Source organism: Phyllobates terribilis, unplaced genomic scaffold (genome assembly GCF_046119375.1).
Source record: "Phyllobates terribilis strain yellow unplaced genomic scaffold, ASM4611937v1 Scaffold_19__1_contigs__length_20705806, whole genome shotgun sequence".
NCBI classification, from domain to species: Eukaryota; Metazoa; Chordata; class Amphibia; order Anura; family Dendrobatidae; genus Phyllobates; species Phyllobates terribilis.
Genome location: NW_027362779.1, coordinates 4,150,205 through 4,222,293, shown reverse-complemented (window position 1 = coordinate 4,222,293; position 72,089 = coordinate 4,150,205).

Here is a 72,089-nt window from a genome sequence, read left to right as displayed (position 1 = left end):
TTCCAGTAAACTATGGTACGACGCCATGGTATTAGCACTGCCCCAGTACCAGTAGCGAAGCCTTCCCCAATTTCCTTCTCAGGAATTTTATTTGGTAGACTGAGTGGCTGCCCAAATACATTTTCTCACAAAGGAGCTGAAGATAGCGTGGCAGTAGGTGCAAGTTTCTCCAGCCTGTTAGATATTAGAGGGTGAATGGCAGCATTGGATCAGTGGTTAGCACTGAAGACTTGTAGCGCTGGGATCCTGGGTTCAAATCCCAGCAAAGTCAACATCTGCAAGGACTTTGTATGTTCTCCCCGTGTTTGCGTGTGTTTCCTCCTCAGTAAAAAAGCAGCCATAGAGTGTCCGGGAACCTTCCCATACACTTTTCTTAGGACTGCTTTTCGGCAGGGTTGGACGGTCCCAGCAGAGAATCCTCTGGTGTGCCTTGGCTTCTACCTCAGGAGAGTTCATGATAGCGCTAACTTTGCAGCTGCTATGGGGCTCTTGAGCAGGTGAGAAAGGTCAGAATCAAATCCTCTGGTGGGCGCAATGTTTTTCAATCTGAAACAGCTTATCAGTGGGAGTTGTATTTCACCACAGCCATATTCTTTAGCTCGGTGAAAGGACTGGCATAGAGGGAAACCGTATCTACCCCGGCTGTCAGTTCTCCGTCACCAGATTCCACCCATTGTCACACACGACCATGCCTGGCTGTATGTTCAGCGGTGAGAGCCACAGATCAGGCTGCTGTGTTACAGCTTTCAACAACTCTGCAGAGCTGGGCGGTTTGTCACCTAAGCATTAAGCATGTTATCTTCAGCACAGCCTGTTGCCGTTTGGCCAAGGCAGTGCTGCAGTGCTGTCAGCTTGTGACTGATGTGGTCATTTCGGAGATGGAGGAGGAGGTGCAGGAGCTGAACAATGTGATTACATTGAGGTTAAATTGGTGACGCTGCTTTTTATACTAAAGAAATATCCTATTGTTTTGTTTACGTTATTTTTTAAGACAAATGCATTCACTGGGAAATGTCATTTTAACATTTTACAACCTTATCTGGCAATGTGGTGTGTGACACATCATCAGACACATCCTGTTTTATTTATGATGGAGGGACTCTGAAAGTCATAAAGCCTATTTTTATAGGGACATCAGATGGCCCTCACTATTCTTAAAAGGTCAGCAGTCTGCCCTAGCTATTGTTAGACAGCCATCAGCCGGTTATGCTTTGTTGTTCCCATTATTAACAAGTGGGTCTCCTATACTGTTATTGCGTATCCAGTGACTGCAAGGGCTGCCAAAAATTTGGACACAACCCAATACCCCTTTCAAGAGACATAGAGGAGGGTCTCAGTAAAAGAAATGTTCCCATTATAAAGGTGCAGGTCTCCTATAGTGGTAATGCCCATGCTGTGACTGCAAGGGCTGACCAATTTTAGGAAAAAGCCCACTAAGAATTTAAAGACACACAGAGCAGGGCCACAGTAACAAGGTACGACATGTTCCCATTAGAAAGGAGAGGGTCTGCTATACAGTTATAGGGTATGCAGTGAGTCCAACGGCTGAAAAATTTTAAGAAATACCCCACAAAGAATTTAAAGACACACAGAGCAGGGCCACAGTAACAAGGTACGAAATGTTCCCATTAGAAAGGAGAGGGTCTGCTATAAAGTTGTAGGGTATGCAGTGAGTCCAACGGCTGACCAATTTTAGGAAAAACCCCACTAAGAATTTAAAGACACACAGAGCAGGGCCACAGTAACAAGGTACGACATGATCCCATTAGAAAGGAGAGGGTTTGCTATACAGTTATAGGGTATGCAGTGAGTCCAACGGCTGACCAGTTTTAGGAAAAACCCCACTAAAAATTTAAAGACACACGGAGCAGGGCCACAGTAACAAGGTACGACATGTTCCCATTAGAAAGGAGAGGGTCTGCTATACAGTTATAAGGTATGCAGTGAGTCCAACGGCTGACCAATTTTAGGAAAAACCCCACTAAGAATTTAAAGACACACAGAGCAGGGCCACAATAATGACAATTTCCCATTAGAAAGGAGAGAGTCTCCCATAGTGTTGGCCTACGCAGTGAATGCAAGAGCTGCCAAAAATTTGGAGGCACTTCAATGCCCCTTGGAAGAGACGTGGAGGAGGGCCACATAAAAAATGTTCCCATTAGAAAGCAGCGGGCCTCCTATACTTGTAATGCCCATGCACTAAGTGTATGGGCTGACAAACATTTACCCCTGGGGGGTATACATGAACATACTGTATAAAAAAAATTTTTTACGGGCATCATAAACACCCTTTAAAAAAATTATGTATGTGTTGCATCACGGACCACGGTCACCCTGGTGATATGGTGGTGGAGGATGAAGAGAAGGAGGAGGACAAGAGCAAATAGCCAAAATCAGTAAGTGTATACCCATGTGTGGGTGTAAAAAGGTGCATGGGAATACATCTCCCAAGAAAAGACACTGGATTGGAGTTTATGTTACGCTGCTATCATTTGGTGGTGATGAGAAGTCTGGCCCAATCCACCCCTTGTTCATTTTTATAAGAGTCAGCCTGTCAGCATTTTCAGTTGACAGGCAGATACGCTTATCAGTTATAATTCCACCAGCGGCACTAAAAACCCGCTCTGATAAAATGCTGGCGACAGGGCAGGCCAGGCCAGGACCTCCAAGTCATAGAGAGCCAGTTCATTCCACGTATCCAGCTTGGATGCCCAATAATTATAAGGCACAGAGGAATCACGGAGGACGTTGGTACGGTCGGCAAGGTACTCCCTCAGCATCTTCCCAAACTTTGCACTCCTTGTGATAGTACCCCGCGCTTCAGGGCCTGTGCGATGGGAGGGTCTGAGAAAACTCTCCCAGAACTTTGACAGTGTTCCGCTGTCTCTGCTGGATTGAAGTTGTGTCTCTCTCACCTGTACTCCTTGGTTGTCCAACAAAGTGTGCCCTCTGCCCCCAGCGTTTTCAGATGGGAATTTTCTTAATAGTTCCGCAACAAGGGCCTTCTGGTACTGCCCCATTTTTGTACACCTGTCTGCCTCAGGAATAACAGATATAAAGTTCTCCTTGTAGCGTGGGTCTAGAAGTGTCACCAACCAGTAATGACTGTCACCCAAAATTTTGAGAACGCGAGGGTCATGGGAAAGGCAGCGTAACATAAACTCAGCCATGCGTGCCAGACTACTAACAGGCAAGACTTCAGTGTCCTCACCAAGAGGATGACTGACCATGCTCTCCTCCTCCTCCTCTCTGTCCTCTGGCCATCCACGCTGAACAGACGGTATGACAGCTGTGCAGGTAGTACCATCTATAGTGCATGAAACTAGCTCCTGTCCTTCCTACTCCTCTTCCTCATTGTCACCCAATCTACGTTGGGATGAGATGAGGCTGGGCTGTGTGTAATCACCCTGTATGGTTCCTTGCTCCATCTCATCATGCTCTGCCTGCAATGCATCCTCTTTGATTGTGAGCAGAGAGCGTTTCAGAAGACAGAGAAGTGGGATGGTGACGCTAATTGTGATGTCATCGTCGCTCACCATCTTGGTGGAGTCCTCAAAGTTTTGGAGGATGGTACATATGTCTGACATCCATGTCCACTCCTGAGGTCTTATGTGTGGAGTCTGAACTGAATACCGACGGCCTTGTTGATGCTGGTAGTCAACAACTGCCCTCTTCTGCTCACAATTCCTTCCCAACATCTGCAGTGTAGAGTTCCAACGCGTGGGGACATCACACAGCAGTCTGTGAGCCGGTAGCTGCAAACGTTGCTGAAGCACTGCAAGGGCGGCGGAAGCTGTAGCTGACTTTCTAAAATGGGCACACTGGTGGCGTACTTTAACAAGCAGATCTGGCAGCTCCGGGTAGGATTTGAGAAACCGCTGAACCACGAGGTTAAGCACATGGGCCAGGCATGGTACGTGTGTGAGCTCGCCTCGCCTCAGAGCCGCCACCAGGTTCCGGCCATTGTCACACATGACCATGCCTGGCTGAAGATTCAGCGGTGTGAGCCACAGATCTGCCTGCTCTTTCAGAGCTGTCCACAACTCTTCAGCATTGTGGGTCTTTTCACCCAAGCATATTAGCTTCAGCACAGCCTGTTGCAGCTTGGCCGAGGCAGTGCTGCAGTGCTTCCAGCTTGTGACTGATGTGGTCATTTCGGAGATGGAGGCTGAAGAGGAGGAGGAGGCTAAGGAGGATGAGGTGCAGAAGCTGTAGACCGTGGGGGCAACGCTGATTGACCTAGGGCCCGCAATCCTTGGCGTCGGTAGGACGTGTTCCGTCCCAAGGTCCGACTGGGTCCTGGCTTCCACTATGTTAACCCAGTGTGCCACCAGCGAGATGTACCGTCCCTGCCCACAAGCACTTGTGGATGATATGCATCTCCTGCTTTAACAGACACAAGAGAGGACAAATCTTGCCAAGTAGCTGAGTATGTCTTCTGAATAGCCAAAACTGCACGGTAGAAAGGCATGGGTTGTTTCTCTGGGTCTGGCAATTGGTTGCAGAGTGTCATGGCTTGAGTCGGTGTGAATTTTACATACATGATAGGTTCTGGTTTGCCAAGAGCAGGTGGTGGTATGATAGGCTTAAGGGTTAAATTAGATGGTGGTCTAGGTAGGCTTGGCAGCAACTTTTCTTCATCCACATCATTTTTAATTGGTACTGGTGTGATGGGAGTCACATGTGTTTGACAAGCATCTTTCATTGCCCTTGCAGTGTCAGTCTGTTTACTGACTAGACATATCTCGGTTAGATGGCAAGAAGGCTTAGAGGCCTCTTCTATCACTGTCTGTACTAGCTCCCTTGCACATGCTCTGACTGGGTATCCAAAGATACCGGAGCTAATTAAAGGAAGTGCTATAGTCTTAATGCCAGCAGTCTTGTTTGCAATGTCTAATGCTGCGTGTACAGTCTGGCACAAGAGCCGTGCACTATTATCTGGATAGGAAGGGTCATAGATGGGCCCCACTGCATGAATAATAGTGTTACAGGGTAAATCGCCTGATTCGGTAACTGTGACCATTGCTGGCTGGAAAGGACCATGTCGTCATACAATATTATCACTTTCCCTTTGAATACTGTCTCCCCCTGCCATGACAATATCTCTAGCCAGGCCACCCCTGTGCTGCAGGTGGCTATTGGTAGCATTCACTATAGCATCCACCCGCTGAGTGACCATGTTCCCTACACCCACAGAGATTAGTACCCCAGCCCCTGTCTGACACTGGGCAATCATTTTCTCAAAAATAGGATCCCAGTCCTCTGGGGGGCCCGACACAAAGCTGCCATTATCCACATGTTGATATGATGGGGCAACAGATGGAGCCCCTTCACCTGAATGAGGGACAGGTGATGTAAGAGCTGGGAACATTGGTGTCGGAGGTGGGGAAGATGCTGAGGTAGATTGCTGAGGTGGGGTGTAATATTGTCCTTGCATAGTCACAACCGGATATATAGAAACTGGTGGAGAAACTAATTGGGCATTAGGCTTTGGAATATCTGTCGTCTCATTGTTATCAGGCCTTCCGGGTGGAGTAAGATGGCCGCCACAGAAAGTACCTGTGGGTGGGACTTCCTTTGAGTCATGCATTCCAAAGGTGGGAGGGCACCTGGGTGGTGTGTCTGTCCAAGAGCAGTCAAGAGAAGGCGCTGTGGCTACAAAGTCAGTGGGGAGGGGGGATGGTCTATGAACTCCACAATGTAAACCATTGTCCCCAGAGTCTAAAGTTTGCACATCACTCCTAGAACATGTCCACCCCCTGAGGCCATTATAAGGTGGTGGCTCAACAGTTTTCAAAGCAACATTAAAAACATGGTTCTTAACATACATGTAATATACATCATCATTATCATCTGTTCTCTCTTCCTCTTCCCATCCCTCTTTTGCTATGTCATTTGCCATAGCCACAGATAATAAACCTGTTTCCTCTAGTTTACCCTTTTTTTTTTTTTTTTTTTTTTTAAAGCTATTTTCCACAGCCCCCGCTGAAGTCTTCCCCTCCTATTCATTCCTACAATGTCCATTAACTGTTTAACCCTAGCAACATACTTATCCCCTTCCCTGTCAGCTACCAGTGTTTGAGCCGTATAGCTGTTATTCGACACCAACTTTCTTTGTGAACAGTCTCAAGAATTTATGCATGGCTGAGGAACGTTGACACAATACAAACAGAAAGACGGACCAGACAAAGTGAATTCTTGTGTCAGTATGACTCAATGAAACAGAATAATCTCCTTATTAATAACCGCAGATACTAGCTGGCCAGCCTAGCTTCTGTTTCCTACCCTCGTGCGTTCTATCTTCCAAGAACAGGATGTTTTTTTAGGGAGCGATACAGAACTGCAAAACTTTCTGTTTTTTTTTTAAACCTTCCTCACATCATCCCCCCTACGTTCTCTCAAGAACAGGAGGTATATGGAAATGCAATGTGGGATTCCATCCAGGAGAATACTCCGTTCACAAGTCACACACGACAGCTCATCCACTAAGTCAGTCTCAAACACAAACAAATTAGAATAAGCAAAGGTTACAGTGGATTGGAATGTGAGTGGGTTTCGATAACACCAGCAGGGTCACCCCTATCCCCACTTAAGGATTACCACAACAGACCGACTCGTGCCCTCTGCTAATCTATGAACGACTGGAAACACAAGCAAGTCTGTAATTACAGTGTAATTAACTAGAGTTACCGTGTAAGGGGGGTGATCAGGCCCATCCAGTCATCCACGATCCACAGCTGGACACCTTCATTCGGTCTGCCCTGGTGTGGTGCCCGTGTGGTGCCCCAGTTGGGCGCCAATTGTGGAAGTGAGGTTCAAAGGACCCCAACCCTTTGCTTATCCCTTGCCAAATTAAATTATTCAAGTGTATACGTGAAGCTTTGATATCGGACAGACAGAGTCAGATACTGAACTTCTCTTGAAGAGAAATGGCGCAGGAAAGATGTGTTTATTATTCCAGCATAACATATATATGTTCAGTATGGAGGAAACTCCCAATAGGGTGTTGCCCTGAGGCAATTGAGCAATCACAGTGGTCTCTGGCCCATGGTATAGATAAGTCTCATTATCTTGTCCTATGGGGTTAAATGTTTCCTCCCCAGATATTCTCCTCATTCCTCAGGATATTCTCTTGGGAGGTGTCATGTTGAATCCTTTGTCTCGTCTCCTTCTTGTAAACAATTTGAAAGTCCACCTCTATAACCAGCTCCAACTAATCCTTTCAGGATATTTATATAGTGACACACGAGTACAGATATCTGATATATATATATATCAAGGTTTTCATAATATATATTAAAGTGAGGGTATATATGACTAAATGATATCCAATATAACAGATATATGCAAAACAAGATTCATAACATATAACAGAATATAAGTATAGATATTTAGTATACATCAGAGTTTCATATAATGTTTTTTAGTAGATTTTAGAATCTTATCTTTAACACACTTATCCACGTCTCCATGGTTAGGTGGACTTTACCGGTAACTGCATTGTTGAGAGCACGGCTAATGTTTTGGGACACGTGCTTGTGTAATGCGGGGACGGCACACCGGGAGAAATAGTGGTGGCTGGGGACCGAGTACCGAGGGTCGGCCGCCGCCATCAGGATGCGGAATGCTTCCGCCTCCACGAGCCTAAAAGGCAACATTTCGAGCACAAGCAGTCGTGAAATGTGAGAATTTAGCAGTGTGGCCTGTGGGGCGTTGGCTGCATTTTCGCGCTTGCATTCCAAGGACTGGGGTATGGACAACTGAACGCTGCGCTGGGACAAGGACATGGACTTGCTTCCTGATGCTGCTACTTGAGAGTGTGCAACGACAGGTGCAGGGCAGGAGGCATCTTCACATGCACTATGGACAGGGGATTGGCTTGCATGCACAACAGCGGAAGAAGCAATGGTGCCACCCGCAGACACTGTTCCTGGACCCTGGGGTTCGGCCCACAAAGTCGGGTGCTTTGCTGCCATGTGCCTGATCATGCTGGTGGCGCTCAGGCTGGTCGTTTTGCCACAACTGCTGATGCTGGCCTGGCAGGTGGTGCAAATGGCCTTTTTGGGGTTATCGGCAGAGTCTTTAAAAAACAACCAGACTCGGGAAGACCTAACAGTTGTACTGGCAACTTCCTTCGTGTTGGTGTTACGGGGAACGGTAGCCTGCCTTCTGTCTGCGGCCACCACACTGCTTCTTCCTGCCTGTTGGGGTGCTCTGCTTCCCTCCCCCTGTGTGCTGCTGTGCTCTCTCTGAATGTCCTCCTGCCAGGTTGGGTCAGTTACTATATCATCCACCACCTCGTCTTCCACTTCCGCACCCTGGTCCTCCTCCTGACTTTCTGGCAATTGTGTCTCATCATCGTCCATCTCTTGTGACACTTTCCCACCGTCGCCTTGGTGTGACCGTGGCTGCTCAAATACTGTATTTGGGCATCGCTACACGCGATCTCCTCTTGCCCCGCTTCAAATGGACAGGGCGAGAGGCCCGAATCTATAAATGGAAAAGTGAACAGCTCTTCAGAGTGTCCAAGTGTGGGATCAGTTGTCTCTGGGTACTCAGCATGGTGGGAGGAAGGAGGATCAGGGTGAGGAATATGCTGTCCAGACTCACGGCTACTGAGACTTGACCGTGTGGAAGACAGGGTGGTGGTGGTGGTGGCTAAGTGACTGGAAGCATTATCCGCTATCCAACCAACAACCTTTTGACACTGCTCTGGGTTCAATAGTGGTGTGCTGCGGTCCCCTAGTAATTGGGACAGGAAGGTCAGGCGAGAAGATGTGGGTGTTTGTTGTGGCACAATTTTGGCTTGCCCACGGCCTTGTCCTCGGCCTCTGCATGCACCATTACCATCACGTCCAGTTCCCCGTCCCTTGCCACGTGCCTTGCCCATTTTAAATGGAGGACAGTATCTTCCATGCTCACTACAAATGACTGAGTTTGGACTGAACTTATATGTGATCCGTGTGATGGAGAAAACAAAGTTTTAAATACCTGGCCTGTAGGTAAGTAGTTTGAACAGCAAACTGCTGTGAATTGCTTCACTGACACACTAAAGGAAATTTTTAATGGAGGCCAGAAATGGCAGTATTTTCTGACAACGTATATGTGATCCGTTTGACGGAGAAAACACAGTTTTTAATAGCCGAATTTCTAGAGCTCTAATATGGAAAGGACCTGGCTGTATTCTGCCGTGCCAACAAGCAAAAAAAAACCCGTGTTCTCTGGATTGCTTTTTAAGCAAATAATGAGGATTAAGATCCAAAGAAAAGTATTCCTGGCCCCTGAGACCTGGGCCTTTGTATATAAATATCTAACAGCATCAGAAGGCAGAAATGGAATGGAGACTCTTGTGCTATATGTACTGCAGTCTGCTATATACACCGTCTGCCTATACACCCTGCCTGCCTGATATCTCTGCAGATGAATTAGTCCTCAGAAGGACTGTTTGTTAAGACGGATATGTGTAATGTACGGTTTTTCTCCCTACACTACCTAATACACAATCAAATCTCTCCCTATCGCAGCAGCAGCTCTCCCTACACTGCCTGATTCCGAAGGGACTGTGACGAACATGGCGGCGCCAGGTCTGATATAGACCTGATGACACTGTGCGACCAGCCAATCACTGTAATGCCCACAACCAACATGGCTATTGCATTACAGTGCATGGCAGGCAATCCCTGCATGTTCATTGGCTCTCTAAAGAGCGCCAAACATGCAGGGAGGGGACCCGAGTTCCCCCCCGAGCAACCCGAAAATACTCGGCGAGCACTGAGCATCTCGAGCAGTGAGATGCTCGGGCGAGCACCGAGCAGTAGCGAGCATGCTCGCTCATCACTATTTACTACCTTATTTGGCCATGTGGTGTGTGACACATCATCAGACACATGCATACATTGCTGAAAAGACATGGGAACAGCATGGGGAAGACCCCTGGAAGCATCTCTGACTTCCAGGTCACCGCATAACACTGTGGTCATCAGACTTGATCCTATATTACTGCGGTAATAATACAGACATTTTTGTCAACGTGACAAATATTAAACTCCATTTAAAATGGGCAAGATGTGTGGCAAGGGACGGGGAAGTGGATGTTATGGTGATTGTGCACGCAGAGGCCGAGGCCGTGGGCAAGATGAAACTGTGCCTGCTGAGGGAGCACAACAAACACCCTCATCATGTCGAACTACCTTCCTGTCCCAATTTCTAGGGGGCCGCGGAACACCACTATTGAAGCCAGAGCTGTGAGAAAAGGTTTTTGGTTGGATAGCAGATAATGCTTCCAGTCACTTTGCCACCACCACCCTGTCTTCCACATTTTTGTTCAAGATTATTGTAATTGTTTTTGCAATGTATACCCCTTTTTCACATCTAAAGCGCCATGGAATAAATGGCGAAAAAGTAACAATAATAATGTGGTCCAGTCTCATTAGCCGTGAGTCTGGACCACATTATTATTGTTACTTTTTCGCCATTTATTCCATGGCGCTTTAGATGTGAAAAAGGGGTATACATTGCAAAAACAATTACAATAATCTTGAACAAAAATGTGACAGTGACTGGTACAGGAGAGGAGAGGACCCTGCCAGCGAGGGCTCATAGTTTACAAGGGATGGATGAGGATACAGTAGGTGAGGACACAGCTGATCGTGCAACGGTGTGGTGGAGCGAGGGTTCCTGCAGGTTGTACGCTTGTCGGAAGAGGTGGGTGTTCAGCTTCCTTTTAAAAGTTTCAACAGTAGGTGAGAGTCAGAAATGGTGGGGTAGAGAGTTCCAGAGTTGGGGGGATGCACGGGAGAAATCTTGTATGCTATTGTGGGAAGAGGAGATAAGAGGGTAGAGAAGGTGATCTTGTGAGGATCGGAGGTTGCGTGCAGGTAAGTACTGGGAGACTAGGTCACAGATGTATGGAGGAGAAAGGTTGTGAATGGCTTTGCATGCCAAGGTTAGGGTTTTGAACTGGAGACAGTGAAGGGATTGACAGAGAGGAGAGGCCAGGGAATAGCGGGGGGATAGGTGGATTAGTCTGGCAACAGAGTTTAGGATATATTGGAGAAATGCGAGAGTGTTAGAAGGGAGGCCACAGAGCAGGAGGTTGCAGTCATCGAGACGGGAGATGATGAGGGCGTGCACTAGTGTTTTTGTAGATTCGTGGTTGAGGAATGTGCGGATCCAGGAGATTTTTTTACTTAAGTCGGCATCTTCCTCACCCTCTTTCCTCCCACCATTCCGAGTGCCCTGAGACAACTGATCCCATACTTGGACTCTCCGAAGAGCTGTTTTGTTCATATTTCCATTTATAGATTCTGGCCTCTCGCTCGGTCCGCACGGAAGTGGAAAGAGCTTGGATATGTGGTTTGAAGGAGAGATTAGAGTCCAGGGTTACCCCAAGAGCTGTTCACTTTTCCATTGATAGATTCGGGCCCCTCGGACGGCCAGTTTCAAGCAGGGCAACAGAAGATCGCATGTAGCGATTTGAGCAGCATTGGTCACCCGAAGGTGACTGTGGGAAACTGCAATTACTGTTGAAAAGATGGTTGATGATTAGACACAAGGGACAGAAAGTCAGGAGGAGGACCAGGGTGCGGAAGTGGAAGACGAAGCGGTGGACAATGAAGTCACTGATCCGACCTGGCAAGGGGACATGCAGAGCGAGGACAGCAGCATACAGGGGGAGGGAGGCGTAGCACCACAATAGGCAGGAACAAGCAGTGTGGTGGCCACAGACACAAGGCGGGCAACTGCTCCGCGGAACACCAACATGACGGAAGTTGCCAGTTCAACTGTTAGGTCTTTCCAAGTCTGGTTCTTTTTTAAAGACTGTTTAGATAACCCCAAAAAGGCCATTTGCAACATCTGCCAGGCCACCATCAGCAAGAGCACCAAAACTACCAGCCTGACCACCACCAGCATGCTCAGGCGCATGACAGCAAAGGACCTGACTAGCTGGGCCGAATGCCAAGGTCCAGAAACAGTGTCTGTGGGTGACACCACTGCCTCTTCCGCTGTTGTGCGTGCACTCCAATCCTTTTCCATGGTGCATGTGAAGATGCCTCCCACCCTGTACCTGTCATTGCAGACTTGCAACCATCACCGTCCACGTCTTGTCCCTTTGCAGCGTTCAGTTGTCCCTACCCCAGTCCCTGGAATGCAAGCGGAAGTATATAGCCAGTCGCTCACCCACCCACCCACAGGCTGCAATACTATACTGCCAAATTTTTGACAGCTGCTTGTGACTTGCCCCCTGAGCCGTGGGGCACTCGGATCCGGGCAATTAGGGAAACGGTGGGAGTAGTAGTGGCAACCCGGTTCCGTGGCTCCGGGTGGTCAGGCCAGTGGTAGTCCGTTATGTGCTGATGTTTATGTCCGACTACGCCACCCGTGGATTGCGGTTATTAGGAACCGCCGCTGCATGCAGACCGCTGGGGCTGATGAGGTGTGCAGCTAGGGTAGTGTGACTCCCCACGGGAAGAGTGCGGCCCCAAGGCAGTATAGTGGATGGTGGGAGTGATGGTAGTGAGAGTCCCAGTGCTGATAGTGCTGGAGGAGCAAGGAGCACACAGACAACAGGTTGCAGTCCAGGGTCTTTACTAAAACAGGTAAACTGACCCACAAACAGTCCCAGCTAGGAGGGGACCTGGATGTCTGAGAGCAACGGGGAAATTGGCCCTGGTCAGGGTGAGGGTGTAGGCCTACCATGCTTTCTGCGCTCCTTCTGGCTATCTCCTCGTTATAGGGTAACTGCCCACATTTCCGAGCTTTCCGTGTATTCTCGCCTGTATGGCCTGCGACGTGGGTTCCTTTCTGCTCCCAGCCTTGTACGGCTTTACTGGTCCCTTCGGTTGTGGCAGGGCCTCCAGGCTTCTTAGGCCAAGGAATATACAGTCCCCTGCGGACTGGTTATCTGCTGGAGGATGTAGAATCCTCCCAGCCTCAGACACCAAAGTCTGGTAAATTAAGTCCTTTATCTGCCAGGACAGGCTCTCTTCGCCTCTTGTCTCTGGCTTGTGGCTCTCGTCCTGCCACACTTCCTCTTAGGTGCAATACAACTGTCTGTCCCTGCTCTGCTCTGGGACACGTCTCATTGCTGAGACAGGCCATCAAGTTCTCCCTAACCCTGCCCCCAGCACCAGCTTTTCTGGGGCAGCCTGCTCCCCCTACTGGCCTGAGACAGGAGGCATTGCATGCTAATGTTCCCCTGACTAGAGAACCTCCCCCTTGCTCTCAGACACAGCTTTATTTACACTTGTGGCATCCAGGCCAGGGTGACACATTCCCCCCTAGTGAAATTTAGTACTCCGGGACTAAACAATAAACAAAGACAATATTCATAACAATAAAACATTAATAGACAGACGACGCACAAATTGAGTTCTTAAGGTCACAGTGTGGTCTGTGACCGGGTGTCCATATCACCAGCACAACGGGGAGCCTTAACCAGGTGGGAGTCTGTCCTACCCCAAGTCCTTCACAGTCTTAGTTCATTCCTGGGTTAGGCTCCGAACGCAGTCCATACAAGGTCCCGGTTATAAAAAGTCCATAACCTTTGAGTCCTTACGGTAGCTGCAAGAAACTGAAACACAGAATTACCAAACAAGCATGTAACTTGGCAAACAATTCAACATTTGGCAACAGGGTCATTTACAATTTTAGCGCGCTCTATATTCTCCAGCGAGCGGGTATCTGCCCCTTTGTGCTCCTGGTTGACCTACGTAGCCCACTGTCTGGTGGTGGACCAACCTGGCTTTCCCCACTAGCGTTAGGGGTACAGCTACCAGCTGGGTGTACAGGTAGGGCAGGCAGCTATCTGCGAGTCCTTTGGCTTACCGCAGGCATGGCAGGCTCACTGTCAGCAGAGGGTTGACTCTCCTGGGCTGCTGGTACAGGCTCTTCTGCCCTGGAACTGCTTGCTCCTCTTCACCTTCCGGCTCTGGTGTTGGTTGTTGCTGTGCCGGTTGCAGGAAATGCAGGACGGGTACCACTATGGCATCATTTATGCGAGTCCAGGACTGAGGGAACCCTCCGAGAACGGTGCTGATCATTTCTTCCTTGTCCTCTGCGGGTTCAAGGTCACTCTGATCCTCTTCTGCACTACGGAGTTGCTCGGGGCACCTTTTGAGGTGGTCTCTGGAGACAACACTAGTGGTTTCTCCTCCGTCCTTGGTGATTACGCACACCTTTGGGTTGTCGTGGTCAGACTGCAGTACGGTGTAGGGTTCCCTTTCCCACTGGTCGTCCAACTTATGTAGCCTTCTTTTTCGCTTTAGGACTTGCTCACCAGGTTCTAGGGGACCAGCAGGGGCGTGTTGATTGAAGAGTTTTTCTTGCCTCTCTCTCACCTGGGCCAGGCTCTTCTCCACACTCTCCTGTACCTTCTTGTACTGCAGTTGCCTTTCCGTATCCCAGTCCGCATCCGGGGAGGTGTCCTCAGGTATTAGGACTCCCATCTCCAGGTCTACGGGCAGCTTACCTGGTCTAGCTCGCATCAGGTAAGCCGGGGTGCAGTTTGTAGCATTCACCGGGATATTGTTGTATAGGTCTATTAGGTCCGGCAGTTTTTCTGGCCACAGGCTGCGTTCCTCCAGGGGCAACGTCTTCAGGAGATCAATGACCATATTGTTCATCTTCTCACACATCCCGTTGGTTTGTGGATGGTAAGGCGTTGTCCGAATCTTCTTACAGCCATAGAGGTTGCAGAACTCCTGGAAGATTTCAGCCTCGAACGCTGGACCCTGGTCTGTCAGGACCTGTTCCGGATACCCGTGTGGATGGCAGAAATATTGCTGGAAGGCTCTGGCCGCTGTTTGGGCTGTCAAGTCCTTTACCGGGACCACCACTAGAAAACGGGAATAGTGGTCCACGATTGTCAGGGCATAGATGTATCCAGACCGGCTTGGAGCCAATTTGACGTGGTCCAGAGCTACCAGCTCAAGAGGCTGCGTGGTGACGATGGGCCTCAAGGGTGTCTTCTGGCTGGTGCGGTCCTTCCTCCTCAGGTGACAAGGGCCACAATCTCTGCACCACTTTTCTACAGCTCCTCTCATGCCGACCCAAAAGAACCTTCCTCTTAGCAGGAACTCCAATTTCTTCCATCCGAAGTGTCCCGCTCTGTCATGGTAAGCCCCCAGGACCATGGCTGCATCCCGTCTTGGGACCACGACTTGCCAGGTCAGCTCGTACGTCCGGTGGTTAACAATCCTTCTGCACAACTTGCCTTCGTAGAGGAACAGCTTGCTCTTCTCCTTCCATAGCTGCTTGGCTTCCTCTGGGGCATCTGGATCTAAGCGGGCGTCTTCCCGGGTCAGCAGATCTTTCACCAGGCGGACTGCAGGGTCACTATCTTGGGTCTCGGCCCAGCTGTGGTGAGGTAGGGGATTGATTATCACAGTGGTTAGATCCTCCTCCTTCACGCGGTGAGAGTATTGAGCGGCTCCATACCGGTGAAACGCGGGGAGTTCTACCTCCTCCAGCTCTTCTGGGTCTTCGTCACCTTCAGGTAAGTGAGGCATCCTTGATAGGGCGTCCGCGTTGGCATTGGTTTTGCCTGCCCGGTACTTGATCACGAAGTCATAGTTTGAGAGACGGGCCATCCACCGCTGTTCTAGGGCACCCAGTCTTGCATTGTCCAGGTGTGTCAACGGGTTGTTGTCCGTGTACACGGTGAACTTCGCGGAGGCCAGGTAATGCTTGAAGCGTTCCGTCACGGCCCATACCACCGCCAAGAATTCTAGCTTGAAGGAGCTGTAATTCTCCGGGTTCCTCTCGGTGGGCCTCAGCTTCCGGCTGGCGTACGCGATCACCCTTTCTCTGCCCTGTTGGTTTTGGGACAGTACGGCTCCCAGTCCCACATTACTGGCATCTGTGTGGAGAATGAAAGGCTGGCCATAATCAGGGTAGGCCAAGATCTCGTCCCCTGTGAGGGCCATCTTTAGCTGGCGGAAGGACTCCTCTTCCGGTTTATCCCACTTGAAGGGCGGCTTTTGGCTCCTGGACTTAGACTGTCCGATCAGGAGGTCCTACATAGGAGCTGCCATCTTGGTGAACCCGGGGATGAACCTTCGGTAGTAGCCTACCAATCCGAGAAACTGTCTCACCTCTTTGATGTTCGAGGGTCTTGACCAGCTCTTGATTGCCGTGACCTTGTCAGGGTCGGGGGCCACTCCTTCCGCGCTTACCACGTGCCCTAGGTACTGGACCTTTGGTTTCAACAGGTGACACTTCAATGGTTTCACCTTCAGGCCGTAGCCTGCCAGGGCTTCGAACACCTCGGCCAGGTGCTTTAGGTGGTCCTCGTAGGTCTTCGAATAGACGATCACGTCGTCCAGGTAAAGGAGAACCGTCTCGAAGTTTCGGTGCCCTAGACAGCATTCCATCAACCGCTGGAAGGTCCCTGGTGCGTTGCAGAGCCCGAAAGGCATACAGTTGAACTCACTCAGTCCCATCGGGGTGGTGAAGGCGGTCTTCTCCTTGTCAGCCTCTGCCACAGGAACCTGCCAGTACCCGCTAGTAAGGTCCAAAGTAGAAAAGAAGTTAGCTGATTTTAGTGCGGCTAAAGACTCCTCTATTCTAGGCAACGGGTATGCGTCTTTGTGGGTGATACGGTTGATTTGTCTATAGTCTACACACATTCTCATGGTGCCGTCTTTCTTTTTGACCAGAACCAAGGGGGCTGCCCAGGGGCTACAGCTGTCTCTAATGACCCCAGCTTCTTTCATCTCTCTTAGCATGCCCTTTGCGTTCTGATAATGTGCAGGGGGTACAGGTCTGTGCCTCTCTTTTATTGGTGGGTGGCTCCCTGTGGGGATGTGGTGTTCTATCCCTTTTACTCTGCCGAAGTCTAGCGGGTGCTTACTAAAGACTCTCTCGTACTCCTGTACCACCCGGTAGACTCCTTGTTTTTGGTGCAGGGGAGTGGAGTCAGCACCCACATTGAGTTTCTGGCACCAGTCCTCCTTTTGTTTCTGGTAGCCATTACCCTCCGCCTGAGGAGATGGAGGCAAGGGTTCCACGGCCCTGATAGCTTTGTGTTCGACAACAAACAGTTTGGCGAGTGTAGCGTACCTGGGTAAGTGTACCTCCCTCTCCCCAATGTTGAGGATGCGGACGGGCACCCTCCCATGACGGACATCAACCACCCCCCGGGCTGTCAAAATGGTGGGCCTGCTGTCTGAGTACACGGGTTCTACCATGGCTTGGTAGTCTCTACCTCTCAACCCGATTGCAGTCCGACACCAGATCATCATTTCACTTTTGGGAGGCATGGAAATGGGGAATGGGTCACTCAGTCTTACGCTACCGATCTCACCACCAGACAGTTCTACCTGCTGCCGTCTCATCAGGGCTTTTATCTCCTTGTTGAGGACTCTCTGTTGGCTGGAACTAGCATTCACCGCCACCTGTTGTAAGATTACAATTACCTCTGAAAGACAATTTTCAATTACGTTAGTACCCACAGTTATTTTAGGGTGACTTTCACGACGGTCAATGTCCACAATAATTACTCCCTGTGCCGGCAGTTCAACTTTACCAATTTTAATGGTCATCTCCTTGAACCCCATCTGCGGCACGGGTAAGCCATTACTAGCGATGATGCTCAAGTTACTGTCTGGATACCGTGTGATATCAGCATCAGTCCAATACTGCTTAAAAAGTACATAAGGGATAGTGGTTACTTGCGACCCAGTATCCAGCAAGGCGCTCATGGGGATACCGTCCAGCACCACGGGTAAAACCGGGCGCCCCCCAACGTACTTATCACGCCAATTATAAGGGCCTGGTGATCTTATGCCTGGGGGTTGGCCCTCTGCCCCAGGTTGGACCCGTTTAAATTACAGTACCTGGAAATGTGTCCGGGCTGGTTGCATCGACGGCAAATGGGCTGTCCATCCTCTGCGTAGCGGTCTGTGGGCCTCCCTCGGAACGACGGGATCCTCCTCTGTCGACGCCACGGGACATCCTCCGGACTTGAAGCCAGCTCGATGGGTCTTGACGGGTCCACTTGCAACGCCTGGACGGTCCTGGTCAATGCCGCGACACTCCTGGTCAGCTCCTGGACTTGGTGGTGCAGGTCTTTCGACGGGGCTTGGTTCAGGGCCTGTGCATCAGCCTCCACGGAGTCCATAGAGGAGGGCGCCGCCTCCTGGTGGTAGGTGAGAGCAGGGCACCGGGGGTTTATAGCGCCACTAGTTGCAGATTCACGGAGCACCCTTATGGCCCTGTCCTTAAATTGGGCAAAGGTCAGGTCGGGGTTCTGAAAGAACATGAGGCGCAGTTGGGCCCTGTGGGCGCTAGACAGCAGACCTTCTATGAATTGTTCTGTTAGCAGCTTATCCGTTTCCTGCACACTGCCAGGGTCAGTTTGTTGAATAGCCCTCAAGGCTTCCTGCAGATTTAGGGCATAGTCTCTGATGCTGTCCTGTGCCCGCTGCTTACATCCATAGAACCTCATTTTAATCTCAGCGGAGGTACGTGTGTCAAAGGTACCCCGCAGCCGGGCCAGAATACCCTTCACAGTCCTTTTCTCCTCAGTGGGCCATGATTTTACCTCCCTTTGGGCTGCGCCAGTTAACTGCCCTGTCAATATGCTGACCTTCTGTTCCTCTGTCAGGGGGTAAACGTGGAACAAACTGTATAGCCTTTCCTTGAAGTCAGTTAGGGCATGGGGCTCCCCTGAGTATTTGGGCAGCCAGGCCGCTCCAGGGATGTAGGGCAGGGAAAAGGGCATCAGCGCTGCTGCAGCTGCTTTGGTGGTAGTGGGGGCCTCTGTGTCCGACATCTTCCTCCCCCCTAGTCAAGCGTGGCCTACCTTCCGACGATCCTCTTCTGTAGGCCGCGGCTCCGCTGCTGCTGCTATGGACGAGGACCTGGCGTCGCGTCCTGATGACGTCAGCGTCGCTCTCTCTCCCTTCCAGGACCTTGCGCAGCGTCGGTGCGTGGGGCGGAGCTTCGGATCTCGCGCGGTTTTGACGTCCACGCCCCTCTTCTTCCCGCGCGGCGTCCTGGAGATGGCGTCCGATGGCGGGAAACAGCTGCAGATGGCGGGAAGACGGCAGAAGACGGCAGGAAAAGGTCCAAGATGGCGTCTGATGGCGGGAATCGGCTCCGGATGGCGGGAAACGACTCCGGACAGTGGGAAACTTCGCCACAGGTAAATTACAAAAGTCTTTTTCAGGCACGCAGTACCCGGTGGTTGCGGGCACGAAATCCTGCCGACTACGCCAAAGCTGACTCGCCCCCTGAGCCGTGGGGCACTCGGATCCGGGCAATTAGGGAAACGGTGGGAGTAGTAGTGGCAACCCGGTTCCGTGGCTCAGGGTGGTCAGGCCAGTGGTAGTCCGTTATGTGCTGATGTTTATGTCCGACTACGCCACCCGTGGATTGCGGTTATTAGGAACCGCCGCTGCATGCAGACCGCTGGGGCTGATGAGGTGTGCAGCTAGGGTAGTGTGACTCCCAACGGGAAGAGTGCGGCCCCAGGGCAGTATAGTGGATGGTGGGAGTGATGGTAGTGAGAGTCCCAGTGCTGATAGTGCTGGAGGAGCAAGGAGCACACAGACAACAGGTTGCAGTCCAGGGTCTTTACTAAAACAGGTAAACTGACCCACAAACAGTCCCAGCTAGGAGGGGACCTGGATGTCTGAGAGCAACGGGGAAATTGGCCCTGGTCAGGGTGAGGGTGTAGGCCTACCGTGCTTTCTGCGCTCCTTCTGGCTATCTCCTCGTTATAGGGTAACTGCCCACGTTTCCAAGCTTTCCGTGTATTCTCGCCTGTATGGCCTGCGACGTGGGTTCCTTTCTGCTCCCAGCCTTGTACGGCTTTACTGGTCCCTTCGGCTGTGGCAGGGCCTCCAGGCTTCTTAGGCCAAGGAATATACAGTCCCCTGCGGACTGGTTATCTGCTGGAGGATGTAGAATCCTCCCAGCCTCAGACACCAAAGTTTGGTAAATTAAGTCCTTTATCTGCCAGGACAGGCTCTCTTCGCCTCTTGTCTCTGGCTTGTGGCTCTCGTCCTGCCACACTTCCTCTTAGGTGCAATACAACTGTCTGTCCCTGCTCTGCTCTGGGACACGTCTCATTGCTGAGACAGGCCATCAAGTTCTCCCTAACCCTGCCCCCAGCACCAGCTTTTATAGGGGCAGCCTGCTCCCCCTACTGGCCTGAGACAGGAGGCATTGCATGCTAATGTTCCCCTGACTAGAGAACCTCCCCCTTGCTCTCAGACACAGCTTTATTTACACTTGTGGCATCCAGGCCAGGGTGACACACTTGCACTTGAAATATGGCCTTTTAGGCTCGTGGAGGTGGAAGCTTTCCAGCCGGGTATCCATACACGTCCCCAGCCACCATTATTTCTCCTGGTGTTGTCCCCGCCTTCCACCAGCACGGGTCCCAGAACTTTACCCGTGCCCTCCTCAGCGCACTTAGTGTGAAGGACCGCCTAACCACAAACACATGGACAAGTGAATGTGGCCAGGGATGGTACATCTCACTGACACATTTCACTGGGTTAATATTCTGGAAGCCGGGACCCAGTGGGACCTTGGGACGGAATGCGTACTCCCGACGCAGAGGATTGCAAGCCCTGGGTCAACCAGGGTTGCCCCCACATTCTACAGCTCCTGCACCACCTCCTCCTCTTCAGCCTCCATCTCCATCACTTGATTCATTTTTTTCAGGAGATATTCCAGATTATGTACTAAAACTTTGTGGGTGCCAATAACAATAAGCAGCACTGTATGCTTAGTTGACAAACCACACACCATTGCAGAGTTGTTGAAAGCTGTGTCAGAGAACCTGGTGGCGGCTCTGAAGCTAGGCAAGCTCACACGCGAGCCATTCCTGGCCCATGTGCTCAACTTAGTGGTTCAGCTGTTTCTCAAAACCTACCCAGGTCTGCCACAGCGACTTGTGAAAGTACGCTGCATGTGTGCCCATTTCAGAAAGTCAGCTACAGCTTTCACCGCTCTGGCAGGGCTTCAGCAGCTTTCAGATCACCGACTAGTGTGCGATGTGACCACGGATTGGAAATCAAAGTTGCAGATGTTTGGAATGATTTTGAGCAGCAGAGAGCAGTTGAGTACCAGCTTCAATACGCCCGTCGGCATTCAGGTCAGCCTCCGCACATAAGAGCTGATGAGTGGGCATGAATGTCTGACATCTGTGCCGTCCTCCAAAACTTTGAGGACTCCACCAAGATGGTGAGCGGCGATGGCGCCATAATTAGCATCATCATCCCGCTTCTCTGTGTACTGGAACAATCGCTGCTCACAATTAAAGAGGAGGCATTGCAGGTGGAGCAAGGAGCTATACAGGGTTATGCTACTCAGCCCAGCCTCATCTCATCCCGACGCGGATTGGGTGATAATGAGGAGGAGGAAGAGAACATGGACAAAAGTCCTCTTGATGAGAACAGGGAAGTCTTGGCTGTTGGCAGTCTGGCACACAAGCCGACTTGGGCATTACAGAAAACTGGCACGGCACGAGAGAAGTCTTGTAGACAGAGGTGTGAGGTTCTGATTAAGGAGAATGTCAGTCTTAGATCAGTTGCAGAACGGAGGGCATGGGAGGGGTGATACACAGAAATGAGGGAAGAGATATAGGCCGGTGCAGAACTGTGGAGAGCTTGGTGGGTGAAAGAGATGAGTTTGTATTGTATTCTGTAGTGATTGTTTAACCTAACCAGTGCAATGACTCGCAAAGGGTAGAGGCTTCGGTGAAGCGGCTTAATAATAATAATTAGGGTTGAGCGAGTATGTTCTGTCCGAGTATGCTCGGGCCGAGCTCCAAGTATTTACAGCTGCTCAGTGATATGGTTGAATCGCTCCCGGGTGCATGATTTGCAACTGTTTGACAGCTTTATTACTTGTGAGGAATGTGTAAGAAATAGACATTACTTCCATGTAATAAAACTGTCAAAACAGTCGCAAATCATGCACACGGGAGCGATTCAACCATATCACCGAGCAGCTATAAATACACGGAGCTCGGCCCGAGCATACTCGCCGAAAGGGTTAATAGAACATACTCGCTCAACACTAATAATAATCTTTTTATTTATATAGCGCCAACATATTCCACAGCGCTTTACAATTCAGACAATTTATAGACATTATGGGCACTGTCCCCATTGGGGCTCACAATCTACATACCCTATCAGTATGTCTTTGGAGTGTGGGAGAAAACCAGAGAACCCAGAGGAAACCCATGCAAACACAGGGAGAACATACAAACTACTTGCAGATGTTGTCCTTGGTGTGATTTGAACCCAGAACCCCAGCGCTGCAAGGCTGCAGTGCTAACCACTGAGCCACCGTGCTGCCCTTTATAGAAATACGACTCTGGCTGCTACATTCAGAAAGGATTGGAGAAGAGAGTTTGTTTAGAGGGAAATTGATTAGAAGATAGCTGCAGTAATTAATCAGAGACACAGTAAGAGTTTTTACAGTATCAAAGGTGCGAAAAGGTTGAATTCTGGATATGTTTTTAAGGTGCAGGTGACATGTGTGGGAGTTATGGTGGCACCACCTAAAAGAAATTGCAAAGTCAGGTATAGGTAGGATAGTAAAAGTCAGATATAGGTAGGTTAGTAAAAGTCAGGTAAAGGAAAGGTAGGTTAGATGGCTACGTGCGGCCTCCTGCTGTGTATAGATGGCTACGTGCGGCCTCCTGCTGTGTATAGATGGCTACGTGCAGTCTACTGCTGTGTATAGATGGCGCCGTGCGGCCTCCTGCTGTGTATAGATGGCGCCGTGTGGCCTCCTGCTGTGTATAGATGGCGCCGTGAGGCCTCCTGCTGTGTATAGATGGCTATGTGTGGCCCCCTGCTGTGTATAGATGGCTATGTGCGGCCTTCTGCTGTGTATAGATGGCATCGTGCGGCCTCCTGCTGTGTATAGATGGCGCCATGCGGCCTCCTGCTGTGCATATGGCTACGTCCGGCCTCCTGCTGTGTATAGATGGCTACGTGCGGCCTCCTGCTGTATATAGATGGCTACGTGCGGCCTCCTGCTGTGTATAGATGGCTACGTGCAGCCTCCTGCTGTGTATAGATGGCTACGTGCGGCCTCCTGCTGTGTATAGATGGCTACGTGCAGCCTCCTGCTGTGTATAGATTGCGCCGTGCAGCCCCCTGCTGTGTATAGATGGCTACGTGCGGCCTCCCGCTGTGTATAGATGGCTGCGTGCTTCCTCCCGCTGTGTATAGATGGCTACGTGCTTCCTCCCGCTGTGTATAGATGGCTATGTGCGGCCCCCTGCTGTGTATAGATGGCTACGTGCGGCCTCCTGCTGTGTATAGATGACTACGTGCTGCCTCCTGCTGTGTATAGATGGCTACATCCGGCCTCCTGCTGTGTATAGATGGCTACGTACAGCCTCCTGCTGTATATAGATGGCTACGTGCGGCCTCCTGCTGTGTATAGATGGCTATGTGCAGCCTCCTGCTGTGTATAGATGGCTATGTGCGGCCTCCTGCTGTGTATAGATGGCTACGTGCAGCCTCCTGCTGTGTATAGATGGCGCCGTGCAGCCCCCTTCTGTGTATAGATGGCTACGTGCGGCCTCCTGCTGTGTATAGATGACTACGTGCAGCCTCCTATTGTGTATAGATGGCGCCGTGCAGCCCCCTGCTGTGTATAGATGGCTACGTGCGGCCTCCTGCTGAGTATAGATGGCTACGTGCGGCCTCCTGCTGAGTATAGATGGCTACGTGTGCTCAATATTAAGTCATCCAATGTTAGGCTGTGTGCCCACGATGCAGAAATGCTCCAGATTTTTTTTGAGCGTTTCTGCATCTCCCTGGCAGAAAAAACGCATGCGGATTGTACATGCGGATTGTACATGCGGATTGTACGTGCGTTTTTCCTGCCAGGGACAAGCGGATGTGATGCGTTCTTCACATGCATTTTCGCATGCGGGTTGTCAAGCGTTTTCCAAGCGATTTTAGCATCACTTGGAAAAGTACTTGACAACTTGGTCACACTATATAAATACATGCAACCGGCAAGGATTTATATAGTGTGACCGAAAGAATGGTAAAAAATAAATATACTTACCTTCTGATGGCCTGCCGACGTCAGCGGTCGCGTGACCCGTCACATGACTAAATGACGTCACCACAGGTCCTTTAGTCTACCGCGAGCTGCCGGCGAGCCAGGACGCATCGGATAAAGACACCGGGGGCCATCAGAAGGTAAGTATAATATTTATTTTTTATTTTATTCTTTTTTTTACAGGTTCCATGGTACTCGGGTCCGGAGGAGAGTCTTCTGTTCTCCAAACCCGGGTACCATCCGCACATTGAAACGCATGGAATCCGCATCTACAGATGCAGTGAAGCGGATACCATGCGTTCCAATGCAAGTCAATGGCGGCGAAAACGCAGCTCTTCCGCAAAATAATTGGTAGTGCTGCGGATTTTTCCACAATGATACCAAGCGGAAACGCTTAAAAAACCCATAGTGGGCACACAGCCTAAAAAAAAATATTATAAATTATTATTATAATTAATATATTAATATTGTGCCAAATTAATTTCACGTGAACTATCACATGATCTATCACAGGTGATCATGTGACATGTGATACATCAGGTGTGCGTGTGTGTGTGTGTGTGTGGGGGGGGGGGGGCGCCTTCTAAACTGCCCGGGGCCCTTGCTACTCTTAATCCACCCCTGCACCCTCCACACTACTTATATGCACATGTAGCTCTTTCACGGGCTGTTCCTCCATTACTGAGAAATCAGCTTTTAAATTGGTATGCAAATGAGGCTGAAGAGCTATGGTAGATCTGAAGCCTCTGAACGGTATAAGTATATACAGTACAGATAAATCCAGAGTCTTATCGGTGACATGTTCTTGCTGATCATAGTCATTCACTTTCCCTTCTCTCCTCTATTTAGCCCAGATCACCGTGATAACTTCTTCCATCCACGATGTGTCTCTGCAGAACTTAATGCACAGACGTCTTTGGATTATTATTTAACCGGCACTTTTCCCACTTTTTCCCACCTCTACACAAACTGCATAATGCTATAACCATCTCTAGTGCCCTGGAGAGTAATAATGCCCTCTCTGTTGCCCCACACAGTAATAGTACACCCCTCTTTGCCTTTATACAGTAATTGTGTCCAGCTCTCTGCCTCCATATACTAAAAGTCTCACGTCTGAGCTTCCACATGGTAAAAATGCCCCCATTGTGCTACTATATAGAAATATTAATCTTTCTAGGCACATTAAGGAATAGTTCCCACTCTGTGCCTCTATATAGTAATAATGCACCCCTCTGTGCCTCCATATAGTAATAATGCCCCCTCTCCCCTCTGTGCCTCCATGTAGTAATAGTGCCTCCTCTGTGTCTCCATATGGTAATAATGCCCCCCTATGTGTCCCCATATAGTAATAGTGCCCCCTCCGTGCCTCCATATAGTAATAGTGCCTCCTCTGTGTCTCCATATAGTAATAGTGCCTCCTCTGTGTCTCCATATAGTAATAGTGCCTCCTCTGTGTTTCCATATAGTAATAGTGCCCCCTCCGTGTCTCCATATAGAAATAATGCCCCCTCTGTGCCTCCATATAGTAATAGTGCCCCCTCTGTGTCTCCATATAGTAATAGTGCCCCCTCCGTGTCTCCATATAGAAATAATGCCCCCTCTGTGCCTCCATATAGTAATAATGCCCCCTCCGTGCCTCCATATAGTAATAGTGCCTCCTCTGTGTCTCCATATAGTAATGATACCCCCTCTGTGTCCCCATATAGTAATAGTGCCCCCTCCATGCTTCCATATAGAAATAGTGCCTCCTCTGTGTCTCCATATAGTAATAGTGCCTCCTCTGTGTTTCCATATAGTAATAGTGCCTCCTCTGTGTCTCCATATAGTAATAGTGCCCCCTCCGTGTCTCCATATAGAAATAATGCCCCCTCTGTGCCTCCATATAGTAATAGTGCCCAATCTGTGTCTCCATATAGTAACAGTGCCCCCTCCGTGTCTCCATATAGAAATAATGCCCCCTCTGTGCTTCCATATAGTAATAATGCCCCCTCCGTGCCTCCATATAGTAATAGTGCCTCCTCTGTGTCTCCATATAGTAATAATGCCCCCTCTGTGTCCTCGTATAGTAATAGTGCCCCCTCCGTGCCTCCATATAGCAATAATGCCCCCTCTGTGTCTCCATATAGTAATAGTGCCTTCTCTGTGTCTCCATATAGTAATAGTGCCCCCTCCATGTCTGCATATAGAAATAATGCCCCCTCTATGCCTCCATAAAGTAATAGTGCCCCCCTCTGTGTCTCCATATAGTGATAGTGCCACTTCTATTCCTCCATATAGTAATAGTGCCCCCCTCTGTTTTTCCATATAGTGATAGTGCCCCCTCTGTGCTTCCATATAGTGATAGTGCCCCTTCTATTCCTCCATATAGTGATAGTGCCTCTTCTGTGCCTATATGCAGTATGTCCATATACCAGGCATAGTGCTCCTCTGTAATTCTATATATTACTAGTGCCTCCATACAATTGTAATCCCCCCTTTACATCCTCCCATCCAGTGCCCTGGCAATAAAATAAAAATAAATGAAAACTCCCTTCTCCCACAACGAGTGGTGCTGTCCTTGTGCCGCAGTCTGTAGCTGCAGGCGGTGCGATGGAGTGATGTCATTGCGCTGGAGAAGCCTATAATTCAGGCATGTGCTGCGAGGACTGGCAGATGGTGGTGCAGGGGGCTGTATATAATGTATGGACAGACAGGTGGGAGGTATACAGACATGTAATATGTGCACCGCTCATTTAGACATAGACAACAGAATCAATTACATTTTATAATATATATTTGGGATAAGAAATTTTTACCCCAAGGAGGCGGAGGCTCATAAAGTGCCTGCCGCACCCAGAGCACTTAAAGGGAAGTTGTCATGTCAGATAACGCTATCAACCTGTTTGGTTTTGAACCTGCAGGTCGTATTACAGGTAAGAGTGCTATCTATGAAAAACACTGTTAGCTTTCCTATGCAGAAAATTCACGAGCTTTTATCAGAGCGCTGACTGCTGTTATGTTCTGCAGCTTAGAACTAAAGAATAGGAGGGAAAAGCTGTCCCTGCACTGAGACTCAGCTAAACTCTACGCTGGGGTGGGTGCTCTATTCCTTGTGAATAGCCCCACCGAAACTCCTGCACTGAACTCAAACAAAGACCTGAAGGAAGGGGAAAAGGGGTCCCTAACAGATCTAAGGACTAGGAGAAAAAACAGGAGACCTCCTAATAGAAAAGTTAGTTGCAGAAACGAAGATTAAAGGGAACAAAACTGGTGCAACAAGAAGTCCCAGCATATCAATTGTCCAAAGCACAGAGAACTTAGCAAGGAAACTTAGCCAGAGCACAAGCGTAACAACACTGATGTCTAGCGGGGAATGGGAGACAGGTGCTGAGTAATAAAGAGTGAAGAGATCACGTGACCAAGACACCCAGCACCAGAGGAAAAGACTAGAAGCCAGCAAACCACAACAAGATGGCCGATAGTAAAACAATATAGATTCTAACACCTGCCTTTTTTATATTTTATACAGTGGACCTCACTACGGTTTCGAGGGGATCGCACCCAATATTCCACGGTGCGGCTATTATTTGTTTTCACATATTTTTCTCTATCTATCCAGATCATCCTAATTTCTAGTTTTCATCTTTATGTATCTCATTTTCTATGTTATCTATCTATGTCAGATCAATGTATTTATTATGGTTAATAAAAGGCTGTAAAAGTAAGTATAAGTAATGAAAAACAAATGGAGGGTCAATTTCTAACTAAATCACATGACTGTGTATAAAAAAAAGCATGTTAGAGAGGCAGAGCCTCCCAGAAGCAAAGATGGTCAGAGGTCACCGATCTGTGAACAACTGCGTCTAATAATTGTAGAATAATTTCAGGAAATTTTTCCTCAATGTGAAATTACAAAGACTTTGAATATCTTCCATCTACAGGCCATAAAATCATCAAAAAATTCTGGAAAAATCCATGTGCACAAAGAATGGGGCTGATGGTCAATATTGAATGCTCATGATGTACGGACCCTGAGAAGGCTCTGCATGATATCAAGACATGATTCAGTCATCCAAGTCACTGCATGGGCTCAAAAAAATTTCCAGAAATCATTATCTGTGATCACAGTTCACCATGCGTTCCACAAATGTAAATGACAGCTCTATCATGCAAAGAAAAAGCAGAATATCAGCACAATCCAGAAACGCTGTAGTCTTCTCTGCACTCATTTATAATGGACTCAGGCGAAATAGAAAACTGTTCTGTGGTCAGAAAAATCAAAATGTGAAATTCGTTATGGAAACCACAGATGCTGTGCCCTCAGAGTGAGAGGGACCATTCAGCTTGTTATGGAGGAGACGGACCATCCAGCTTGTTATCAAGGAGAGGGACCATCCAGCTTGTTACGGAGGAGAGTAAACATCCAGCTTGTTATGGAGTTAAAGGATCATCCAGCTTGTTATGGAGAAGAGGGACCATCCAGCTTGTTATCATGGAGAGGGACTATCCAGCTTGTTATGGAGGAGAGGGACCATCCAGCTTGTTATGGAGGAGAGGGCATTTGCAGCTTGTTATGGAGGAGAGGGACCATCCAGCTTTTTATCAAGGAGAGGGACCTTTATCAAGGAGAGGGACCATCCAGCTTGTTACGGAGGAGAGTAAACATCCAGCTTGTTATGGAGTTAAAAGATCATCCAGCTTGTTATGGAGAAGAGGGACCATCCAGCTTGTTATCATGGAGAGGGACCATCCAGCTTGTTATGGAGGAGAGGGACCATCCAGCTTGTTATGGAGGAGAGGGCATTTGCAGCTTGTTATGGAGGAGAGGGACCATCCAGCTTTTTATCAAGGGGAGGGACCTTTATCAAGGAGAGGGACCATCCAGCTTGTTACGGAGGAGAGTAAACATCCAGCTTGTTATGGAGTTAAAGGATCATCCAGCTTGTTATGGAGAAGAGGGACCAGCCAGCTTGTTATCATGGAGAGGGACTATCCAGCTTGTTATGGAGGAGAGGGACCATCCAGCTTGTTATCATGGAGAGGGACTATCCAGCTTGTTATGGAGGAGAGGGACCATCCAGCTTGTTATGGAGGAGAGGGCATTTGCAGCTTGTTATGGAGGAGAGGGACCATCCAGCTTTTTATCAAGGAGAGGGACCTTTATCAAGGAGAGGGACCATCCAGCTTGTTACGGAGGAGAGTAAACATCCAGCTTGTTATGGAGTTAAAAGATCATCCAGCTTGTTATGGAGAAGAGGGACCATCCAGCTTGTTATCATGGAGAGGGACCATCCAGCTTGTTATGGAGGAGAGGGACCATCCAGCTTGTTATGGAGGAGAGGGCATTTGCAGCTTGTTATGGAGGAGAGGGACCATCCAGCTTTTTATCAAGGGGAGGGACCTTTATCAAGGAGAGGGACCATCCAGCTTGTTACGGAGGAGAGTAAACATCCAGCTTGTTATGGAGTTAAAGGATCATCCAGCTTGTTATGGAGAAGAGGGACCAGCCAGCTTGTTATCATGGAGAGGGACTATCCAGCTTGTTATGGAGGAGAGGGACCATCCAGCTTGTTATGGAGGAGAGGGCATTTGCAGCTTGCTATGGAGGAGAGGGACCATCCAGCTTTTTATCAACGGGAGGGACCTTTATCAAGGAGAGGGACCATCCAGCTTGTTATCGAGGAGAAAAAACATCCATCTTGTTATTGAAGAGAGGAACCATCCAGCTTGTTATGGAGGACATGTACCATCCAGCTTGCTGTGGACGAGAGAGACCATAAAGCTTGTTATGGAGGAGAGAGACCATAAAGATTGTTATGGAGTAGAGGAACCATCGAGCTTGATATGGAGGAGAGGAAACATCCAGCTTGATATGGAGGAGAGGAACCATCCAGCTTGATATGGAGGAGAGGAACCATACACCTTATCATGTAGGAGAGGGTCAATCCACCTTGTTATGGAGGAGAGGGACCATCCAGCTTGTTATTGGCACACAGTTCTTTATCTCTGATAGTATCTGGCTGCATTAATGCCTATTATAGGGACAGCACTCACATGAAATGCACCATCAATGCTGAGCCTTACGTGTAGAGATGTTATAACAACATCTGCTCCATCCAGACAACGTCTATTTCAGGGAAGACCTTGTATATGTTGACAGGACAATGGTAAACCACATCCTGCATACATCACACACCACGGCTCTGCAGAAAAAGAGTCCTGGTGATGAACCGGCCACCTGCAGTCCAGACCTTTCACCAATAGAAAATATTGTGAGCATCATGAAACAAAAAATCCGACAAAGGAGGAGCAGTGAGAAGCCGACATCAGACAAGAATGGGTCAACGTTCTTCCCTCAGAACTCCAGCGATTATGTCCTCCCTTCCCCCAATGGGGGAAATCCCAAAGCAATTAGGACAACAGTAGAGAAAAACAGGAGCTAAATACCCCATAAGTAATAGCAACAACAAATATAATGCGCATAAAATATGTATTAACTTTATTAAACACTTAAAAAAAATAATAGAGTATCATGAAAAGTATACATGGTTGCTGGTGAAAAACACAAAAAAGTGTAACCACACTGGCAAAGTTCAGATGTCAATACAACAGAAGCAACTGAATAAATATATAACACATGAAACCACATGAGTGTATCAGTCATGTATGGTGACAATCACTGATACAAAAAAAATCCCATCTCAAATGAGTGGTAATAAGATGTTAGGCATAATAGATCCCAGGTGGGAAAAAGGCTCTGTCACAAGGCAAATGCCAGACAGTCCTCATGCTATGATAGCAGTAGTGTGTATAATGCCATACGAATAGCGTCACATGTAGGAGTATGTGCTGTCATGTGTCAAAAGGACACACATTCAGCTGAAATGTATTGCAGCGCACAGACCCTTCGGGTCCATGCACGGCGATACATGCTGCCAGCCAATCAGAGGCCAGACGCTGACGTCATGCGCTCCCGTCACTTGTACTCTGAAGTCAGCTGCCGGCTTCAGAAGAGGATGCCGCTCGGAGGGGGAGCGCAGGGCAGGGGAGTATTTATTTTTTTCTTTCTAAACCAGTGAGTACATGGTGACCATACTTCTACACAGGTGACTATGGGGAGTGCATTATACTATATGGAGGATATGGGCTTTGTATTATACTAAGATGGAGGACTATGGGCTGTGCATTATATTATATGAAGGATATGGGCTGTGATTTATACGAATACGGAGGACTATGGGGGTGCATCATATTATATGGAGGTGCAGTATACTATATGGAGGACAATGGGGAGTGCATTATACAATATGGAGGACTATGGGAGTGCATTATACTATATGGAGGACTATAGAGAGTGCATTATACTATATGGAGGACTATGGAGAGTGCACTATACTATATGGAGGACTATGGGGAGTGCATTATATAATATGGAGGACTATGGGGAGTGCATTATACTATACGGAGGACTAAGGGGAGTGTATTATACTATATGGAGGACTATGGAGTCCATTATTTTATATGAAGGACTATGGGGAAGAGCATTATACTATATGGAGGACTATGGGGTGCATTATACTACATGGAGGACTATAGAGAGTCCATTATACTATATGGAGGACTATGGAGAGTACATTATACTATATGGAGGACTATGAGGAGTGCATTATACTATATGGAGGACTATGGGCTGTGCATTATACTATATGGAGGACTATGGGGAGTGCATTATTCTATATGGAGGACTATGGGGAAGTGCATTATACTATAAGGAGGACTGTGGGCTGTTCATTATACTATATGGAGGACTATGGGCTGTGCATTATACTATATGGAGGACTATGGGGAGTGCATTTTTCTACATGGAGGTCTATGGGGAAGTGCATTTTACTATATGGAGGACTATGGGGAGTGCATTATTCTTTATGGAGGACTATGGGGAAGTGCATTATACTATATGGAGGTCTATGGGGAGTACATTATTCTATATGGAGGACTATGGGGAAGTGCTTTATACTATATGGAGGACTATGGGGATTGCATTATACTATATGGAGGACTATGGGGAGTGTATTATACTATATGGAGGACTATGGGGTGCATTATTCTATATGGAGGACTATGGGGAAGTGCTCTATACTATATGCAGGACTATGGGCTGTGCATTATACTATATGGAGGACTATGGAGAGTGCATTATACTATATGGAGGACTATGGGGAGTGCATTATTCTATATGGAGGACCATGGGGAAGTGCATTATACTATATGGAGGACTATAGGGAGTGCATTATACTATATAGAGGACTATGGGGTGCATTATTCTATCTGGAGGACTATGGGGAAGTGCATTATACCATATGGAGGACTATGGGGTGCATTATTCTATCAGGAGGACTATGGGGAAGTGCATTATACCATATGGAGGACTATGGGATGCATTATACTATACGGAGGACTATGGGATGCATTATACCATATGCAGGACTATGGATGCATTATACTATATGGAGGACTATGGGGGTGCATTATACCATACGGAGGACTAGGGGGAGAGCATCATACTATATGGAGGACTATGGGGAGTGCATTATTCTATATGAAGGACTATAGGGAGTGCAATATAATATATGGAGGACTATGGAGAGTGCATTATACTACATGGAGGACTATGGTGAGTGCATTATACTATATGGAGGACTATGGGGTGCATTATTCTATATGGAGAACTATGGGGAAGTGCATTATACTATATGAAGGACTATGGGCTGTGTAGTATACTATATGGAGGACTATGGAGACTGTATTATACTATATGGAGGACTATGGGGAGTGCATTATTCTATATGGAGGACTGTGGGAAGTGTATTATGCTATGTGGAGGACTATGGAGAGTGCACTATACTATATGGAGGACTATGGGGAGTGCATTATACTATATGGAGAACTATGGGCAGTGCATTATACCATATGGAGGACTATGGGATGCATTATACTATATGAAGGAGTATGGGGGTGCATTATACAATATAGAGGACTGTGGGGAGTGCATTATACTATATGGAGGACTATGGAGAGTGCATTATACTATATGGAGGACTTTGGAGAATGCATTATACTATATAGAGGATTATGGAGAGTGCATAATACTATATGGAGGACTATGGGGAGGGCATTATACTATAAGGAGGACTATGGGGTGCATTATTCTATATGGAGAACTATGGGTTGTGCATTATACTATATGGAGGACTATGAGTTGTGCATTATACTATATGGAGGACTATGGAGAGCGCATTGTACTATATTTGGGACTATGGGGAGTGCATTATTCTATATGGAGGACTATGGGGTGCGTTATACTATGTAGTGGACTATGGAGAGTGCATTATACTATATGGAGGACTATGGGGAGTGCATCATACTATATGGAGTACTATGGGGAGTGCATTATACCATATGAAGGACTATGAGATGTATTATACTATATGGAGGACTATGGGGTGCATTATTCTATATGGAGGACTATGGGGAAGTGCATTATACTATATGTAGGACTATGGGCTGTGCATTATACTATATGGAGGACTATGGAGAGTGTATTATACTATATGGAGGACTATGGGGAAGTGCATTATACTATATGGAGGACTATGGGGAGCGCATTATACTATATAGAGGACTATGGGGAGTGTATTATACTATATGGAGGACTATGGGCTGTGCATTTAACTTTATGGAGGACTATGGAGAGTGCATTATATTATATGGAAGACTATGGGGAGTTCATTATTCTTTATGGAGGACTATGGCGAAGTGCATTATACTATATGTAGGACTATGGAGAGTGCATTATACTATATGGAGGACTATGGGGAGTGCATTATACTATATGGAGGACTATGGGAAGTTCATTATACCATAAGGAGGACTATGGGATGCATTAAACCATATGGAGAACTATGGGATGCATTATACTATATGGAGGACTATGGGGGTCCATTATACAATATGGATGGCTATGGGGAGTGCATTATACTACATGGAGGACTATGGGAAGTGCATTATTCTATATGGAGGACTATGGGGAGTGCAATATACTATATGGAGGACTATGGGGTGCATTATACTAAATGAAGGACTATGGGCTGTGTATTATACTATATGGAGGACTATGGGAAGTGTATTATACTATATGGAGGACTACGGAGAGTGCACTATACTATATGAAGGACTATGGGGAGTGCATTATACTATATGAAGAACTATGGGGAGTGCATTATACCATAAGGAGGACTATGGGATGAATTATACCATATGAAGGACTATGGGGCTGCATTATACAATATAGAGGACTATGGGATGCATTATACTAAATGAGGACTATGGGGGTGCATTTTACAATATGGAGGACTGTGGGGAGTGCATTATACTATATGGAGGACTATGGGGAGTGCATTATTCTATATGGAGGACTATAGGGAGTGCATTATACTATATGGATGACTATGGGGAGTGATTTATACTATATGGAGGACTATGGGGAGTGCATTATACTATATGGAGGACTATGGGGAGTATATTATACTATATGGAGGACTATGGGGTGCATTATTCTATATGGAGGACTATGGGTTGTGCATTATACTATATGGAGGACTATGGAGAGTGCATTATACTATATTTTGGACTATGGGGAGTGCATTATTCTATATGAATGACTATGGGAAAGTGCATTATACTATATGGAGGACTATGGAGAGTGCATTATACGATATGGAGGACAATGGAGAGTGCATTATACTATATGGAGGACTATAGGGGTGCATTATACAATATGGAGGACTATGAAGAGTGCATTATACTATGTGGAGGACTATGGGGAGTGCATTATTCTATATGGAGGACTATGGAGAGTGCATTATACTACATGAAGGACTTTGGGGAGTGCATTATACCATATTGAGGACTATTGGATGCATTATACTACAAGGAGGACTATGGGGGTGCATTATTCAAAATGTTGGACTATGGGGAGTGCATTATACTATATGGAGGACTATGGGGAGTGCATTATTCTATATGGAGAACTATCGGGAGTGCATTATACTGTATGGAGTATAATGTGGAGTGCAGTATACTGTATGGAGGATTATGGGGAGTGCATTATACTGTATGGTGGACTATGAGGCACATTATACTATACGGAAGACTATGGGGAGTGAATTGTACTCTAAGATGGACTATGGGGCACATTATGCTATATGGAGGACTATGGGGAGTGCATTATACTATAAGGAGGACTATGGGATGCATTATATTATATGGAGGACCATTGGGAGTGTATTATACTATATGAAGGACTATGCGGACTGCAGTATACTATATGGAAGACTATGGGGAGTGTATTTTACTATACAGAGGACTATGGTATGCATTATACCATATGGAGGACTATGGGATGCATTCTACTATATGGATGACTAAGGAATGCATTATATTATATGGAGGACTATGGGGAGTGCATTATGCTACATGGAGGACTATGGGATGCATTATACTATATGGAAAACTATGGGGATTGCATTATGCTATATGGAGGACTATGGGATGCATTATACTATATGGAAGACTATGGAATGGATAATATTATATGGAGGACTATGGGGAGTTCATTATACTGTATGGAGGACTATTGAGAGTGCATTATACTATATGAAGGACTGTGGGATGCATTATACAACATGGAGGACTATGGGATGCATTAACACTAGGACTACTGGACTCGTGACCCCGCCTAGAACTACTGAAAGGAGTCATTTTGACTCCTTGCTTGTTTTCGTTTATTTTTAGAGTTTCATTTGTGGTTATTTATTAATAATTATATTTTTTGTAATGTATTATTATTGTGAGATCCAACAGTAATGCTTTTGATTGTTTTTTTTCTGCTTTTCTTATTTTTCTACAGAAAATAACAATAATTATAATAGACGTTTTTCAAACATTTTTTTTTATTCAAGTGCACACATATAAACAACAACTGAAGAACAAAAAGTAGAGAAAATGTAGGTGGAGGAGCATAAAAATGAAAATATGGTGCAGAATTCACCTTCTAAACATTTGGTGTTTCGCATTTTAGGCATTGCCTTTGATTTATGGCAGTACATTGCCCACACAAAGACTTACCACAAGTCTTACAATTTTCGACAGATCTATTTTTCTTGCACTTTTCTTTGATCTGGCAAAATTTTGTTTGAACCATCACTTCTGAGCATGTAGAAACTTGGGACGTGGAACCCTTTTCCCTATCTGTGACATAAGGACCACTCAACTCTCTCACAAGCGTTTGCAAAAATGCCTTGCGTGACATTTTTTGGTGGGTAATCTCCTTGAATATTATCCATGCATTTATACCCGCAAAGTCTAAGGCATTTTCAAATGCATGAACAGGCCATCTCCTTGTGCATGTTCGTGTGGTATATTTTCGTGCCATCTGATCCACTACATCTACTCCATATTTTGTTTCATTGTAAAACTTTACCGTTTCTGGAGTTTTTTTAGCGGAATCAGACGCAACAACAACATCTGGATGGACGGAACTCAAAATGACAACATTTTTGTTGGGCTTTCCTTGATATACTGTAAGTGTAAAATTGTCTTCATTTCTAAACACTTTAGTGTTGTACAATTCCTCTTTCATGGATTTTATTTCTTTAGGCACTTCTCGCCTTATCTTGTTCAGTGTTCCCACGATGGTTGTTCCTTTGCTTTTTAGCTGTTTAGCTAATTTTACTGAAGTAAAATAATTATCGGTTGTAACATTGCGACCTTTTTTCAAAAACGGGTCCAATAACTTCATTACCACATGGTCAGCTAAACGGTCCTCAGCACGGCGTGTGTCATCTTTGCCTAGATAAGGGAAGCCATTTGCCAGATATTTGCTCCTCTTATCAACAGCTAGCCAATATTTGTGGCCATATTTATCTGGTTTGGAAGGCATGTACTGCGTGAATGGACACCTAGTTTTGCTTGGGAAAAGTTGCTCATCCACCGTTATGTATGGGCCAGGTTTGTAACACGCAATACAATTTTCAATAAACCTGTCCCACACAGTAGAAAATAGAGCAAATTTGTCCGTTTGCAGTCTCTCCGATCGAGTAGATTTCTCATCAAATCTGAGAAACCTCATAATTTCAACAAAGCGGTCCCTAGACATTGTCGCTTTGCAAAACGGTATTCCCCAGTCATTACACCAAATACTGCTAATTGAGTGACGGTTCGTGCCAGATATTCCACGAGCATAGAATATCGCAATGAATGCATCTAGCTCCTCATCAGATAGAGTTTGTTCAGCATTACACAGTAATACAAGCAGGTAAAACACAAGGAAAATGTGAAAAGTTGACATGTAAATTGAACTACATCTATATGAACATCAGGGTAAATAAGACAGAGTGAAAAAATTATGCACAAAACTTTATAGCAACATTTAGTGACAAAAGGACCTCAAAATATAGTAGGGAGTCAAAATGACTCCCTTCAGTAGTTCTTGGTAAATTTTGAAAAAAACGCGCAAATTTTTCACCAAAATTATTTATTCTCACAAAATCTTTTTTCACATCATATTTGAGGAAAAGTCACCGAGTTTCAAGCCGGAATTCTGAAAAATGTAGTCACAGAAGAGAAATAAAAAACGAAAGGAGTCAAAATGACTCCATCAGTAGTTCTAGTGTTAAACTATATGGAGGACTATGGGGAGTGCATTATACTATATGGAGGAGTATGGGGAGAACATATACTATATGGAGGACTATGGTATTCATTATACTATATGGAGGACTATAGGGAGTGCATTATACTATATGGAGGACTATGGGATGCATTATGTTTTATGGAGGACTATGGGGAGTGCATTATTCTATATGGAGGAGTATGGGGAGAGCATATACTATATGGAGGACTATGGGATTTATTATACTATATGGAGGACTATAGGGAGTGCCTTATACTATATGGAGGACTATGGGATGCATTATGTTTTATGGAGGACTATGGGGAGTGCATTATACTATATGGAGGAGTATGGAGAGAGCATATACTATATGGAGGACTATGGGATTCATTATACTATATGGAGGACTATAGGGAGTGCATTATACTATATGGAGAACTATGGGATGCATTATGTTTTATGGAGGACTATGGGGAGTGCATTATTCTATATGGAGGAATATGGGGGTGCATAATACTATATGGAGGAATATGGGGAGTTTATTATACCATATTGTGGACTATGGGGAGTGCATTATACTATATAGTGGACTATGGGGAGTGCATTATACTATATGGAGGAGTATGGGATGCATTATACCATATGGAGGACTATGGGGAGTCCATTATACTATATGGAGGACTATGGGATGCATTATTATATGGAGGACTATGGGGAGTGCATTGTAATACACTGCTCAAAAAAATAAAGCAAACACTCAAATAACCCATCCTAGATCTGAAAGAATGAAATATTCTCATTGAATATTTTGTTCTGTACAAAGTTGAATGTGCTGACAACAAAATCACACAAAAGTCATCAATGGAAATCAAATTTATTAAGCAATGGAGGCCTGGATTTGGAGTCACCCCCAAAATTAAAGTGGAAAAACACACTACAGGCTGATCCAACTTTGATGTAATGTCCTTAAAACAAGACAAAATGATGCTCAGTATTGTGTGTGGCCTCCACGTGCCTGCATGACCTCCCTACAATGCCTGGGCATGCTCCTGATGAGGTTGCGGATGGTCTCCTGTGGGATCTCCTCCCAGACCTGGACTAAAGCATCCGCCAACTCCTGGACAGTCTGTGGTGCAACATGACGTTGGTGGATGGAGCGAGACATGATGTCCCAGATGTGCTCAATCAGATTCAGGTCTGGGGAACGGGCGGGACAGTCCATAACCTCAATGCCTTCATCTTGCAGGAACTGCTGACACACTCCAGCCACATGAGGTCTGGCATTGTCCTGCATTAGGAGGAACCCAGGGCCAACCACACCAGCATATGGTCTCACAAGGGGTCTGAGGATCTCATCTTGGTACCTAATGGCAGTCAGGCTACCTCTGGCGAGCACATGGAGGGCTGTGCGGCCCTCCAAAGAAATGCCACCCCACACCATTACTGACCCACTGCCAAACCGGTCATGCTGAAGGATGTTGCAGGCAGCAGATCGCTCTCCACGGCGTCTCCAGACTCTGTCACGTCTGTCACACGTGCTCAGTGTGAACCTGCTTTCATCTGTGAAGAGCACAGGGCGCCAGTGGCGACTTTGCCAATCCTGGTGTTCTAAGGCAAATGCCAAGCGTCCTGCACGGTGTTGGGCTGTGAGCACAACCCTCATCTGTGGACATCCGGCCCTCATTCCAACCTCATGGAGTCGGTTTCTAACCGTTTGTGCAGACACATGCAGATTTGTGGCCTGTTGGAGGTCATTTTGCAGGGCTCTGGCAGTGCTCCTCCTGTTCCTCCTAGCACAAAGGCGGAGGTAGCGGTCCTGCTGCTGGGTTGTTGCCCTCCTACGGCCCCCTCCATGTCTCCTGGTGTACTGGCCTGTCTCCTGGTAGCGCCTCCAGCCTCTGGACACTACGCTGACAGACACAGCAAGCCTTCTTGCCACAGCTCGCATTGATGTGCCATCCTGGATGAGCTGCACTACCTGAGCAACTTCTGTGGGTTGTAGAGTCCGTCTCTTGCTACCACGAATGTGAAAGCACAACCAACATTCAAAAGTGACCAAAACATCAGCCAGAAAGCATTGGTACTGAGATGTGGTCTGTGGTCCCCACCTGCAGAACCACTCCTTTATTGAGGGTGTCTTGATAATTGCCAATAATTTCCATCTATTGTCTATTCCATTTGCACAACAAAATATGAAATTAATTGTCAATCAGTGTTGCTTCCTAAGTGGACAGTTTGATTTCACAGAAGTTTGATTTACGTGGAGTTATATTCTGTTGTTTAAGTGTTCCCTTTATTTTTTGAGCAGTGTATATGGAGGACTATGGGGAGTGCATTATACTATATGGAGGACTATGGGATGCATTATATTATATGGAGGACTATGTGGAGTGCATTATACTATATGGAGGACTATGGGGAGTGTATTATACTATATAGAGGATTGTGGGGAGTCCATTATACTATATGGAGGACTATGGGATGCATTATACCATATGGAGGACTATGGGATGCATTATATTATATGGAGGACTATGGTTTGCATTATAGTATAGAGAGGACTATGGGGAGTGTATTATACTATGTGGAGGACTATGGAACGCATTATACTATATGGAGGACTATGGGGAAAGCTTTATACTATATGGAGGACTGTGTGGTGCATTATACTATATGGAGGACTATGGGGAGTGCATTATACTGTATGGAGGACTATGTTGTGCATTATATTAAATGGAGGACTATGGGGAGTGCATTATACTATATGGAGGACTATGGTGTTGTGGTGTTGCTATCAGAGTGTCAAGAGTGGGAGAAGAGGGTTGCATTGACAATCCAACACAATGGGCAGCAATTTGAACACATTTTATAAGTGGTCATAAAGTTACATTAAAACCAAGCACACCATTGTTTTTCTTATCAAATTCTCAATAAGTTTGATGTGTCACATGACCCTCTTTCCTTTGAAAAAAATAAAGTTGGATCCAAAATGGCCGACTTCAAAATAGCCGCCATGGTCACCACCCATCTGGAAAAGTTTTCCCCTCACATATACTAATGTGCCACAAACAGGAAGTTGATATTACCAACCATTCCCATTTAATTTAGGTGTATCCATGTAAATGGCCCACCCTGTATATAATCAGAATGGGGGGGTCCAAATCTTGCTCCGGGACCCATCAGCCTCGTTACGCCACTGGTTATATATTATACTAGCTATTGAACCCCTTCTACGCCCGGGTGGTGAGCATTTTTATTGGTATATTTCTGGCGCCATTTTTTTTTAAGACACTGTCTGCAAATTCGCATATACATTGTCTTCAATAAAATAGCGCCGGATAAGCGCCATTTTACTGAAGTAATGTACTACAACGTCAACACAGCAGTGCACACGTGCCAGCCAAAGGGATAATGGTGATGGGTGGTGCATGCGCACTGCTATGTTGACGTTGTAGTACATTACTTCAATAAAATGGCGCTGGAGTCAGCGTTTGCGCTTATCCGGCGCTATTTTATTGAAGACACTGTATATGCGAATTTGCAGACAGTGTCTTAAAAAAATGGTGCCGGATAGCATGGTATACGCATACACTGAGTCCGGGTCATTCTATTGAAGTATTGTACTACAAAATTAAAGGGAACCTGTCACCAGAAATAACACCGTTAACCTGCACATATGTGATTAATCTGCAGGTTAATAGCGTTATTATGTTGCCCGACGCCTGCACGTAGTCGAATGCAGCAGGGAGAAAATAAACCTTCCTGGTATATGATCCCCCAATCCTGGTCCCCTTCTTGGTATATGCTCCACCCCATCCTTGTATATGTTCCCCCAATCCTTGAATATGCTCCCCCCATACTGGTATAAGCTCCCCCCATACTGGTATATGCTCCCTCCATCCTGGTATATGCTCCCTCCATCCTGGTATATGTTCCCCCATCTTGGTATATGCTCTCCCCATCCTGGTATATGCTCCCCCATCCTAGTATATACCCCCCCCATCCTGGTATATGCTCCCTCCATCCTGGTATATGCTCCCTCCATCCTGGTATATGCTCCCTCCATCCTCGTATATGCTTCCCCTATCCTGGTATATGCTCCCCCAATCCTGGTATATGCTCCCCCAATCCTCGCATATGCTCCCTCCATCCTGTTATATGCCCCCCCATCCTGGTATGTGCTACACCCATCCTGGTATATGCTGCCTCAATCCTCGTATATATGCCCCCCCACCCTGGTATATGTCCCCCCATCCTGGTATATGCTTCCCTACCCTGGTATATGCTCCCCCAATTCTTGTATATGCTCCCTCCATCCTGGTATATGTTCCCCCATCCTGGTATATGCTTCCCTATCCTGGTATATGCCCCCCCATCCTGTTATATGCTCCCTCCATCCTGGTATATGCCCCCATCCTGGTATATGCTCCCCCCATCCTGGTATATGCTCCCCCCATCCTGGTATATCCCCCCATCCTGGTATATGCTCCTCCCCATCCTGGTATATGCTCCCCCCATCCTGGTATATGCTACCGCTATCCTGGCATGTGCTCCCCCATCCTGGTATATGCTCCCCCCCATCCTGGTATATGCCCCACATCCTGGTATATCCCCACATTCTGGTATATGCTCCCCGTTATATGCTCCCCCATCCTGGTATATGCTCCCCCCATCCTGGTATATGCCCACCATCTTGGTATATGCTCCCCCTCATCCTGGTATATGCTCCCCCCATCCTGGTATATGCTCCCCACATCCTGGTATATGCCCCCTCCATCCTGGTATATGTCCCCCATCCTGGTATGTGCTCCCCCCATCCTGGTATATACCCCCCATCCTGGTATATGCTCCCCGCATCCTGGTATATGCTCCCCCTATCCTGTTATATGCTCCCACCATCCTGGTATATGCTCCCCCATCCTGGTATATACTTCCCCATCCTGGTATATGCTCCCCACATCCTGGTATATGCTCCCCCCATCCTGGTATATGCTCCCTCCATCCTCGTATATGTTTCCCCTATCCTGGTATATGCTCCCTCCATTCTGGTATATGCCCCCCCATTCTGGTATACACTCCACCCATCCTGGTATATGTTGCCTCAATCCTCGTATATGCATCCCCACCCTGGTATATGCCCCCCATCCTGGTATATGCTTCCCTACCCTGGTATATGCTCCCCCAATTCTTGTATATGCTCCCTCCATCCTGGTATATGCCCCCCATCTTGTTATATGCTCCCTCCATCCTGGTATATTCTCCCCCCATCCTGGTATATGCTCCCCCATCCTGGTATATGCTCCCCCCATCCTGGTATATGCTCCCCCTATCCTGGTATATCCCCCCATCCTGGTATATGCTCCTCCCCATCCTGGTATATGCTCCCCCCATACTGGTATATGTTCCCCCATCCTGGTATATGCTCCCCCCCATCCTGGTATATGATCCCCCAATCCTGGTCCCCTTCTTGGTATATGCTCCCCCCCATCCTTGTATATGTTCCCCCAATCCTCGTATATGCTCCCCCCATACTGGTATAAGCTCCCCCCAAACTGGTATATGCTCCCTCCATCCTGGTATATGCTCCCTCCATCCTGGTATATGCTCCCCCATCTTGGTATATGCTCTCCCCATCCTGGTATATGCTCACCCATCCTGGTATATAGCCCCCCATCCTGGTATATGCTCCCCCCATCCTGTTATATGCTCCCTCCATCCTGGTATATGCTCCCCCATCCTGGTATATACTTCCCCATTCTGGTATATGCTCCCCCATCCTGGTATATACCCCCCCATCCTGGTATATGCTCCCCCCATCCTGGTATATGCTCCCCCCATCCTGTTATATGCTCCCTCCATCCTGGTATATGCTCCCCCATCCTGGTATATACTTCCCCATTCTGGTATATGCTCCCCCCATCCTGGTATATGCTCCCTCCATCCTGGTATATGCTCCCTCCATCCTCATATATGCTACCCCTATCCTGGTATATGCTCCCCCAATCCTGGTATATGCTCCCCCAATCCTCGTATATGCTCCCTCCATCCTGTTATATGCCCCCCCATCCTGGTATATGCTCCACCCATCCTGGTATATGCTGCCTCAATCCTCGTATATGCCCCCCCACCCTGGTATATGTCCCCCCATCCTGGTATATGCTTCCCTACCCTGGTATATGCTCACCCAATTCTTGTATATGCTCCCTCCATCCTGGTATATGCCCCCCCAACCTGGTATATGCTTCCCTATCCTGGTATATGCCCCCCCATCCTGTTATATGCTCCCTCCATCCTGGTATGTGTCCCCATCCTGGTATATGCTCCCCCATCCTGGTATATGCTCCCCCCATCCTGGTATATGCTCCTCCCCATCCTGGTATATGCTCCCCCCATCCTGGTATATGCCCCCCATTCTGGTATATGCCCCCCATCCTGGTATGTGCTCCCCCCATCCTGGTATATGCTCCCCCTATCCTGTTATATGCTCTCTCCATCCTGGTATATGCTCCCCCATCCTGGTATATACTTCCCCATCCTGGTATATGCTCCCCCCATCCTGGTATATGCTCCCTCCATCCTGGTATATGCTCCCTCCATCCTGGTATATGCTCCCTCCATCCTCGTATATGCTTCCCCTATCCTGGTATATGCTCCCCCAATCCTGGTATATGCTCACCCAATGCTAGTATATGCTCCCTCCATCCTGGTATATGCCCCCCCATTCTGGTATATGCTCCCCCCTATCCTGTTATATGCTCCCTCCATCCTGGTATATGCTCCCCCATCCTGGTATATACTTCCCCATCCTGGTATATGCTCCCCCTATCCTGGTATATGCTCCCTCCATCCTGGTATAGGCTCCCTCCATCCTGGTATATGCTCCCCCATCTTGGTATATGCTCTCCCCATCCTGGTATATGCTCCCCCATCCTGGTATATACCCCCCCATCCTGGTATATGCTCCCCCCATCCTGTTATATGCTCCCTCCATCCTGGTATATGCTCCCCCATCCTGGTATATACTTCCCCATTCTGGTATATGCTCCCCCCATCCTGGTATATACCCCCCCATCCTGGTATATGCTCCCCCCATCCTGGTATATGCTCCCCCATCCTGTTATATGCTCCCTCCATCCTGGTATATGCTCCCCCATCCTGGTATATACTTCCCCATTCTGGTATATGCTCCCCCCATCCTGGTATATGCTCCCTCCATCCTCATATATGCTTCCCCTATCCTGGTATATGCTCCCCCAATCCTGGTATATGCTCCCCCAATCCTCGTATATGCTCCCTCCATCCTTTTATATGCCCCCCCATCCTGGTATATGCTCCACCCATCCTGATATATGCTGCCTCAATCCTCGTATATGCCCCCCCACCCTGGTATATGTCCCCCATCCTGGTATATGCTTCCCTACCCTGGTATATGCTCACCCAATTCTTGTATATGCTCCCTCCATCCTGGTATATGCCCCCCCATCCTGGTATATGCTTCCCTATCCTGGTATATGCCCCCCCATCCTGTTATATGCTCCCTCCATCCTGGTATGTGTCCCCATCCTGGTATATGCTCCCCCATCCTGGTATATGCTCCCCCCATCCTGGTATATGCTCCTCCCCATCCTGGTATATGCTCCCTCCATCCTGGTATATGCCCCCCATCCTGGTATGTGCTCCCCCCATCCTGGTATATGCTCCCCCTATCCTGTTATATGCTCTCTCCATCCTGGTATATACTTCCCCATCCTGGTATATGCTCCCCCCATCCTGGTATATGCTCCCTCCATCCTGGTATATGCTCCCTCCATCCTGGTATATGCTCCCTCCATCTTCGTATATGCTTCCCCTATCCTGGTATATGCTCCCCCAATCCTGGTATATGCTCACCCAATGCTAGTATATGCTCCCTCCATCCTGGTATATGCCCCCCCATTCTGGTATATGCTCCCCCTATCCTGTTATATGCTCCCTCCATCCTGGTATATGCTCCCACATCCTGGTATATACTTCCCCATCCTGGTATATGCTCCCCCCATCCTGGTATATGCTCCCCCCATCCTGGTATATGCTCCCTCCATCCTGATATATGCTACCTCCATCCTCGTATATGCTTACCCTATACTGGTATATGCCCCCCATCCTGGTATATGCCCCCCATCCTGGTATATCCCCACATTCTGGTATATGCTCCCCCGTTATATGCTCCCCCATCCTGGTATATGCTCCCCCATCCTGGTATATGCTCCCCCCATCCTGGTATATGCCCCCCATCCTGGTATATGCTCCCCCTCATCCTGGTATATGCTCCCCCCATCCTGGTATATGCTCCCCCCATCCTGGTATATGCCCCCCATCCTGGTATATGTCCCCCATCCTGGTATGTGCTCCCCCCATCCTGGTATATACCCCCCATCCTGGTATATGCTCCCCCCATCCTGGTATATGCTCCCCCTATCCTGTTATATGCTCCCACCATCCTGGTATATGCTCCCCCATCCTGGTATATACTTCCCCATCCTGGTATATGCTCCCCCCATCCTTTTATATGCTCCCCCCATCCTGGTATATGCTCCCTCCATCCTGGTATATGCTCCCTCCATCCTCGTATATGCTCCCCTATCCTGGTATATGCTCCCTCCATTCTGGTATATGCCCCCCCATTCTGGTATACACTCCACCCATCCTGGTATATGCTGCCTCAATCCTCGTATATGCCTCCCCACCCTGGTATATGCCCCCCATCCTGGTATATGCTTCCCTACCCTGGTATATGCTCCCCCAATTCTTGTATATGCTCCCTCCATCCTGGTATATGCCCCCCATCTTGTTATATGCTCCCTCCATCCTGGTATATTCTCCCCCCATCCTGGTATATGCTCCCCCATCCTGGTATATGCTCCCCCCATCCTGGTATATGCTCCCCCTATCCTGGTATATCCCCCCATCCTGGTATATGCTCCTCCCCATCCTGGTATATGCTCCCCCCATACTGTTATATGTTCCCCCATCCTGGTATATGCTCCCCCCCATCCTGGTATATGATCTCCCAATCCTGGTCCCCTTCTTGGTATATGCTCCCCCCCATCCTTGTATATGTTCCCCCAATCCTCGTATATGCTCCCCCCATACTGGTATAAGCTCCCCCCATACTGGTATATGCTCCCTCCATCCTGGTATATGCTCCCTCCATCCTGGTATATGCTCCCCCATCTTGGTATATGCTCTCCCCATCCTGGTATATGCTCCCCCATCCTGGTATATACCCCCCCATCCTGGTATATGCTCCCCCCATCCTGTTATATGCTCCCTCCATCCTGGTATATGCTCCCCCATCCTGGTATATACTTCCCCATTCTGGTATATGCTCCCCCCATCCTGGTATATACCCCCCCATCCTGGTATATGCTCCCCCCATCCTGGTATATGCTCCCCCCATCCTGTTATATGCTCCCTCCATCCTGGTATATGCTCCCCCATCCTGGTATATACTTCCCCATTCTGGTATATGCTCCCCCCATCCTGGTATATGCTCCCTCCATCCTGGTATATGCTCCCTCCATCCTCATATATGCTACCCCTATCCTGGTATATGCTCCCCCAATCCTGGTATATGCTCCCCCAATCCTCGTATATGCTCCCTCCATCCTGTTATATGCCCCCCCATCCTGGTATATGCTCCACCCATCCTGGTATATGCTGCCTCAATCCTCGTATATGCCCCCCCACCCTGGTATATGTCCCCCCATCCTGGTATATGCTTCCCTACCCTGGTATATGCTCACCCAATTCTTGTATATGCTCCCTCCATCCTGGTATATGCCCCCCCAACCTGGTATATGCTTCCCTATCCTGGTATATGCCCCCCCATCCTGTTATATGCTCCCTCCATCCTGGTATGTGTCCCCATCCTGGTATATGCTCCCCCATCCTGGTATATGCTCCCCCCATCCTGGTATATGCTCCTCCCCATCCTGGTATATGCTCCCCCCATCCTGGTATATGCCCCCCATTCTGGTATATGCCCCCCATCCTGGTATGTGCTCCCCCCATCCTGGTATATGCTCCCCCTATCCTGTTATATGCTCTCTCCATCCTGGTATATGCTCCCCCATCCTGGTATATACTTCCCCATCCTGGTATATGCTCCCCCCATCCTGGTATATGCTCCCTCCATCCTCGTATATGCTTCCCCTATCCTGGTTTATGCTCCCCAAATCCTGGTATATGCTCACCCAATGCTAGTATATGTTCCCTCCATCCTGGTATATGCCCCCCCATTCTGGTATATGCTCCCCCCTATCCTGTTATATGCTCCCTCCATCCTGGTATATGCTTCCCCATCCTGGTATATACTTCCCCATCCTGGTATATGCTCCCCCCATCCTGGTATATGCTCCCCCCATCCTGGTATATGCTCCCTCCATCCTGGTATATGCTCCCTCCATCCTGGTATATGCTCCCCCATCTTGGTATATGCTCTCCCCATCCTGGTATATGCTCCCCCATCCTGGTATATACCCCCCATCCTGGTATATGCTCCCCCCATCCTAGTATATGCTCCCCCCATCCTGTTATATGCTCCCTCCATCCTGGTATATGCTCCCCCATTCTGGTATATACTTCCCCATTCTGGTATATGCTCCCCCCATCCTGGTATATACCCCCCCATCCTGGTATATGCTCCCCCCATCCTGGTATATGCTCCCCCCATCCTGTTATATGCTCCCTCCATCCTGGTATATGCTCCCCCATCCTGGTATATACTTCCCCATTCTGGTATATGCTCCCCCCATCCTGGTATATGCTCCCTCCATCCTGGTATATGCTCCCTCCATCCTCATATATGCTTCCCCTATCCTGGTATATGCTCGCCCAATCCTGGTATATGCTCCCCCAATCCTCGTATATGCTCCCTCCATCCTTTTATATGCCCCCCCATCCTGGTATATGCTCCACCCATCCTGGTATATGCTGCCTCAATCCTCGTATATGCCCCCCCACCCTGGTATATGTCCCCCATCCTTGTATATGCTTCCCTACCCTGGTATATGCTCACCCAATTCTTGTATATGCTCCCTCCATCCTGGTATATGCCCCCCCATCCTGGTATATGCTTCCCTATCCTGGTATATGCCCCCCCATCCTGTTATATGCTCCCTCCATCCTGGTATGTTTCCCCATCCTGGTATATGCTCCCCCATCCTGGTATATGCTCCCCCCATCCTGGTATATGCTCCTCCCCATCCTGGTATATGCTCCCTCCATCCTGGTATATGCCCCCCATCCTGGTATGTGCTCCCCCCATTCTGGTATATGCTCCCCCTATCCTGTTATATGCTCTCTCCATCCTGGTATATACTTCCCCATCCTGGTATATGCTCCCCCCATCCTGGTATATGCTCCCTCCATCCTGTATATGCTCCCTCCATCCTGGTATATGCTCCCTCCATCCTCGTATATGCTTCCCCTATCCTGGTATATGCTCCCCCAATCCTGGTATATGCTCACCCAATGCTAGTATATGCTCCCTCCATCCTGGTATATGCCCCCCCATTCTGGTACATGCTCCCCCCTATCCTGTTATATGCTCCCTCCATCCTGGTATATGCTCCCCCATCCTGGTATATACTTCCCCATCCTGGTATATGCTCCCCCCATCCTGGTATATGCTCCCCCCATCCTGGTATATGCTCCCTCCATCCTGATATATGCTCCCTCCATCCTCGTATATGCTTACCCTATACTGGTATATGCCCCGCATCCTAGTATATGCCCCCCATCATGGTATATCCCCACATTCTGGTATATGCTCCCCCATTATATGCTCCCCCATCCTGGTATATGCTCCCCCATCCTGGTATATGCTCCCCCCATCCTGGTATATGCCCCCCATCCTGGTATATGCTCCCCCTCATCCTGGTATATGCTCCCCCCATCCTGGTATATGCTCCCCCCATCCTGGTATATGCCCCCCATCCTGGTATATGTCCCCCATCCTGGTATGTGCTCCCCCCATCCTGGTATATACCCCCCATCCTGGTATATGCTCCCCCCATCCTGGTATATGCTCCCCCTATCCTGTTATATGCTCCCACCATCCTGGTATATGCTCCCCCATCCTGGTATATACTTCCCCATCCTGGTATATGCCCCCCCCATCCTTTTATATGCTCCCCCCATCCTGGTTTATGCTCCCTCCATCCTGGTATATGCTCCCTCCATCCTCGTATATGCTCCCCTATCCTGGTATATGCTCCCTCCATTCTGGTATATGCCCCCCCATTCTGGTATACACTCCACCCATCCTGGTATATGCTGCCTCAATCCTCGTATATGCCTCCCCACCCTGGTATATGCCCCCCATCCTGGTATATGCTTCCCTACCCTGGTATATGCTACCCCAATTCTTGTATATGCTCCCTCCATCCTGGTATATGCCCCCCATCTTGTTATATGCTCCCTCCATCCTGGTATATTCTCCCCCCATCCTGGTATATGCTCCCCCATCCTGGTATATGCTCCCCCCATCCTGGTATATGCTCCCCCTTTCCTGGTATATCCCCCCATCCTGGTATATGCTCCTCCCCATCCTGGTATATGCTCCCCCCATACTGGTATATGTTCCCCCATCCTGGTATATGCTCCCCCCCATCCTGGTATATGATCCCCCAATCCTGGTCCCCTTCTTGGTATATGCTCCCCCCCATCCTTGTATATGTTCCCCCAATCCTCGTATATGCACCCCCCATACTGGTATAAGCTCCCCCCATACTGGTATATGCTCCCTCCATCCTGGTATATGCTCCCTCCATCCTGGTATATGCTCCCCCATCTTGGTATATGCTCTCCCCATCCTGGTATATGCTCCCCCATCCTGGTATATACCCCCCATCCTGGTATATGCTCCCCCCATCCTGGTATATGCTCCCCCCATCCTGTTGTATGCTCCCTCCATCCTGGTATATGCTCCCCCATCCTGGTATATACTTCCCCATTCTGGTATATGCTCCCCCCATCCTGGTATATGCTCCCTCCATCCTGGTATATGCTCCCTCCATCCTCATATATGCTTCCCCTATCCTGGTATATGCTCCCCCAATCCTGGTATATGCTCCCCCAATCCTCGTATATGCTCCCTCCATCCTGTTATATGCCCCCACATCCTGGTATATGCTCAACCCATCCTGGTATATGCTGCCTCAATCCTCGTATATGCCCCCCCACCCTGGTATATGTCCCCCCATCCTGGTATATGCTTCTCTACCCTGGTATATGCTCACCCAATTCTTGTATATGCTCCCTCCATCCTGGTATATGCCCCCCCATCCTGGTATATGCTTCCCTATCCTGGTATATGCCCCCCCATCCTGTTATATGCTCCTTCCATCCTGGTATGTGCCCCCATCCTGGTATATGCTCCCCCATCCTGGTATATGCTCCCCCCATCCTGGTATATGCTCCTCCCCATCCTGGTATATGCTCCCCTCATCCTGGTATATGCTCCCGCTATCCTGGCATATGCTCCCCCCATCCTGATATATGCTCCCCCATCCTGGTATATGCTCCCCCCCATCCTGGTATATGCCCCCCATCCTGGTATATCCCCCCATTCTGGTATATGCTCCCCCGGTATATGCTCCCCCATCCTGGTATATGCTCCCCCATCCTGGTATATGCTCCCCCCATCCTGGTATATGCCCACCATCCTGGTATATGCTCCCCCTCATCCTGGTATATGCTCCCCCCATCCTGGTATATGCTCTCCCCATCCTGGTATATGCCCCCCATCCTGATATATGCCCCTCATCCTGGTATGTGCTCCCCCCATCCTGGTATATACCCCCTATCCTGTTATATGCTCCCTCCATCCTGGTATATGCTCCCCCATCATGGTATATACTTCCCCATCCTGGTATATGCTCCCCCCATCCTGGTATATGCTCCCTCCATCCTGGTATATGCTCCCCCTATCCTGGTATATGCTCCCCCAATCCTGGTATATGCTCCTCCAATCCTCGTATATGCTCCCTCCATCCTGGTATATGCCCCCCCATCCTGGTATATGTTCCACCCATCCTGGTATATGCTGCCTCAATCCTCGTATATGCCCCTCCACCCTGGTATATGCCCCCCATCCTGGTATTTGCTTCCCTACCCTGGTATATGCTCCCCCAATTCTTGTATATGCTCCCTCCATCCTGGTATATGCCCCCCATCCTGTTATATACTGCCTCCATCCTGGTATATGCTCCCCCCATCCTGGTATATGCTCCCCCATCCTGGTATATGCTCCCCCTATCCTGGTATATGCTCCCCCTATCCTGGTATATCCCCCCATCCTGGTATATGCTCCTCCCCATCCTGGTATATGCTCCCCCCATACTGGTATATGCTCCCCCATCCTGGTATATGCTCCCCCCATCCTGGTATATGCCCCCCATCCTGGTATATGCCCCCCATCCTGGTATATCCCCCATCCTGGTATATGCTCCCCTCATCCTGGTATATGCTCCCCCATCCTGGTATATGCTCCCCCCATCCTGGTACATGCCCCTCCATCCTGGTATATGCTCCCCCTCATCCTGCTATATGCTCCCCCTAGCCTGGTATATGCTCCCCCCATCCTGGTATATGCCCCCCATCCTGGTATATGCCCACATCCAGGTATGTGCTCCCCCCATCCTGGTATATTCTCCCCCCATCCTGGTATATGCTCCCCCCTATCCTGGTATATGTCACTCCCCGATCCTGGTATATGCTCCCCCCATCCTGGTATGTCACCCCCTGATCCTTGTATATGCTCCCTCCCATCCTGGTATATGTCACCCCCGATCCTGGTATATCGTCCCCCCCATCCTGGTATATACTTCCCCTCATCCTGGTATATGCTCCACCCCATCCTAGTATATGTCAACCCCCAATCCTGGTATATGCTCCCCCCTTCCTGGTATATGTCACCCCCCGATCGTGGTATGTGCTCCCCCCATCCTGGTATATGTCACCCCCGATCCTGGTATATGCTACCCCCATACTGATATATGCTCCCCCTCATTAGGTATATGCTCCCCCATCCTGGTATATGCTCCCCCTCATTCTGGTTTATGCTCCCCCCATTCTGGTATATGCTCCCCCCATCCTGGTATATGCCCCCCCCATCCTGGTATATGCTCCCCTTCATCCTGGTATATGCTTCCTCCATCCTTGTATATGCTCCCCCCCATCATGGAGAACAAGGAAGCACAAAAGAACTTCATGAAAACATGAAAATACAAAATCTTTATTGAAAAAAATCAAGAATAGAAAAAATGGAAAACACTCAGAGGCATAAAATTAAAAACAATGGAGGAGCATGGAGACGAGGAACAGGTTAAATGTACTGCCCTATGTAAATCAATTGCCTGAAGGCAAAATATGGCACTGCAAAAACAGGTCATAAAGAGGTAGCTCAAGTGTCTATCCAATTGAAAGGTGGCACAGTGAGAGACTTCTGTTTAATGCAGGTTCTAATATAGAAGCATTTTCCCAAAGTGGATGCAAGTATGACACTCAGTACATTAATAGAAATAAGTGTCATGAAAGACAATATAGTCAAAGTGACAACCAATCCAATATATAATATGAAAAGGTTCCATACTTACAGCCGCTGTGGTTGCGTCGCCGCACCTCGCTCCTGCTCTACCCCAGCATCCTGGTATATGCTCCACCCCATCCTGATATATGCTCCCCCTCATCCTGGTATATGCTCTCACCCATCCTGGTATATGCTCCCCTCATCCTGGTATATGCTCTCTCCCATCCTGGTATATGCTCCCCTCCATCCTGGTATATGTCACCGCCGAACCTGGCATATGCTCCCCCCCATCCTGGTATATGTCACCCCCCAATCCTGGTATATGCTCCCCGTCATCCTGGTATATGCTCTCCCCCATCCTGGTATATGCTCCCCTCCATCCTGGTATATGTCACCCCCCAATCCTGGTATATGCTCCCCGTCATCCTGGTATATGCTCCCCCTCATTCTGGTATATGCTCCCCTCCATCCTGGTATATGTCACCCCCCAATCCTGGTATATGCTTCCCCTCATCCTGGTATATGCCGCCCCCCATCCTGGTATATGTCACCCCCGATCCTGGTATATGTCACCCCCCCCGATCCTGCCTGTCCTGCTCATCCATCCACAAACACTCCTACTCACCCTTCCCCCGCAGCACATCGTCTGTGTTAAATATGTAAATAAAATGGCGCTGGAGTCAGTGTGTGCACATACTGCGCTATTTGGCGCCATTTTGTTGAAGACACTGCGAATTTGTCTTCAACAAAATGGTGCTGGATATCGCGCTATGCGCTGGCTCCGGCACAGACTCCTCCTTAAGCCTCGCCGGAGACGTGGTCAGCGCCTATGCACATGGTGATCTCCGGCGACGCACTCTTCCTCCAGCCTCGTCCTCCCGGCGCAGACTATAGAGGCTTAGGACAGAAGGACACATCCCTGGATATATATATCTCATCTCTCCCAATTACATGGAGTCTATTAGGATCCCTGATCTATTATGTGTCGCCATCTGCACAGATCCAATGTCACACAAAAGGAAGCGACATTTTTAGCGAGTAAACAGCGCATTCCGTCCTGTGCTGATCTACAGCGCCATCTAGAGGCTGATCAGCGGCGCATCAGCTCAGCCTACTCGTTTTCATCTTCGCACCAGATGACGCGTTACCGGGATAAAATATGATTGGGTCCCAGTGAAAATACAAGACTGGGAGCCGGCTGCTCTGCTCCAATCGTCGCGCTTTGGAAGATACCAACTCTTTGTAGCCCTCAGGGGGAGCTGAGGAGAATAAATTGTTATTGTTTGTAAAAGTGCAGATATTTAATGAACTGATAGGTAAAATAAAGATGCGGCTGCGATCAGTGACGGGACAGAGTAAGAGCGGCCGCTGCAGTCCCCCCCCCCCAGTGCTCAGATCAGTGGTAGACGCGACTCCTCCTCCGCATTCGGAAGCCGGAAGTTGCAGGCAGTGTTGTGAGAGAGGAGCAGAGAGACAGGTGGGTGATTGGTGCTGTGTGCGCTGCCCCCTGCTGGTCGCATCGCCGCAGTGCAGGTTGTTATGGGCTGATCAGGGGCCCCTATGCCGCTCTCCATGGTGCGACCCCCACTGCTGTGTCTTGGGGTCTGTTACACCTGATATATAGGAGCTGAGTACAGGCTGCTGCTGGGGCCCCTGATACCAATACTATGTGGCCCTTACACCTGATATATAGGAGCTGAGTACAGGCTGCTGCTGGGGCCCCTGATACCATTACTATGTGGCCCTTACACCTGATATATAGGAGCTGAGTACAGGCGGCTGCTGGGGCCCCTGATACCATTACTATGTGGCCCTTACACCTGATATATAAGAGCTGAGTACAGGCGGCTGCTGGGGCCCCTGATACCATTACTATGTGGCCCTTACACCTGATATATAGGAGCTGAGTACAGGCTGCTGCTGGGGCCCCTGATACCATTACTATGTGGCCCTTACACCTGATATATAGGAGCTGAGTACAGGCGGCTGCTGGGGCCCCTGATACCATTACTATGTGGCCCTTACACCTGATATATAGGAGCTGAGTACAGGCAGCTGCTGGGGCCCCTGATACCATTACTATGTGGCCCTTACACCTGATATATAGGAGCTGAGTACAGGCTGCTGCTGGGGCCCCTGATACCATTACTATGTGGCCCTTACACCTGATATATAAGGGCTGAGTACAGGCGGCTGCTGGGGCCCCTGATACCATTACTATGTGGCCCTTACACCTGATATATAGGAGCTGAGTACAGGCGGCTGCTGTGGCCCCTGATACCATTACTATGTGGCCCTTACACCTGATATATAGGAGCTGAGTACAGGCGGCTGCCGGGGCCCCTGATACCATTACTATGTGGCCCTTACACCTGATATATAGGAGCTGAGTACAGGCGGCTGCTGGGGCCCCTGATACCATTACTATGTGGCCCTTACACCTGATATATAAGGGCTGAGTACAGGTGGCTGCTGGGGCCCCTGATACCATTACTATGTGGCCCTTACACCTGATATATAGGAGCTGAGTACAGGTGGCTGCTGGGGCCCCTGATACCATTACTATGTGGCCCTTACACCTGATATATAAGGGCTGAGTACAGGTGGCTGCTGGGGCCCCTGATACCATTACTATTTGGCCCTTACACCTGATATATAAGGGCTGAGTACAGGCGGCTGCTGGGGCCCCTGATACCATTACTATGTGGCCCTTACACCTGATATATAGGAGCTGAGTACAGGCGGCTGCCGGGGCCCCTGATACCATTACTATGTGGCCCTTGCATCTGATATATAAGGGCTGAGTACAGGCAGCTGCTGGGGCCCCTGATACCATTACTATGTGGCCCTTACACCTGATATATAGGAGCTGAGTACAGGCGGCTGCTGGGGCCCCTGATACCATTACTATGTGGCCCTTACACCTGATATATAGGAGCTGAGTACAGGCGGCTGCTGGGGCCCCTGATACCATTACTATGTGGCCCTTACATCTGATATATAGGAGCTGAGTACAGGCGGCTGCTGTGGCCCCTGATACCATTACTATGTGGCCCTTACACCAGATATATAGGAGCTGAGTACAGGTGGTTGCTGGGGCCCCTGATACCATTACTATGTGGCCCTTACACCTGATATATAGGAGCTGAGTACAGGCGGCTGCTGGGGCCCCTGATACCATTACTATGTGGCCCTTACACCTGATATATAGGAGCTGAGTACAGGCGGCTGCTGGGGCCCCTGATACCATTACTATGTGGCCCTTATATCTGATATATAGGAGCTGAATACAGGCGGCTGCTGGGGCCCCTGATACCATTACTATGTGGCCCTTACACCTGATATATAGGAGCTGAGTACAGGCAGCTGCTGGGGCCCCTGATACCATTACTATGTGGCCCTTACACCAGATATATAGGAGCTGAGTACAGGCAGCTGCTGGGGCCCCTGATACCTGTACTATGTGGCCCTTACACCAGATATATAGGAGCTGAGTACAGGCGGCTGCTGGGGCCCCTGATACCATTACTATGTGGCCCTTACACCTGATATAAAGGAGCTGAGTACAGGCGGCTGCTGGGGCCCCTGATACCATTACTATGTGGCCCTTACACCAGATATATAGGCGCTGAGTACAGGCGGCTGCTGGGGCCCCTGATAACATTAATATGTGGCCCTTACACCTGATATATAAGAGCTGAGTACAGGCGGCTGCTGGGGCCCTTGATACCATTACTATGTGGCCCTTACACCTGATATATAGGAGCTGAGTACAGGCGGCTGCTGGGGCCCCTGATACCATTACTATGTGGCCCTTACACCTGATATATAGGAGCTGAGTACAGGCGGCTGCTGGGGCCCCTGATACCATTACTATGTGGCCCTTACACCTGATATATAGGAGCTGAGTACAGGCAGCTGCTGGGGCCCCTGATACCATTACTATGTGGCCCTTACACCTGATATATAAGGGCTGAGTACAGGCAGATGCTGGGGCCCCTGATATCATTACTATGTGGCCTTTACACCTGATATACAGGAGCTGAGTACAGGCGGCTGCTGGGGCCCCTGATACCATTACTATGTGGCCCTTACACCTGATATATAGGAGCTGAGTACAGGCGGCTGCTGGGGCCCCTGATACCATTACTATGTGGCCCTTACACCTGATATATAAGCTCTGCTGGGACTCTGTATCCCGCCTGCATTGCATAATGGGGCCCCTGAATACTCTGCACATAAGGGCCCATAGCTCTAATTATGTTGTTTGCAATAGTCGCCCTCCTGCCACCCTGTAATATCGGGTCCCTGCCTGGTGTGGCCCCTATGACTTAATGTCTCCCAGTAAGTGCAGCACACCAGTTATCAGTCTGCACGGCCAGGGTCCGGGACCCCTGTTGTTTTTGTACTGGCTTTGTAATATATGCTCATTATCAGGGCGCCCTCTTCTCAGACATCCATCTAATCATCCGTCTGTCTCATCCATATTTGCCATATGGAGGTTTCCAGAAATAGGGCAGAACCTACTGGACTTCTGTGAAAGTTGACGAATCTGTTGAGCGCGGCTGAAGCCTCCTGGGAGCCGAGGTAAAATCAGTGGCCGTGGTAAAATTGTGGAGCGGTGGGGTCTGAAAAAGGAATCATGACTATAAGGACAACGTTTGCACAAAGTGATTTCTTTCGAGCCCAACAGCCACTGTGTAAACCTGACAAAAATGCCCCCATCTATCCATCCATTCATCACTCTCATACTCTGTCTATGCAGGTATGTATCTCATCATTCTTCCTTACGGAGTTTCACATTGACCAGTCGGGGCTTTGGTGCGAACTCCCTCACAAAACTGGATTCGGTAGTGTGTGCTGACGAGGCCATAGGCTTAGTAGACTGCGCCTCCAGTAGGCGTACACACCTGATGCACGACAGAGGGCACATTCACTCTGTCTGGACCATTATAGTCTATGGCCACGTCAGATCATATGCCCGAATCCCATTCAGGTGTAGGCTGCAGCAGGTGGCTGCTGCCTTCTGTGCCCCGCTCCTCCGCCACTGCCGTTCCCCCCAACACCCAGAACCACAGTATATATATATATATATATATGTACACTACTCAAAAAAATAAAGGGAACACTTAAACTACAGAATATAACTCCAAGTAAATCAAACTTCCGTGACATCAAACTGTCCACTTAGGAAGCAACACTGATTGACAATCAATTTCACATGCTGATGTGCAAATGGAATAGACAATAGATGGAAATTATTGGCAATTATCAAGACACCCTCAATAAAGGAGTGATTCTGCAGGTGGGGACCACAGACCACATCTCAGTACCAATGCTTTCTGACTGATGTTTTGGTCACTTTTGAATGTTGGTTGTGCTTTCACACTCGTGGTAGTTTGAGATGGACTCTACAACCCACAGAAGTTGCTCAGGTAGTGCAGCTCATCCAGGATGGCACATCAATGCGAGCTGTAGAAAGAAGGTTTGCTGTGTCTGTCAGCGTAGTGTCCAGAGGCTGGAGGCGCTACCAGGAGACAGGCCAGTACACCAGGAGACGTGGAGGGGGCCGTAGGAGGGCAACAGCCCAGCAGCAGGACAGCTACCTCCGCCTTTGTGCAAGGAGGAACAGGAGGAGCACTGCCAGAGCCCTGCAAAATGACCTCCAACTGACCACAAATGTGGATGTGTCTGCACAAACGCTTAGAAACCCACTCCATAACGGTGGTATGAGAGCCCGACGTCCACAGATGGGGGTTGTGCTCACAGCCCAACACCGTGCAGGACTCTTGGCATTTGCCACAGAACACCAGGATTGGCAAAGTGGCAACTGGCGCCCTGTGCTCTTCACAGATGAAATCAAGTTCACACTGAGCACATGTGACAGACGTGACAGAGTCTGGAGACGCCGTGGAGAGCGATCTGCTGCCTGCAACATCCTTCAGCATGACCGGTTTGGCAGTGGGTCAGTAATGGTGTGGGGTGGCATTTGTTTGGAGGGCCGCACAACCCTCCATGTGCTCGCCAGAGGTAGCCTGACTGCCATTAGGTACCGAGATGAGATCCTCAGACCCCTTGTGAGACCATGTGCTGGTGCGGTTGGCCCTGGGTTCCTCCTAATGCAGCACAATGCCAGACCTCATGTGGCTGGAGTGTGTCAGCAGTTCCTGCAAGATGAAGGCATTGAGGTTATGGACTGGCCCACCAGTTCCCCAGACCTGAATCCGATTGAGCACATCTGGGACATCATGTCTCGCTCCATCCACCAACGTCACGTTGCACCACAGACTGTCCAGGAGTTGGCGGATGCTTTAGTCCAGGTCTGGCAGGAGATCCCACAGGAGACCATCCGCAACCTCATCAGGAGCATGCCCAGGCGTTGTAGGGAGGTCATACAGGCACGTGGAGGCCACACACAATACTCAGCCTCATCAGGAGCATGCCCAGGCGTTGTAGGGAGGTCATACAGGCACGTGGAGGCCACACACAATACTGAGACTCATTTTGACTTGTTTTAAGGACATTACATCAAAGTTGGATCAGCCTGTAGTGTGTTTTTCCACTTTAATTTTGGGGGTGACTCCAAATCCAGGCCTCCATTGGTTAATAAATGTGATTTCCATTGATGATTTTTGTGTGATTTTGTTGTCAGCACATTCAACTTTGTACAGAACAAAGTATTAAATGAGAATATTTCATTCATTCAGATCTAGGATGGGTTATTTCAGTGTTCCCTTTATTTTTTTGAGCAGTGTATATATAAATATACCAGGATGGGGGATATTAACAGAATTGGGGGACATTACCCCTATAACAGTGTCAGCAGCAGACTCCCTCCCCCTTAACAGGGCATAATGACCACATTTTTTGCTTCAATTTTTTTTCTATTTTCCTCCTCTAAAACCTAGGTACGTCTTATGGTCCGGTGCTTCTTATAGTCCGAAAAATACGGTATATGCATTCAGTATATATATACTATGGTAGATGGGCCCACTCAGTTGCACACAGAAGTAGCCACCGGAGCGCCGTCTCCTTAAGTCTCTCACTGGTTTATTTGAAGATGCTGCATAAGCCAGTGAGGAGTTAGCAAAAATAAATACGTGCTTTCTGACCTAAGGAAAAACAAAACATAACATACAGCCGTGTTGCTGTGGGGATCTGCCCGCTCAGGAGAACAACCATCCACTGGTTCAGCTTTTCCTTCTCAGGACACAAAGCGCTGGAGTTCCTCTCTCCAGCCCTACTGAACACTGAATGCCTTAGAAGGACTATATACATCCTAGTCCCCACCCTGGGGTGGAGATATGGTGAAAGACCTCCCAAATGGTGAACAACCTCCCAACCCGTTCTATGGTCGTTCACAAAAACCCAGCCCTTAAAATGGCCGATTAATCCCTCTCAACACATAGTGTGCTGGTGGAAAACTTATGGGCTTCAAATCACTGAAGCTAACAGCCTCAGTGAAACATACCTCCCCTCCAGCACTTTGCCAGTGACTTTGTCACCATGTATATATAATCAGCATACTGTATATATATTATAAGCATACTCTATATATCCTTTTAAAAGCAGAAGTGTCAATAAATTATTTTTATCAGTTAACAAAATGCAGAGTAAAGTTTGATGGATGAACCAAGATCTCAGTAATAATAATTGTAATTTTTTTTTAATTAATAATAGGATAGAAGGGAGGGACAAAACCAGGAACAGAATCAGTAGGCAAACTCATAGTCAGGAGGACAGCCGGGGTCAGATACCAGGTGATCAGTAACCGCCACGTCTGCGAGCAGTATGAATACCGCGGAGCCTGGTGACAGAGGTGATACTGAGATTGTCCCGTCAGAGATGTAACAGTCAGAAGGCCACCGGTAGATGGTGAAGGTCCTTCTGTACAGCTCCAGCAGTGATGGTGGATCTGCTGGACTTCAGGGAGCTGGATGCAGAGGTTTACCGTCTTTTAGATGTCTCTAGGGGAACGGTGACAACACGCAAATACGCGAGCAGCCCTGGATAATCCACGCCGGCAGGATGATAAGATCCGGCGGAAGATGGAACCTATGAGAAGAGAAGGAAATATAATGTAAGTGATGGGACTCCATATGACATGATACTACTGTGCGGTCACTGTGGCCGGACGGCAGAGGAATCTCATCACACAGAGGTCAGGGATCATCGTCAGCCATCATACATGTGACAATCCCATCTCCGACAGATGACATCTGCTCCACATGAATTATTCTCACTGACGACATCACACAACATGGAGATGACTCTCACACTTACCTCGTCTCTTTTTCCCCTTTTTCCCATTTTCTGATTTTTCGTCATCAGCTGGAAATTCTGATCAGAAAGAAGAAAAAACAACAACTCACTAAAGACATATTGTTATGGGATCTGCTTTGTATCGCTCCTGTATATAGTATATAGATTGTTCTAGTCCTTTCCCCTATAGTCCTGACAATCTGGTATTACACAATAGGGCAGAATAAGTCCTATATACCGGACATGACCTCATGTGAGGGGCATTAGATGTGTCACTAATATGGAGCAGTGAGCGCCCTGTGTGCCGCCATGTGGTGCATCCCTAATGAGCGATATTCTACTATAGGAGACGATGTCTCATTATGATGACGGAGGTTACTGGATGCAACAATGTATCACAGAATCCATGATAATACTGTACAAAGTTGCAGAAATGGAGACACTGTATGGTCCCATGGGCAAAGTAATTGGGTTCCTTGAAACATGGATAACATAGGAGACCCGTTAAAGAAAAACCATGTGGAAATATTTCACCCTTGATGACAACATTCACATTGTTTGTGCTATAGACATGTACATACCTGACAATGGGGACGAGGACGGCAAGCTGCTTATAGCATCGTCTCTAGCAGATTCAGGAGAAGATCCTTTCTGCCTGTTAGGAAGAAGAAAAATGTGTAAATCACAAGTAAATTCAGTATAAAAGGGATTGTCTCACTAGAAGAACCCCGACTATAAGGCCTAATAGGACATATGAAAGTCATAGTGGGGAAGTCTCCTGCTCAAAACGACCTTCTATGGAAACAACTAGCAACAATGGCCGGCATGTAATACTACATATCTCCTGCAGTGTGGGCAAAACTAACAATGCCTGACCGGCAGCAATTATGGGTTGTTATCTCCAGCGGATTCTGAAGCCAATAGCCAATGACCGCTGATCATGGGGCGGTGGATGCTGCATTCAATATTATGGTATTTATGTCCTATATTTGGTGTTGTGCACATATATTAGCCTGGAGCTCCCAATAATGACCCCATAATCTACTCACATTTCTGAGATGTTTCTGCTGGATGCCGGGGTACACTCTGGAGGAAACTTGATAGCGGTGGTACAGAGCTAAAAAATGACAAAAATAAGATATGAAATTCAATTTTTTACGTTTAGGGTATGTGCACACGATGCAGAAATGCTCAGGATTTTTTCCTGAGCGTTTCTGCATCTCTCTGGCAGGAAAAAACGCATGCGGATTGTACATGCGGTTTCCTGCCAGGGACATGCGGAAATGAAGCGGTCTTCACTTTCATTTCCGCATGTGGGTTGACAAGCGCTTCCCAAGCGATTTTAGCATCACTTGGAAAGTGCTTGTCAACTTCACACTATATAAATCCATGCAGCCGGCATGGATTTATATAGTGTGTGATGTCAAAAAATAAAAAATAAATATATACTTTACCCTCTGATGGCCCCCGGTGTCCTGCTTCATCGGTCCCGGCTGCCGGCAGTGAAGACTGTAGGACCTTCCGACGTCAGCGTCACGTGACCCGTCACATGACTCTGACGTCAGCGAAGGTCCTTCATTCAACCGCGAAGTGCGCGGGAAGCCGGCAGGACGCAGCGCGGGCCGTCAGAAGGTGAGAATATATATATATATATTTTTTTTTTTAATGGTACCTGGGTCTGGATGAGAGCCCTCTCATCCACACCCGGGTACCATCCGCACATTAGACCGCATGAAAAGCGCATCAACATATACAGTGATGCGGATTCCATGCGGTCTAATGCAAGTCAATGGCGGCAAAAGAGCAGCGTTTCCGCAAAATTAATTGACATGCTGCGGATTTTTGACCGCAGCGTTTACGCTGCGGAAAAATCCGCATCATGGGCACAGCACATGCGGATTTCCATTGGGGAACATTGCTGCCCTTCTACCATGCGTTTTTCATGCGTTTCCGCGGCGTTTACGCAACTGCAAAAACGCCGCGGAAACGCATGAAAAACGCATCGTGTGAACTCAGCCTTAGAGGTCTTTTTATGTATTCTGGATTTATTGATCACTTACTTTAGAAAGCCTTTTAGAGGATGTTGTAAAATTTTGGAAGAAAAGGCTCTCATTATCCTCACTTGTGTCCTCCTCCTCTGAGACAATAGGCTTGTTTGTATCAGCGTGATCTACAAGACATAGGTAATGAAGTGTTATTAGCGGTTGTCAGTATAACACAGTCACCATTTATCTACTAACTACTATTAATGGGAACCGATTGTCACATATTATTGAAGACGAGACAAACAGCCGCTTAGTCTAGATGACATCTTCTACTTACTGATAAATAAGCTGGTGTCCTCATCTGAAACAAGCCGAGGAATGTACTCCGGCTTCTGACTTAGAAGGTTTTCAAATTCTAAGTCACTCAGGAATGGATAACTCTTGATCTCAAATGCTCCTCCTGGAAAAAGAAAAACAAAAGTGATGCGGACATTGTTAGAGGCTGCTCCATATCTGAACAGTATATCTTAATCTTAAGTAATGACAAAACCGAAGGAAACAAACTGAAAGTTATATTATGGAGAACTAGAAATAGGCAAGCAGATAGAGAAGTGCTGATCCTCATGGACAGGAGCGAAGAGTCCTCGTTGTAAAAAGTGAATATTAATACTAATAAAGTATATCAGTTACCTGTCCCAAGTCTTTGTGCAGGATTTGTTCTGAGCAGGTCATTAATAAGGTCCTGAGCATCGGGGGGAGGAGCGCGATCCCAATCCCAAATTATGTCTCCTGTTATATAGAAAATTACAGAAAATAAAACCTCTGTTTTGGACTGTAAGATAAAGTAGAGGAAATAAGTAAATTCATGTAACCAGTCAAAGCAATGATCGGATTATTCTACTTACCAGTGACAATATTTTTATAGAGCTCAGATAGGGAATCCCCATGAAATGGTACATATCCCACCAGAAACTCATGCAGGATGATTCCCATTGACCACCAGTCCGCAGGTCTTCCATAGCCTTTCTTCAGAATGATTTCTGGGGCCATGTAAAGCGGGGTGCCACAGTCCTGGAAACCGACAGAAGGTAGAAATGAGAATCAATTAAATAATTATTATGGCAAGTTCTCGACATAAAAAGCCAATGACAGAAGATAAAATATCAGTTGAAAAGTTCTCTAGAAATGAAGAACGTAGAGAAGAGACAATAGTGTGATGAGATTTGTAAAGAACCATCTAAGTTCCTGTAAGTGATGCCGACCTCATGGTCCTGGAACTCTCTGGCGATGTCCTCCAATGATTCCTTGTGGGTGTTGGTTTCTGGTATCATGACACCAACTTTTGAAATCCCAAAATCGGCGACTTTAATGTGTCCAGCCGGTGTAATCAGGAGGCTGTGAAAGAGAAGATGGTTTTAGGCTCACGGGCTGTGTGGTAATAAATGATAACTTTCCCCCCTTTATTATACTATAGGGGGCACTTACTTCTCTGGCTTCAGGTCTCTATGCAACACACCATAGCTGTGCAGGTATTCTACAGCAAGTATCGCTTCTGCAAAGTACAGGCGGGCCAAGGGGACAGATAAAGGACCCCTGGTGCTTAGGAGGGTCCCACAGTCTCCACCTATAGAAGAAAGGAAATATGAACGGTGAGGGGTTTATACAGCAGATCACCATGATGGATCATGAGAAGTGAGCGGAGACATTGGGGCAGGAGAGAATATATACAGATATAATGTATAGAGCACAGAATATTAGTCTGAGGTCATGGTGAGATGTCGTCCATGTCACTAATAAAGTGATGTCTCATCTCGTCTACAGCTGGCGATACTGACGTGCTCAGTGCGGACATACAGGGAGATCACACACATCAATGACTTTCCATAATATCTATAGTAAATGCTCTGCGGGGATGTAACCGTCCACGGGGACAAGTCCTAATGATATGAGCGCTGATAAGATGTCAGCAGACATGGGCTGAATATAATACATATACATGTCCTACCTCCTACATACTCCATGACCATACACAGGTGAGATCTAGTAGGGAAGGAGCAGAGCATGGAGGTCACAAAGGGACAGTCAGCGAATGTCAGGATGTCCCTCTCCAGATAGGCCGCTTCCACATGTTTTGGAGTATCCAGGTCCCGCTTGGCAATTTTCTTCATAGCGAAGATCTTCTGTGAGTCTTTATGGTGAACTAAGTGGACAGACCTGGAGAGAAGAAGAAACCATGGTTTATAGTGAATCCTTATTAACAGTCCGTCTATAGAAGTCATTATATGGTCTTCTGTTCTAATGTTTAATACCAGAAGTCCGACCATTACTAGAAATCCACATCTAGAAATACATGAAATAATACTACATAGATCATCTATGGGAGGGTCTACACAATGCCACGTCTGCCAGACCCTCACTCAGGTCACATTATCACCTATGAGAAGTCTGCACAATGCCACGTCTGCCAGACCCTCACCCAGGTCACATTATCACCTATGGGAAGTCTACACAATGCCACGTCTGCCAGACCCTCACCGAGGTCACATTATCACCTATGGGAAGTCTGCACAATGCCACGTCTGCCAGACCCTCACCCAGGTCACATTATCACCTATGGGAAGTCTGCACAATGCCACGTCTGCCAGACCCTCACCCAGGTCACATTATCATCTGTGGGAAGTCTGCACAATGCCACGTCTGCCGGACCCTCACCCAGGTCACATTATCACCTGTGGGAGGTCTGCACAATGCCACATCTTCCACACCCTCACCCAGACCACATTGTCACCTATGGAAGGTGTGCACAATGCTAGGTCTGCCAGACCCTCACCCAGGTCACATTATCACCTATGGGAAGTCTGGACAATGCCACGTCTGCCGGACCCTCACCCAGGTCACGTTATCACCTTTCACCTCAGATCATGTCCCTATGATAACACTGAATGGCAAAGCACAGAGGATGAAGCATTATCATAGGGAACCCTGAGAAATGTGGCTTATGCTAACTGAAATCTCACCCAAAAGATCCGCTGCTGATCAGCTTAGATGTTTCGTAGTCGCTCATACGCGGCTTTCTCGCCGGGATCAATGATTCCATCAAGTCCTAGAAAAGAAGAAGAAGAAATGATATTAAGATCTAGAAGCTGCTGGAGAAAATCTCCAGATGCAGAAACGTCTCCCCCTATATTATGTCCCAGCTGATGTCACTGATCCGATAGGTGAGCAGAAACCTGCTGACGGATTCCCTATAATATAAACGCTATTATCTAATGCAATAGTTTCATCTCCTCTAATAATAGAGGCGCCCCCTGGTTATATGGGGGATAATACTGGACGGGTCATTCACACCCCATGATCTGGTGATACACAGACATCTCCCTCTATAATACTTACACCGGCAGGTTCTTGGATCTCCGGGATCTCTAAGATTACACTGTCAGGATCCAACAGCTCAGTTGTTTCTAAAATAGTGATAAAATTATGAAGAAATAAAATGTATTAGAGGATATTAATCCTACACAAATAATACAGCAATATAATGGAGAAATGACTATTCTGTATGGAGGACGATGTGGGGCCATTATTCTTTATGGAGGACTATGTGGGGCCATTATATTGTATGGAGGACTATGTGGGGCCATTATTCTGTATGGAGGACTATGTGGGGCCATTATATTGTATGGAGGACTATGTGGGGCCATTATTCTGTATGGAGGACTATGTGGGGCCTATTATTCTGTATGGTGGAATATGTGGGGCCCATTATTCTGTATGGAGGACTATATGGGGCCCATTATTCTGTATGGAGGACTATGTGGGGCCCATTATACTGTATGGAGGACTATGTTGGGCCTATTATTCTCTATGGAGGACTTTGTGGGACCCATAATACTTTATGGAGGACTATGTGGGCCCATAATACTGTATGGAGGACTATGTGGGGCCTATTATTCTCTATGAAGGACTATGTGGGGCCCTTTATACTCTACGGTGGACTATGTGGGGCCCATAATACTGTATGGAGGACTATGTGGGGCCCATTAATCTCTATGGAGGACTATGTGGGGCCCATTATTCTGTATGGAGGACTATGTGGGGCCCATTATTCTGTATGGAGGATTATGTGGGGTCAATTATCCTGTATGGAGGACTATGTGGGGCCATTATAGTGTGTGGAGGACTGTGTGGGGCCATTATTCTGTATGGAGCACTATGTGGGGCCATTATTTCATAAGGAGGACTATGTGGGGCCATTATTCTTTATGGAGGACTATGTGGGGCCTTTATATTGTATGGAGGACTATGTGGGGCCATTATTCTGTATGGAGGACTATGTGGGGCCTATTATTCTGTATAGTGGAATATGTGGGGTCCATTATTCTGTATGGCGGACTATATGGGGCCCATTATTCCGTATGGAGGACTATGTGGTGCCCATTATACTGTATGGAGTACTATGTGGTGCCCATTATACTGTGTGCCGGACTATGTGGGGCCCATTATTCTGTATGGAGGGCTATCTGGGGCATGTTATACTGTATGGATGACTTTGTGGGACCCATTATTCTGTATGGAGGACTATCTGGTGCCCATTATTCTGTGTGGAGGACTTTGTGGGGCCCATTATTCTGTTTGGAGGACTTTCTGGGGCCCATTATTCTGTATGGAGGACTATGTGGGGCATTATTCTGTATGGAGGACTATGTGGGGCATTATTCTGTATGGAGGACTATGTGGGGCCCAATATTCTGCATGGAGCACTATGTGGGGCCCATTATTCTGCATGGAGGACTATGTGGGACCCATTATTCATTATGGAGGACTTTGTGGGACCCATTATTCGTTATGGAGGACTTTGTGGGACCCATTATACTGCATTCTGGTTGGCTCGTGACTTTTTCCAAGTTTTTCATTTTGGCTCTCTGTATGTTTGATTAGAGAGTGGAAAGAGTAACTATGACATTATCCCCTGTTCTCTTTAATATTCGGATATCTCCTGTAGAAGGTTGTGTGATCGGCTCACCTGTAGTCAGATCGCTGCTCGGCCCCGGCTGACTCGTACTAGGGTCAGGGGTTTCTGGGGTCACATTTTGCTCGTCTTCGGTGTCGCCTTCTGGTGTCTCCTGATTGATAGAATATATAGAATTACCACGAGGAACCTTCCACTAAATCACCAAATCCACAAATCAGGAAGGACTAAACCCGCATTTACAGACGCACCAACTGTAACTATACAGATCAGCCGCCATCATGAGGACTTTTATCAGATAAAATGGATTAAGATGAGGTAGCATTGCAAAAACATTAATATGGATAATAGAGGGAGACAGAGGCGGAAATACAGACTTCCCACCACTGAGCTGTGACTACATCAGCAGAATACAGACTGCCATCAGCAGAGACAGGCGGCCATATTACCTCCTGTGCTTGCCAGGGGCTGACAGGGAGGCCGATAAGATCTAACACCAGATCTTCTGATATCTGGCTGGTGATCTGGAGAAGATCAGAAAACAAGGACGTGTGATAGAGAAGATGATGGATCCTTACCGGGCGTTCCGATGAGCGGGCCGGACCTTCCAGTACACACAGGACTTTTTCGGCCAGTTCTTTAACAAAAGACAAATCTCTATATTGAGATCTTTTTTCAGCCTATAAAGAAGAAAAGAAACACAAATGAAAAATCTCGAGATGAGAAAGATCACAATGGAGGCGGCCATTGTATCTGACATCTGCTCCTCTCTGCAGATACATTGACTACATATCTGGGGTCTTGTCCTGTTTTATATTGGAAGAAAGAAGAAGCTTCTATCCCACCATTATTATCCATTATTGTGGAGAAGACTTGTGCGGAGCGTCCACCATTTACCTGCTGTAGTAATGTCCTGATGTTCCATAGCGAGAAACTGCAAGTGCTCAGTCACTATGGAGCCAACAACGGCAGCCATGACCCTGTGTAGATTGTACACAGTGACTGTGAGCTCTGATGTCATAATGGCCGACCATCACTAGTGATGTCATCATGGAATCTTGTGATGGAATCTTATAGCGGCTGCTCTGCACAAATACATGCTGCCAAGCAATATTTAAAGTGTGTGGGGGCTCATGCTGTATATAGAGGGCTATGTGAGAGCTTGGCTGTATATAGTGAGCTATGTGAGGGCTCATACTGTATATAGAGGGCTATGTGAGAGCTTGGCTGTATATAGAGGGCTATGTGAGGGCTCATACTCTAAATAGGATTCTGTGTGTGAGCTCATACTGTACATTGGTGCTATGTATGGGCTCTTACTGTATAAAGGGTGCTGTGTGTGGGCTCTTACTGTATATAGGGTATGTGTGTGGGCTCTTTCTGTATGTAGGGGGATGCCAGCACACTTAATTCTGCTCAATAATAAGTGATACAGTTAATAATATAAAATATAATTCATATGTTAATATTGAGCAGAATTAATTTCAGCCTATTGATTCGGCCTACACAACAGTCACATCTCTCATGTGGCCCCTCAGTAATATTACTTTCCCACCCCTGCTCTATTATGTATAGCGCTCTGTTATGTGTAGTGCACCCGAGCACCTGCATGTTAATCGAATGACTTATCACATGATCTATCAAAGGCAATCTTGTGCCATGTCATGTGATACATCGGGTGCTGGGAGCTCACGGCTCCTAAACTGCCCAGGGCCCTGGCTACTCTTAATACGTTCCTGCTTCTATCCCACCATTATTATCCATTATTGAGAAGTTTTATGCGGAGCTTCCGCCACTTACCTGCTGTAGTAATGTCCTGATGTTCTGAGGTAAATCCGTCAGATACTCTGAGGTGAGATGACCTCGGTGGTATTTGGTCAGGCAGTCTCTTACAAGCTCCACCACCAGCCGGTGAGTGAAGCTGAGGACGCCATCGGGTGGTAGAAGCACAATTTCAGGGCGATTGGTGGTAAGAATCTCCCATAGAGCTTCTACTTGAAGATTGTCCAAAAGTAATTCAGCCATAGAAACTGCAAGTGCGATCAGTCACTATATATAATAGCGAGAAACTGCAAGTGCGCTCAGTCACTATGGGATAGCGAGAAACTGCAAGTGCGATCAGTCACTATAGAATAGCGAGAAACTGCAAGTGCGCTCAGTCACTATGAAGCCAACAAAGGCAGCCGTGAACCTGTGTACATTGTATATATAGTGACTGTGAGCTGTGATGTCATAATGCCCGACCATGACCTGTGATGTCATCATGGAATCTTGTGATGGAATCTTCAAGGAGTGGCTCTACACACATACATGCTGCCTAGCAATATGCTTTTTTGGCCGTCCTCTTTTATTTCCAAATACAACACAACCAGGATAAGGGAATGTTCACACGTTGCGTTTTTGCAGCATTTTTTTCCACACCAAAAACCAGGTTGTACTCCGGAAAAACACTGCATACAATCCACACTTATTTGCTGTGTTTTTGCAGTGTTTATACTTGTGGGTTGTTTTTTTTCATTCATTTGAATGGGTGAAAAATGTTGCAAAACCCCTGAAAGAATTAACATCCTGCAAATTTCAAATTAAAAAAGGAAAAATACACAGCATGTGAATGAGACTTTAGAAATCTCATTCTCTAAGCTGGTACTGTAAAACGCAATGTTTTAGCAGCAGAAAAATAACCCTGAAAAAAATGCCACTTGTGAACATTCCTCAAAGATATAATAGTCATATTATGGGAAATATTGTGTATATTTATTCCGCGCGTGTCTTTTTTTACCAAATAACATTTACCTCATTGGTTGGAGAGTTTACTATTAACAAATGTGACAAATATTGAAGAATTAATGATAAGTGCCCCAAGTGATCAATCATTTACGTCATTAATGGTGATGGGCGAGCACTAAAATGCTCGGGTGCTCGATGCTCGGGTCGAGCACATTGGAATACTCGGCTGCTCGACCCGAGCAATGAGCCCAATGTAAGTCTATGGGAAACTCGAGCATTTTTCAGGCGGCTCCCCCCGGCGGTCTGCAGAGGGCCTAAAAATTGCCCAAATCGATGGGAACAGTGCTCAAATGACATGGGAACAGCATGGGGAAGACCCCTGGAAGCATTTCTGACTCCCAGGTCACTGCTGTCAACAATGTTGTCAGAAGTATTTACGCCACTTTTACGGACTCACAATAAAATATACAAAAACGAAACCAAAATGGATTTTCCTGGGAAGTATGTTAAGGAACATCCTTTCCAGAGTTATAACTTGTATATAAGGGAAAATAAATAACCAAAAACAAAAATACTCCTCCACACCTTGGGCTATGTTCACACGTAGCGTTTTTGATGCGTTTTTGCACTTTTGCATTGCTTTCAACCAACACAAATGCATTCACCAGGAAATGTCATTTTAACATTTTACAACCTTATCTGGCCATGTGGTGTGTGACACATCATCAGACACATGCATACAGTGCTGAAAAGACATGGGAACAGCATGGAAGCATCTCTGACTCCCAGGTCACTGCCTAAAAGTGTGCC